Below are 72089 nucleotides of genomic sequence, written 5' to 3' on the forward strand. Positions count from 1 at the left end.
GGTAATATTGGGAAGTTTTGCGTACTGAAAAAGCTGTGAATTAATCCTGGTGAAAATATGACCCCTGGGCTGCAATATTGAGATAAAATGTGGATAGCCGATGCAAACAGGGCTGCACCTAATATGGGTAAGGTAAAAAGGAAGTTCGAAGGCGTGCTAGAGACCAAAGAAGGGCCATCATATGCAGCAGAACAGTTTTAATTAATTGTAACAAATTTCAAAAGTTTTTTCTTTAGTCAATTTCCCGCAGACTAAAATTTTCAGTACAAGTGCCCGATTATATCAGAAACTATCATAGATAAATGGCTGAAATTTTCAGAGACTCTGCATAACATAAAAATCCACCTTTGGTACTACATTCATTAATATTCCTGCATTAGGAATTTCACAAAAATATTTTCTAAAGAAAAAACTTAATATTTTTGTTAATAAATTTAAAAAAGTATTTCTTAAAAACTATAAAATGGATACAGTGGATTTTAGTACAGTTGACTCTATTAGCATCATGTAACTAACATACAGTAAAAATATTACGGTCCTGCATCAAATATTTTTTTCAGAAATGGGTCAAATACTTGCCTAATTAACATGTGTTAGATAAGCAGGGTGTCATCCCCTTAAAACCTCCAGAAATTGTAATATCAACAATATTTAACTTTTTGACCAGTTAAGGTCATAAATCAACATCAGATTAGTAAATATGAATAATGCAACATGTAAGTCCATTGCATCAAGCGCCATTGTTTATAACATAGTGTGAGGGTGTCAAGAGAACAATTGTATTAGAAATCATGATGCTTGATACAGCGGACTCCTCCTCTCAGCTTATAATTTCGACATCAACGAACCGCTCCTCTGGTGTTACATGAATAATACATCGCAGCCTGATGATTTGAGATCGAAACTAGGGAAAAATATATAACAGGTTCGCTCTGCTTTAAAATGTCCTTTCCGAACCTCTAACAAAAGCTTAGTTCCTATAATCCGTATAAGTAGTAATGGAACGGCACACGTTCTGAAATTCACATTACGTGGTTTGAATGTGGGAAAGTGCCGTGATGAATACTGCTGCGTAAATTCTTTTTTAAAATTTCTGGGTTAGAGTGATACGTGGATAATTGCGTATGAGGTTTGTGCGTGGAATTGCTGTCACACGTAATGATACCTTTATTGCAGTTCCACTATGAGCTCTTTGTATTTTACAAACTCGCTATTAATATGTTAATATTTGCATTTGAAACCCTAACGAAAATGGAGGGAAAGAGATGGTGTACAATGAATGTTTTAGTGACGGCTCACATACTACTGTCAGTTTAATGATAAAATTTTCAGTTTCGCTTTTGGTACAAAGAGAACAGAGAAACATGCAAACTTGCCATTAGCTTCGCAGATACAGATAATTATAACCGACGCGGAAAGAACCTAAAGGTCGTAACTTCAACCTAGAAATTACAATTACGAACAACTTAAATTGGAACACAAACAAAATGTTGTGGGAAAGGCTAATCAAAGACTGCGTTTCATTGGCAGAACACTTAGAAAATGTAACAGATCTATTATGGAGATTTCCTACACTACGCTTGTCCGTCCAATTTTTAAGAATACTGCTTCATGGAGTGTGATCCTTACGAGATAGGAGTGACGGAGTAAGTTCAAAGGAGGGCAGCACGTTTCGTATTAGCGTGAAACAGAGGAGAGAGTGTCACTGAAATGATACAGGATTTGGGATGGACATCATTAGAACAAAGGAGTTTTTCGTTGCGGAGGAATTCTCTCACAGAATTCCAATCACCAACTTTCTCTTCCGAAAGCGAAAAATATTTTGATGACGCAAACCTACGTAGGGAAAAACGATCACTACGATAAAATAAGGGAAATCACAGCTCGTACAGAAAGATATAGGTGTCAGTTCTTTCCGCGCGCTATACGAGATAAGAATACTAGAGAATTGTGAAGGTAGTTCGATGAGCCCTTTGCCACGCACATAAATGTGATTTGCAGAGTATCTATGTAGGTGTAAAGTTGTGTGACTATTGTTAGCACCTCACGACAAAGCCAGAGGAAGTTTTCAAAAGCTTAGAGATTATAAGAAAACCTGATGCTTTGATGTAAACGAAAAATATTTATCCAGGTATTGAGGAATACTCGGTTTAATTTAATATCAAAGGTTGTGACAGAGTCTGCATCTAAAATATGAAGGAACAACAGGCGTAGAACGATGCTGACAGTTTCTTTTAGCCCGAAGGAAGGGAATAAAATGAAAACTTCAAAAGTGTAATTAAAACATGAGATATCCGCCGTTGTTTTGTAAGTTGGCAGTACTGTTACCAGTGATGTAAGGAATGCCCTGCAGGCAGAAGCATACTTAAGACAAGCGAAACGCGGCGACAATTCCTCTCCAAACTGGCTGGCTGCCCCAATTGAGACATACACATAGGCGGAACAGCGTTCTGTCATACGTTTTCTGGGCGGCGAAGGAACGAAACCTACGGAAATCCACCAGCGACTGAAGATTGACTACGGTGATGCTAGTGTATTACTGAAGCAAGTGTGTGGGATGAGTAGTAGGTTCGGAAACTGCGTGACTCCTGTGGCAGACGCTCAGTGCTCAAGTCGCACACACCGCCATGTGACACCAGAGTCTACTGCATCATTTGAAGCCAAGGGGCGGTGGGTGAAATAGCCGCAGATACGAAAAATCAGTTACGACTCAGTACATCACATCATTCATGAGGTGCTTAATGTTCGCAAAGTGTCTGCAACGTTCGTGCCATGGCAGCTCACTCCAGAACCTGCAGTTTCATGTTCTACCTCACTCATACTCAAGAGATTCTAACATTCTGCGTGGTGTCTGTTTGTTCTGTATCGTGTCTCCCTACCACTTTCGCGCAACGACGATCTGAGCGTGTTTTTTAGGGAATTGACTAGTTTGAACCTGGGACCTGTTGCTGGTAAGGAGACGCCAGACCACACATGACATGCAGAACTCAGAAGAGTTCAGTCAGACTAGCGATGATATAACCGAATACTTAGTGATTTCAGCGTCAGCTCCACTGCACTCCCTGGAAAAGAATCTTAATACTAACTAAATTTAGTGGAAGGGGTTCAAGGCTTTCCTATTTTTAGTTAGCTGGTAAAACAACGTCGAAAAAGCAGTTACGTTTACCATTGGAATTTTTATTCTACTCACAAAACATTGTTTATAAATTGCACTATTGATAAAAGGAAACGTTTTTATACAGGATGGTAAAAACCAACTGCGTTCAACAAAAATGTGAACGAATATTCCCTGAATGGGTTTCCAAGTTCTACAATGGATCGAAGGATGGCCTATGCCATATCACATCTATAATCTAGGTTTAAATTAAGTTTCGCAAGAGAGAAAACTATCAAAATGGTCTACAGTGACCCTCAATTATCTTTAATTACTTATCTAACTTGTCGTAAATTACAGTGGCTGATGTGGCTTCTCAATAACTATATAACAGAAAAATCATCGCGTTTCAGATTTTTACTTCAAGTGGCAAATGTGAACACCATGAGCTTTAATTGACGATCGACACTAGTTTTACGCAAAAAGGGGGTGTAACAGATGAGACTTCTGCAGTTCTGAGTGAATCCTTATGCGCTCAAAAATGCGGCATCGCGTGCGTTCATTACCTTGTCGGTGTTCGTCAGGGGGCGGCGGCCAGCACAGCTCCGCTCACCTCGCTGTCTCGGAAGCAACTCCCTCCTGACTTCTCCTTACTACAATTTACCGAAGTTGGTTTTAAAAAAAAAACTATCTGGCTGTGTTTTCATCTGACCAATCAGGGTCTCACTGTTAACCTTAAGCTCCGCCTACAAAAATTCTGTCCATCCAATGAGAAACGTTATACTTTTCGTGGTGGGACAATGTTTTTAAATTTTGCAACGTAACAGAGACGCGAAAAAGTCTCACGCTAAAACTTGCAGCTGGTGTGGTCCTTTTAGCGTTATCGTAAGATCTATACTGTTCTTCTGGAGGGCTCTAGCTTTTAACATTGGCTGGGGGGTGATCCTGAAGTAACAGAGACGCAAAAAGTCTCACGCTAAAACTTGCGGGTGGTGTGGTCCTAGCGGTTAGCTGGCGACGTGGGTGTCCGTCCCTTATCGTAGGGCCTTCTCGCTTAACACGGTTCTGCTCTCGGCTTCTCGTTTCTCCCTTCAGAACTGCGTCTGTCTCACGGTGGGAAGGTATGACATGCATTTAGGCATACTTCTGTTAGTCTGTGGTATTCCATTTGTTCACTCGTTACTCGTATAACTTTGGTTAATTTAATGTCACGATTTATTCGGAGCTATGTGACATACTACTGGATTTGCTTACCAAGTCAGGGTTTACATGGAAGGTGTTGGATTTGCCTGACACCTTACAAGATACCAAACCGACTTATTGCCACTTTACGATGAAGAGGTGCAGCAGGCGATGCACGAATTACTGCGCACACGTCCAAAACATTTTTTTTTTCTATTCTGGGGAATCCGTGCACTTGCTACACGCTGTGGGAAGTGTGTTGAACGACAGGGAAACACTATCGAAAAACGATGCATCTGTGTTCTACTTTCGTTTAGTAAAAAAATTTCTCTTTTGACTCCCTCTCTTATTACAGCTCAAATGTTGTGCTCGCATAAGACAATTTTTCTGCACATTGGGATACTCCTACGTAATGAGCCAGCAGTCGGTAGGTAGCGGAACAGAATTTCACGCCGTGTTATGTATTCTCAGGAAGAGACTGACACACTACGTTATCAAAAGTATACGGACACCCCAAAAAACATATTTTTCATTGGGTGTCACTTGTGTCATACGTCTGTAAGCGAAATATTCACATTCCTAAACATCGGTAGGTCCACTGTTTCCGATGCGATAGTGATGTGGAAACGTGAAGGGGTACGTACAGCACAAAAGCGTACACACAGACCACGTCTGTAGACAGATGAAGAGGGTCGAAAGGTGTTTGTAATAGGCAGGCAGCTATCGAGACCATCACACAGGAATTGCAAACTGCATCAGGATCCACTGGAAGTACTATGGCAGTCAGGCAGGAGGTGAGAAAACTTGGTTTCCTGGTCGTGCGGCTGTTCGTAAGCCACACATCACGATGGTAAATGCCAAACGACGCCCCTCTTGGTGTAAGAGGTGTAAACATTGGACAATTGAACATTGGGAAAGCGTTGTGTGGAGTGACGAATCGCGGTACACAATGTGGCGATCCGATGGCAGGATATTGGTATGGTGAATGCCCGGTGAACGTCATCTGCCATCACTAAAATTCTGAGGCGGTGGTGTTACGGTGTGGTCGTGTTTTTCATGGAGGGGGCTTGCACCCCTTGTTGCTTTGCGTGGCGCCGTAACGGCACAGGCCTACATTGATGTTTTAAGCACCTTCTTGCTTCTCACTGTTGAAGAACAAATTCGGAGATGGCGATTGAATCTTTCAACACGATCGATCCGCTGATCATAATGCACGGCCTGTGGTGAAGTGGTTACACGACACTAACATCGCTGTAATGGACTGGCCTGCACAGAGTCCTGACCTGAATCCTACAAAACACCTTTGGGATGTTTTGTAACGGCGAATTCGTGCAAGGCCTCACCGACCGACATCGATACCTCTCCTCAGTACAGCACTCTGTGAAGAAAGGACTGCCATTCCCCAACAAATATTCCAGTATCTGATTGAACGTATGTCTGCGAGAGCAGAAGCTATCATCAAGGCTAACGGTGGGTCAACACCATGTTGAATTCCAGCACCACGAACTTTTAAGTCATTTTCAGCCAGGTGTCCGGATACTTTCGACCACGTAGTGTATGTTGTGTACAAGGAGGTGGTATAGAACTGTATGTAGTTACCAAATTTATGAAGAGACTTGTGACTGAATAGAATACTCGGTAATAAACAGACACAGAGCGTCGTCGTAAATGGGGAGGCATCGCGAGAAGAGGTGGCGTTTGGTGTAAGTCAGGGCAGTGTGCTAGGACCGCCGCTTTTGGTGTGTATAAATTGCCTGATCCAGCAAGTACGAGGCCTAGACCACGGAGGCTGTACAGAGACGACGTACTTGAGTGCAGGAAGGTGACAGGGCTGGAACAGATTCCCCACAGTACACACAACAGGTGTGGGCATTGTTATAGATCAATGCGAAATGGTATTAGTAGTTTCTATAGGGAAATACTGTTCAGAGATCTGGCAGAAAATCCAAAGTGTTTCTTGTCAGCAAGACATAATAAATACAGGCGCAGACATAAGTACGGAAAAACCGCGAGAAATAAACGCTTGAACATAAATGCAGGTGATAGTGAAGCTAGCTGGTGGTGCTGTTGAATTTGACGACGAACGGCACCTTTGCAATGTCCTTAACATGTCGTGGTCAGTGGTCGTGGTCAGAACAGTGTTCTGTGTGGTCATGAGTGCATTGTGCCGGCCCTTGCTCTTTGCCAACGAGGGATGTCTCCCTCCTAACACGTGCCCACGGGTGGAATTGCCGGTTAGCATGCGTCTCACTTCCCTTCGTCGGGATCTCCATGTCCACTCTCAGGACTGCCCCCCTGTATGTTTAACCCCCCCCCCCCCACTGCCCCCGCCCCCCCCTGGATGGTGCCTAGACCACGGATTTGGACCTATCTGTCCCAGGGTCTTAACATTTCTGTCGCTCCTATGGTTTTCTGGCGTCGTGTATGTGTCGTCCTTGCAGAGTTCCAGGGTGCCACCATCTTTTACACGGATTGTTCTGAGTGGATGGTTTACTCTAGCTATTGTCCGATGTGAGAATGCCTCTCTGCCTGGATTGGAATGATTCGCCGACCAAGATGTCATCGTTTACAAGACCTGACATTGTGGAATAGAAGCTAAGTCCCAATCTAGACTATATCCGCTCCTGTCGTAAAGTTATTAATGATGAAAAAATACATGTATGGATTAAAGGACTTGGTGTACTTGCTGAAAATGTAACTCTGACTGGTGATGTAACCCTGTATTAATAAAGTGTGATCTGTAGCGTCAGCCATTAACCGGGGAGTGTACATCGCCAACTTGGGATATGCTTTCACGTCTCCTACTGGGTTCGAACACCATTTATTGCCATAATCATGTAGCGTGTTCACAGCAGACCACCTAGCCGTTCGCAGGGCCTTCCTTTATGTTGCTCAGGCCTCCCTCTATAGTGTTTTAATTTGTTCAAACACCGTGAGCAGCCTGCAGGCTATCTACCAATGCTACTCTCATCACCCTTTGGTCTCTGCTATCCATGACCGTCTCTCTGCCCTTGAAAGCGTCCCGCCTATTCAGTAGTCTTTCTCTGGATCCCAAGTAATGTGGGCATCCCAGGCAATGCACTGGCTGACCGTTTGGCCAGAGAAGCAGGTAGTTACCCCCATTTCCTTGCATGATTCCAGCTGCGGATTTGCTGATCTACGTCGAATCTCTCTCTGCCCAAGAGTGGAATGCCATCTGGAGCGCTACTACTCATGGTTATAAACTCCACGCAATCAGGGAGTCTACTGCAGTTGGTTGCTCTTCCTTCCGCTCCTCTTGGAAGGAGTCCACCACTGTTTTATGCAGTTTACGCATTGGTCATACCAGGCTCACCCATTGTTTCCTCCTACGTAACGGTCCACCCCCACAATGTGCTTGTGGAGCCACGCTGATATCATCTCAGATATTGGTGGAATGTCCACTTCTTTCGGCCCTTCGTGTTAAGTATAGTCTTACAGATTCCTTAAATTTAATATTAGCAGACGATCCACGGATGGTTGAACGGGTTCTCAGTTTCCTCCGCGAAAGTGGTTGTTATTTCTGTATCTAAGGTTCTACTTCAGTCTTGAAGCAGGGGCAGGTTGGTTGTGTGGTTGGGACTTGTTGTTGTTGTTGTTGTTGTTGTTGTGGTCTTCAGTCCTGAGACTGGTTTGATGCAGCTGTCCATGCTACTCTATCCTGTGCAAGCTTCTTCATCTCCCAGTACCTACTGCAACCTACATCCTTCTGAATCCACGCTCCGATCCATAGAACGCCAGTTTTCTTTCTCCTGATAACGACGTCCTCTTGAGTAGTCCCCGCCCGGAGATCCGAATGGGGGTTGGGACTTATTTTACAGTATTCTCGGTCTGAGCTCTCATGACCGCAGCCTTTTTTCCAGTTTCTAGATTCGGTGTCACCGTTTATACCTTTTGCTGTGTTTCTTTTATCTGTCACTAACTTCGGAATCGCGGGACTGATGACGTCGCCGTTTGGTCCCATAACCCCTTTCAATCAATCAATCAATCAATCAATCATGTCGGAGCGGGTGAAATTGCGTATTGTGTGACAGTGGCGGGCGGGCGTTGAAGAGGATTGTGATGAAAAGTAAGAGGAGGACAGCTGCAAAAGTCACTGTAGAACTGAACGTTGCATTCGCGAACCCTCTCAGCAACAAAACAACGCGAACGGAACTCCATAAACTGGGAATTGAAGCACAAGCTGGGATTCCAAAAACGCTGATCACTGGTTTCTTGACCATCGGCCTGCAGTGAAGTCTGTTACTGGGTAAATAAAAAACACCTATTGTGTGAACTGTCGGAAAATTGCAAAGGACATGTACAATATTACATAAAAATATTACTCCGCTCTGTACAAAACAGCACAAAATTGAGGTGAAATCGGTATTTTAGAATTTCGCGTGAAGAATAAAAGAAGAGTCACCAGATACTGTCACACCAGATGTTACATTTACGCCAGGACAACGTAGACGTACTTGAAAATAGAAATCTTCCGAAACAGCTTTCGTAATAATCAACAAATTTTATAAGCATTGACACTGGAATCTTTCTTACACTCATTAGTGTATTACACCTGTAACACCAAAACATGGTGCTGAATCCTTAGACCCTGGACTATGGATCAACGGATGGAAGTAATACGGTCGGATCAGTCATGTTTCAAACTGTTACCAATTTGTGGCCGTGTTTACATCCCAGTAGTAAAACGTGGCCGGTGTTAGGTGACGATTTGCACTGTCATATCGTGGTATTCCATTGGAGGCCCATGGCTGTTCTCCAGACTGCATTACTGCCAAGGTTTAGGTGACTATTTTGGCTTATCAGTTCTATATGATTGTACACTATTTGATTGAAAGTATCCGGACACCTGGCTGAAAATGACTTAAAAGTTCTTGGCGCCCTCCATCCGTTATGGTGGAATTTAACATGGTGTAGGCCCACACTTAGCCTTGTTGACAGCTTCCACTCTCGCAGACACACGTTCAGTCTCAGATACTGGATGGTTTCTTGGTTAACGGCAGCCCATTCTCCACTGAGGAGAGTTATCGATGTCGCTCGGTGAGGCCTCGTTCAAATGCAGAGTTCCAATACATCCCAAAGGTGTTCTATAGGATTTACGTCAGGACTCTGTGCAGGCCAGTCCATTACAGGAACATTATTGTCGTGGAACCACTCCGCCACAGGCCGTGCACTATGAACAGGTGCTCGATCGTGTTGAAAGATGCAATCGCCGTCCCCGAACTGCTCTTCAACAATGGGAAGCAAGAAGGTGCTTAAACATCAATGTAGGCCTCGGCTGTGATAGTGCCACGCAAAACAACAAGGAGTGCAAGCCCCCTCCATGAAAAACACGACCAAACTATAACACCATTGCCTCCTAATTTTTCTGTTGGCACTACACATGCTGGCAGATGACGTTCACAGGGCATTCGCCATACCCAGACCTTGCCATCTGATTGCCACATTGTGTACCGTGATTGGTCACTCCACAGAACGTTTCTCCACTGTTCAATAGTCCAATGTTTACGCTCGTTACAAGCGAGGCGTCGTTTGGCGTTTACCAGCGTGATGTGTGGGTAATGAGAAGCCGCACGACCATGAAATCGAAGTTTTCTCACCTCCCGCCTAACTGACATAGTACTTGCATTGGATCCTGATGCAGTTTGGAATTCCTGTGTAATGGTCTGGATAGATGTCTTCCTATTACACATTACGACCCTCTTCAACTGTAGGCGGTCTGTCAGTCAACAGACGAGATCAGCCGGTGCGCTTTTGTGCTGTACGTGTCCCTTTACATTTCCACTTCTCTATCACATGGGAAACAGTGGACCTAGGGATATTTATGAGTGTAGAAATCTCGGGTACAGACGTATGACCCAAGTGACACCCAATCACCTGACCACGTTCGAAGTCCATGAGTTCCGCGGAGCGCCCCATTCTGCTCTCTGACGATGTCTAATGAGTACTGAGGTACCTGATATGGAGTAACTACCAGTAGGTAGCAGCACAATGCCCTTAATATGTTTTTGGGCTTGTCCAGATACTTTTGATCACAGTGTACAACGTTTTTTCCCTAATGCTAATGCTGATGCTGTGTTCCAAGAAGACATGTCCCCTCTTCACACAGTTCCCATCGTCCAGCACTGGTTTTGTGAACACGAGGGTGAATTGTCGGATCTTGCTTGGCAACCAACGTCACTGGAACTCATTACTTTTGTGGTCTACTTTGAAGCGAAGGGCGTGTGATCGCTATCCACCTACATTATCGTCACGTGAACTTGGCGCTGTTTTGGAGGAAGAATCTATTAAAGAACAAGGAATAGAATTCTAAGATTTATTGCTTCCAAACTACAAAAGATAGAAACACTATACCAAAGTTCCTGGAAAGAGAAGACTTGAAATTTTTATGAATTTAATGTGAGCAACATGTGGAACACGACAAATATTGAAACGGTGGCTCATTTTGTGGCACACAGGAAGCAGCTGTCTCTCGTCATCGAATTTAAAGCTTCAACAATGCCATGTCGCAGACTTTCTAGAATGTCAGGCATAGGGGGGGGGGGGATGAAAACGCGGTCTCTTACGTCACGCCAGAGGTGAAAGTCACGAAGTGTGATGTCTGAAGACCCTGGAGGCCACAGGAGATGTTCACCTTCTGCTACTTCTCTTCCAATCCAGCGTCCTGGAATGATGCCAGTCAGGTAATGTCGGACGTGCTTAGAGAAGAGTGTCCGACTAGTGCTGCGAAATGACAGTGAATGTTGGAAGGAGTCCATTACTTGCTCTCGGATGCCAGGAGCAGACATGAACAAGTTATGAGTGGTCAGACGTGGTCGGCTGCATCTTCGGCGATCCATATGCATGTCTGTACGTTCCTTGTGGTCCAACAACGGGCAACTAGCACATCAGAGGTTCCGACAAAAGTGAATATTGCAATATTTTACCAGCCTTCGAAACTGGGACCAATAATGTGGTCAGGTGCTGATAATGCAGTCAGCAAGCTAGGTGGCGCAGCTGTTACGACACTGAACTTCCGTTCCGAAGGACAATGGTTCAAATTCCTGTCCGGCCATTCAGTTTGTTTCTCACGATTTCCCTAAATCACCTCACGCAGATGCAGGGCTGATTGCTTTGAAAAGGCTACGATTTGTACAAATCCGTGACGATTTGTACAAATCCAGGATTAGGGTAACTTACTTTGTTTCTTTTATTTTTCTGTCTTTTCTCTGTCTTTTCTCTGTCTTTTTTCTGTCTTTTCTTCAATCTTCTGACTGGTTCGATGCGGCCGGCCAAGAATTTCTCTCCTGTGGCAATCTCGTCATCTCAGAAGAGCACCTGCAACCTGCTTCAGTTATTTGGTGAATGTATTCCAATCTCTGTTTTTGCTCGTTAGACCTCCCTCTAGTACCATGGAAGTCACTCCATGATATCTCAACAGATGTCTTACCATCCTGTCCCTTCACCATGTTAGTGTTTCCACACACTCCTTTCCGCTCCAATTCCGGGCAGAATCACCTCATTTCTCTGTTCGTCAGTCCACCATATTTTCAACGTTCATCAATAGCACAACGTCTGAAATGCTTCGATTCTCTTCTCTTCCGGTTTTCCGACAGTCCATGTTTCACTACCATACAACGCCGTGGCTCAAACGCACATCCTCAGAAATTTCTTCTTCAAGTTAAGACCTATATGTGATACTAGTAGGCCTCTCTTGGCAAGGAATGCCCTTCTTGCGGGTGCTAGTCTGCTTTTGATGTCCTCCTCGCTACACCCTATATTGGTTATTTTATTGCCAAGGTGGTAGAATTCCTAAACTTCATTTACTTCGTGACTATCAATCCTGATGTTAAATTTCTCGCTATTCTCATTTCTGGTACTTCTCATTATTTTCGTCTTCGATTTACTCTCAGTCCATATTCCGTACTCATTAGACTGTTCACTCCATTCAGCAGATCATGTAATTGTTCTTCACTTTCACTCAGGATAGCAATGTCATCAGCGAATCATACCATTGATATCCTTTCACCTTGAAATTTAAGTCCGCTCCTGAACCTTTCTTTTATTTCCATCATTACTTCCCAGACGTACACGTTGACCAGTAGGGACGAAATACTACAGCCCTTTCTTACAGCCTTACTAACCCGAGCTCTTCGTTCTTGGTCGCCCACTCTTACTATTCCCGTCTGTCTCTTGTACATATTATATTACTCATCTCTCCCTATAGCTTACCCTGTTTTCCTGAAAATTTCGAACACCTTGTACCGTTTTTACGTTGTTGAATGCATTTTACATGTCCATAAATCGTCTTGATTTTTCTTTAATCTTGATTCCATTACTAACCGCAACGTCAGAATTGCCTCTCGTGCCTTTACTTTTTCTAAAGCAAACTGATAGTCATCTAACACATTTTCAGTTTCCTTTTCCGTTCTTCTGTGTATTATTCTGGTCAGCAACTTGGATGCATGAGCTGTTAAGCTGATTGTGCGATAATTCTCCCACTTGTCAGCTCTCGGAGACTTCGGAATTGTGTGGATGATATTTTTCTGGAAGTCAGGTGGTATGTCTCCTGACTTACACATTCTACACACGGATGTGAATAATCGTTCTGTTGCCCCCTTCCCCCAGTGATTTTAGAAATTCTGATGGAATCTTATCTATCCCTTCTGCCTTATTTGATCTTAAGTCCTCCAAGGCTCTTTCAAATTCTGAGTCTAATACTGGATCACTGTCTCTTCTAAATCAACTCCTGTTTCTTCTTCCTTCACAATAGGCAAATATTCTCCGTCTTAGAGGCCTTCAGTGTACTCTTGCCACCTATCCGCTTTGTCCTCTGCATTCAACAGTAGAATCACCGTTGTACTCTTAATGTTACCACCATTGGTTTCAATTTCATCGAAGGTTATTTTGATTTTCCTATATGCTGAGTCAGTCATTCTGAAAATAATTTCTTTGGCGATTTGTTCACATTATGACTCGGTTACAGATACTGAATATGTCCTTTGACGTAGACAAGCTTCGAAAGTTGTTGCTGACGAGATAAATGGGGTAATTCTTATAGAAAGTAAACAATGTTCTGTCCCTTACCATCGTTTACTTGAATTTAGGTGACGGTATGATCGCAGACATGTTAAAGGCCGTCCTTGACGTTGTTTACATGGTTTAGTAGGGTGACAATAATTTTATACTTTGCTGCATCGTATGGTTATGATAGAGGTTGTTGCACGTCATTATTAATTCAAAAATTGGCTATGCAAATTTTAGTATCACAAATTGAAACAATTCGGACCGTTTGAAATCGTATTTCTGAGACATTCTACAGCAATGGTTCGTCAACTCCCCGGCAATTGAAGAGTTATCACTTAATGGTAACCCGTGTGAAGTGAAGTCTGTCCACAAGTAACCAGTGAAATAATTGACATAATTTCAAGAATAACGTTTTGGATAGACTTCACTATTTCAAAAATTTCATTGCTCTGGAAGTACGTGAATAAGTGACTTACTTAAATAAAAATATGACTATGTACTTGAAATATCTTATTTGCGAGATTTTATTGGAAGTTAACTCTACAGTTTGTCTAAATAACCAACTTTGCCCTTACCAACGGTCACATCCAAGTCCTATAGATCAGTCTCCGTACTGTATGCTGTGACAAGGTGTAGAACAAGGTCAACCATAGTTATACGTTGGGGTTGCTTCGGGTGGTATTCGTCGAAGCAGACGGCTGAAAAACTTGAATTTTTAATTTCTTTTTGTCTTAAACAGGCAAATATGGAGAAATTGCGATATGACTGTGAAGAAAATAACATCAAGAAAGCTTTAGTAAAAACCAGACTTGGTGAAATGACAGTCAGGGAAGTGAATGAGCAGTATTCACTTCAGGGACTAAATTACTCAATATAATTCAAGCCTTATGGGCCAACGAAGATGTAATCGTGGAACCTGTTTTAGGAAATATGTTTTATCGTAGAACATTCAACGATGAAAAGGAAACAGTACTGTAAAATTATGTTAAAATTTAAATAACCAGCTTGTGATTTTGAGTAAAAATGACTTCTTAAATCTAGTGCAGTTACATACAGTGCAACTGAAAATAAATCACCGGTTCAATACAAGAAAAATGAAAGCGGGCAGACTTCTATTGTGATTTTATGAAATAAACTTAACGCTTTGTTTTGTAATCATAACTATTTGATGTGAGATACAACCCTCCAAAAATTTCAACGAACAAAATACAAAGGTTGGGAAAAAATATTAAAAAATCTTTGAAGGCAAATTCTTACGATATAAAGTTTTGTAATTGAAGTATCATACCATAGTATTGTTTATTGTGAGGAATGTTCTGACGCAAACTTAAGAAAATGTTATGATTCGAAAAAGCTTACATGTTTGCAGTACCCGACCTTCCAATATGTGAACTTTATTGCCAAAGTTGGGAAAAGCACAGCAGAGTTACTGATAGCATCAAGCTATAGGGAACCGTAGGCTACTACTTCATGTCGTAATTGGTAGGGATGCAGGGAACTGGGACAGCATAGTAGTATTTCCCAGGTATCTTGCCCTGCATGTGAATCTCCTGATGAGACAATATCCAGGTGCTGCCTTTCAACAGCCTGACGCTCCTCCACACCCGACATTGTTTTTATTAACTCCCTGAATGATGTCATACTAGTTAGCCACTCTAATCCCCAAATCAATGCGCAACAGAACATGGGTGGGAACAGCTCGGACTTGAAAAAGTTCCCAAGTCCAGTACCGACATGTTTATGTAGATTTTGTAAATATTGGTTCAAAAACGAGGTAACCTATATATTCATTAAGTTTCACTTCGCTTCCTCGTCCCCATCTAATATTCAAAGTATTCTTAATTCACGTGTATTCGAACGGAATACTCGTAGGTACCCGTGATCGCAAACGCAGTCACGAATAAAAGTTTGATCTAAATAAGCTAAAAAAATACCATTATGTATACAGTATCACCATACTAGTAACTTGTCGACATTTATCATGTAGCAAATTCAGAGCAATAGGCAGAGTAACAGGCAGCGTGTGCTTGTATCAGGAAAGCGAACTGTTGATAGGTGGCACTTGACGAGACATAATTAAAAGATAAAGTAATACAAATAGATAAATACAATAGATGAAGAAAGTTTACAGGAAGTAATAAAACATTGAAATTTACGTCTTAAAGGCATAAGTTATGTTTCCAATAATACATGCTAATATGCAACGCTAACGAATTGGATAGACTGTTCAATAAAATCCAGTATGTATGTGGGTGGAAATAAGTCCGAGAGAGGAGGGAAATAGTTACCAGAAAAAATATTTACCAGAAAAAATAAACATTAATGTGAAAGAAAACGAAAATATCATTCCATCGAATAGTCTGTCAGAGTCCAGAGTGTATGTGTATAATTGAAAAGTAAGTTTAGCTCGATATCTATGCCAGACAATATAAAATAAACACACAATTTATCACAAAGAGGACGGAAAGAAAAGCATATAACAGTTACATAAAAAGAATGCAGCAAAAACGTACATAGCAAAATGAATATAAAAATTACATTCCAGCAAAAAGAGAGCTTCTTGGCCCAAAACTTATCGTCCACTGGAAGTATGTCATAGCACACATCTAAGCTCATAGATTGAGGAAAGATAAACAGATGCGAGTACTGGACCAGAAAGTCCAGCCAACACGTGTCGAAGCATGACGTCAGTGTTGATGATATTGTGCCTTCAACTAATTTTGCCATCAGAGACTGCGCTCTGACTGATAATAACTGTCATTTATTGGACTAGTTTATACATTTTGTGATTTTAATTAATTTTTCATAATTCTTTCCTTTTAAGACAATTTCCTGTTCCCATTTCAGATCCGAAAATGGAAAGATGGCTAAATATTCAGCCGAAGTCAGCACTAATTGACTGTTACACAACTGCGATCTGTACTGTTGAAACATATTGTAAATAAAAACATATTGTAAATAAAATATAAAACCTTTAAGGTCGCTTGTGCTCTACAGATAGCCAGGAAATAACACAACTATAGTTCTGCCTATATGACGATGCTTGAGTAAACCAACGGCATTATGGGACGTGACTAAAACTCCTATGGAAAAAGATTATTACCAAACAAAGTACGTTCTGGGATCCTTCTGAAGCATCTGTTTAAATAATGTGAATATTCCGGTGTTCCTCCTGGAACTGTTGCTCTATGAGGTTACATTCGAAAGAATAAATGACGCTCTCAGCTGACAGATGACGGTTATGGTTTTTAGCACAAGCCTTATAACACTTCAGATGACATATAGCTGTTGGAAACTCACGTATCTCATCAGTTCACAACACTTCATAATGTACAAAAACAGTAGGAAGGGAAACATTTGGTACTCAACTGTGTGCATCCTTTTATTACCAGACCTTCACAACAAAACGCAATGAATTCAAGCAATTTTAAACTGCCGCAACCAAAGTTCCATAGTTCAGCTGGAATACATATCAACGACTAACTTTACTCTTTCTCTATATACTTGTTCCGGAAGCCGAACTACGAAGCACAGTAGAGAATACGTTGTACTAGAGCAAGTCATTCTCTTTCCTGTTCCACTTTCCTGTTCCACTCGAAAGCAAAGCGAGGGAAAGACGATTGTTTCTGTTCGAGCTCTTATTTCTCTCGTCTTCACGGTTGTTACTAGAGATGTAAGTTGCTAGCAGTAGAATGATTCTGCGGTGAGCTGCAAGTGCGTGTTCTCCAAACATTTTCAGTAGTGTGGCTACGAAGTCTTTCGCGACGTATTTCTGGAATAAAAATCTCTCGGTGTACATGCCGCGTCAATTCAGGATGAAACTCCAAGCTTTCGGCCACTACCTCCATGGTCGTCGTCAGGGCTAAAACTGACTGTCGTAAACTAACGACGCTCCCACTTTTATATGCAAAGTGCAGGCTTCTGATTGGCTGGAATACGTCATGGCAACAGCGATATGGCGCGTAGTGAAGTGGTGCCCACTACTTCCATAGATGTAGCTTCTATCCCGCGTTGCTTGCAGCGCCATCCCTTGAATCAGGAGGTAAAGTGCGGAAAGTTTTCCTCTGCGATTTTCAATAGTGTTTCGCGAAAAGTATGTCGTCTTCCCTTCAGGGATCCCTGTTTGAGTTTATGGTGCATTCCTGTCACACTCGCGTGTTGATAGAACCTACTGGTAACAAATCTATCAGCACGCATTTGAAACGCTCCTATGCCTTCCTTTAATCTGACCTATTAGTGATCCCCAACTCAAGAGCAGTACTCAGTATTGGGTGGCACTGGTATTCGTACGCGGTCGTCTTGATAGCTGAGCCGCTCGGTCCTAGAACTAGTATAAATTGAAGTCTTCTATTCATACATCAGTTTGCCAGGGTCTGAGACATACGATATGTGAAACTGGCTGATAGCTCAAGTTGTTTTAACACAAGGATTACTAAAGGGAATTGCCCCACTTTTTCCCCTTCGTGTGTCAATCAACAACTGACGCCTTTCTTTTGTATCCTCTTTCGTTTTAATATTTTAGAAGGAATAAAATAAATGTAACTGCACCGTTGCAAAGCACTCGTGTGTGTTACGTAAAACTGAGTACTATTTCATGCGGTCATCAAACATGTCTTGACTAACACAGACTGTTTTAATGAGTAAAACAAACTTTTATTGAATTTTAGAGACGTAGAAAGCTGCCGACGTTGTCTGGCAGTGATTTTAAAACGTGATTTGACAGATACGAATGCCCCACTCTGTCAGTAATAATACCATCCACTGCAAGCGACGCGATAGCGCACAGCGAAGCCCCTGGCATGCAGGCAACCTACGAAGCGTCCCTCGCGCGTGGGCTGCCTACCTGTCGAGCGCTACCTGTCCGTTGCCTCCGCTCTCCTTGATACCTGCTGTGGCGTTGCCATGGCGACGGCTGGCTGGACCGGGCCCGCCCTCTCTTTCTCTTTCCGTTCCTCCCCCACTTCTCTCTCTCTCTCTCTCTCTCTCTCTCTCTCTCTCTCTCTCTCTCTCTCTCTCTCTCTCTCTCTCTCTCTCTGCCGTCCCCCCTCTCCCCTCGCCTCTGCTCTACCCACGCGCCCCGTCCCATTCCCGACCTGTGCCGTGCTGTGCAGAGCCGGTGGCGTCCGTTGCCAGTGCGCGGGTAATTCGCTTCGCATCCGCTACACTCTTCGGCTGTTCCATCCGCCGCCGCGGCTGCTGCTGCTGCAGCTGTTGTTCCGCCAAACTCCAGGGCCAACCGGCTACCTAGAGGTAAAAAGGTCGGTTTGTTTACGCAGTTATTTCCAATTTACCACCTCTACATTATGAGAGATAATTAGTTTTAATGAGGGAGTGATTTTTCTCTTTCTAAATACTAAAAAGAAAGCGTGATTTGCATAGTAGCTTTACGCTTTACGAAATGGATTCAAAAAGTATCGGGAATTTTGTAATTTATAATCTTCTATTAGTTAGATTTCAGCAACTTCCTATGTTGGTAACGGTGCCTGGAAAAATACTGTAGAGTGTTAACAATATCGGATGTTGAGTCTGTTGTCAGCTGTCAAAACGGTGGCGTGTGTTCAGGTAGTATCGGCGATTATTTATCTTGACACACAATAGATTTCCCACGTGCGAGTAGCTCTCTCACATTGAAGGTTCCGTAAAAACTTAATTATGTATATAGATATTTCATACAGTCTGGCAATCCAGGTCTCGAGAATTTTCATCGATACTGATATCGGCTTGTTATTTGTCCCAGGGATTCAGACTTTAGTGGATGTTTTAATATCAAGTTTAAAGTCGTGTAACAAGTGAGGAAAGCAATATGATCTGGTATTATATAATTACGAATTAACTGTTTTGATCTTTTTCCTTTACTTGTAGTGTGAAACCTTTATTCTTGTCAAATTTCTGATGTTACGTCAACGGGAAGTGCCCTGTAGGTTTTGATGTACGAGTTTGCGAGCATCGAAATATGTGACACAAATGGCCGTATATTTTGAGTGCATTGACTGGGAAACTAGAAGAATTATACCACCAAGAAACCATAGACTTTAGTATGTTACGTAAAAATTTCCTGAGAGAAATGAGTCCTAACAGATAAACGGACAGACAGACAATCTGATCACAAAAAGGAAATCTTGTGATATAACCAGAAACTAACAGTTTTGGGATTTTTTTCCCTTTGTTTGTCGTGTCAGTCCTTGCTCCTGCGCAAATTTCATGATAGTAGGTCAACCGGAAGTGCGCTGATTCTTTTGATGACTGAGTTCGCCAGCATCGAAATATGCGATACAAATAGGCGTATCTTTTGATTGCATGGACGTAGAAGCTAACATTTCTTACATAGCCAGGACACCGTAGAACTTAATATGTGACATAAATTTCGAGTTGATGTGCCTACCCGTTCGTCAGAAAAAAGGTTTTGAACAGTCGGACAGTCGGACAGGCGGACGGATAATGAAGTGATCCTACAAGGATTGAATTTTTGGTTATTGTGGTACGGGACCTTGGACGTTAGTATGTCTGTCTGAGATACCTCTTCACTGACTCCCTATAAACTGACACACATATCAATGTATGTCATAGAGAAAGTTGTCATTGCTTAACTCGTCACCACATTGCGCTCCAGCACATCGATTTGTAGACCACTCAATCGATCGCCTTGGAAATTTGTATAAAGTTTATCAGACTGCAACAAGTCTCAATGTGTACAGCCAACTTATTCTCTGGTGCTCGCAATGTTATCAGCCAAGTACTGTACTTTAAACAGTTTCTGATGATGCTCTTGTGAAACTGTAGAGAGAAACCGGTAAAAATAAAACATAATGTTTGCGATTTGCAGCAGCCCCGATAAACTTAATTTCAGCAGTCGCTGTTTCCCCTGCATGCAGCTTCTGTTCTCGCTTAAAAAGGTGTAGCTATGTATTTGAACACGGAGAATATTTTCGCGCTGCCCACTTTGTTGTAACTCGCCACCAGATGGCGCTGCAGAATATCACCTTTTAGGTCGCTCTGTCGGTCGCAAAAATAATGTAGAAGCCTCAGTCCTCAGTAATTGTGTGTGTGTGTGTGTGTGTGTGTGTGTGTGTGTGTGTGTGTGTGTGTGTGTGTGTGTGTGTGTGTGTGTGTGTGTGTCAACTTTCATGGTGATCGTTCAAACGATGTCGAAGTCTGTTAATCTCAAACAGATACACCATCATGTATTTTTGTGTATAAAGATGTGGTGCGGTTACGAAATACAAATACATTGGTATAGTTACAGGAAAGGATCAAATTTTTAATCATCGAGCAGAAATTGTCAGTTAATTGAAGTCTGCTAGAATGCCACCGCACGAATTTACATTGGAAGTTGGGTCACGAGTACTGCTCCTTCAGAATCTAAACACATCAGAGTTGTGCTACCGAACTACACTTTCCGTGAAAAAAACTGATGCCGAATGTGATTGAAGCAACAGTAGTTAACGGCAGATGTAAAAGAGAAGACAGAATGATTCCACGCAATCCACAGATTGCCATCGATTTTCCCTTATCGTACAAACTACTGCAGTTTCCTGTGCATCTTCCTTACGCGATGACGATCAACGAAGCTCGAGGCCAGACACTGCGAGTTGCCGGATTCAATTTAAAAATGCCATGTTTTTATAATGGTAAAATGTAAGTTGCTTTTTCCAAAGCAGTATCTTCAAGAACTTTTTATAACCATACGCGAAATCAGAAAACCAAAAGTATTGCTTATCAATTCGCGTAATACTAAATTTTCGCATTACGTTAAATTATTTGAAGTTGGTTCAGTTGTATAGCGAATGGAGTAGTCAAACATACCATCAATTCGCTTGATTCTTTATTTAAAACGTGTATACACTTTATCATCAAGTCGTAGCGATAAAAGTATCGGAATCGCATCACTATGAACAGCCTTTTATTCTCTAAAATAAAGAAACTGCACAACAGTTCCAAATCAACCATCTTGTGTTGCAAACACAACCGGTTTTCGTCATTTGGTGTAAACTGCAATAATAAAAGAGTAAACTGTAATAATAAAAAATTGTGTGCTGCAAGACAATGGGAGCGGATCCCAAAGTCCTTTAAAAAAAGGAAAAAAAGGTAAATAACTATATAGCCAAGATCTCCAAACTAAAATAAAGATTGTTACAAATGAAACCACTTACTCCTCCGATATAATCCTCAGCACAGTGCTGCCATGGAACAAACGTTCTGTCTCAAAGGAGTAAAAACGACGGCCTTAAAAAAATTCAAAAGAAATGCCGGTGTGTTTGATTTCGTAGACTGATTGAACTAGGTATTCGTTATCAGATAGTATTAGTTTTTCCATATCCGGAGGGCATTGGCTCAGCAAATATATGTTCAGTTACTAAAAAGGACAATTACGTCGGTTTACAAAATCTGCCTTCAAAAAGACGGGTTAGCTATGGGATTCCTCTCGGTGGGTACATTGGCACATATATTTTTCAGTTCTATGGAAAACAAATGATTCAAAGATCACTCTGAAATTAACGCCTGTATAGTGTACTACAAACGTTACTTTGATGATCTAATTTTTTTGGGTTGACAACTATAAATTAAGCTATTTGCTACTTCATTTAGAAAAACGCATATTAGTGTTACATTTACAGTCGAGCAACATCGGGATAGCAGTATTAAGTTCGAGATACTCTCCTTGTTGCGAATGATCATAGACACGCTTCTGTAATTTATCATAAACTTGCATTTTATGACGTCTTTATTCCTACTGGGACATGTCATGATGCTCGTTATAAAAAGACCTTCTTTCGTTTTGGACTAAATAGTTGACAGAATATGCTACATAAGTAGAAAAAGAACATCCAAATACAAGCCGGAATAGCGGCTATCACGCCAACGCTCGATGTCTGTAATTTAATGCAGTGACCTGACACCAAATGACGTCCTGCACAAAAAAAAAATTTTCGTTTCATTTCTACAGCCATGTCTCATATAGACAGAGCAGGCTTTTTAAAAAACGTGATGTACACAACTACATGTAGTATAAAAGGCTATGTCCTGACTGACTCAACATCGCTCTGCCAAAACCGCTAAGGAGAGAAACTTGAAATTTGGAAAGGATGTGGGTCTCATACTGTGAGCATCGTTTAAGAAGGGATTGTTCGAAATTTCACTTGTATGGGGGTGAAATAGAGGACCAAAGGCTTTTCCAAAATGTGTCGCTGTTAAAGCAATTTTGAAGCCACAACTACGAAAACTGATATTTGGTACCTCATACAGAAGAAAAAAAAAATTGTGTTTCAACATTTTTGAAATTAAACCACTAAGCGTGAACAGTGGGTGAAAATTATTTCCAAAATTAATCATTATTAAAGAACAACTAAAGCATTTTTTAAAGCTACATTTCTGAAAATGGGTATATGACTACATGGTTAGAAGCAAAAATTACATGTTTCACTGTTTTTGGAAACTCAATCCCCTGAGTGAGAGAAATAGGGGATAAAAAGTTTTAAGGAAGTATTTCGTCACATTAATCAATTTATAAAGCTAAATGTATGAAAATCAGTATTTCACTTCGCTGTTAGATATAAAAAAATACGTGTTAGGAAATGAAAGATTCTCTGGAAGTATCACCACAAGAACGTATATGGGATATTAGCAGAATCCTTGGACTACAGCTACCAGAATAGCCTTTTGATCGGAAGTAAATTCGGAAAATACCATGGCTTAATTAGCGCGAAAAATTTAGTAGGTGTTGCAATTTTTGAACAACATAAAAAAATTAAAAAACGCGTAGACCATACAATCTATGTGAACGAAACTGGTCACATATACAAACTCATATATCCCCCTCTACACTTAAGTCTTTTAATATGAAATCAACTCGGCAGAAAACGAGCAATACACACTCAGAAACACCGCTTTCTTGGTCACCTGATTCTCTTGTACTAACAAATTCCTGGAAAGATACTCTATAAGTTCATAGCTATAGCCAGATGTCTCTTAACATCATTTTGTAAGCAGTCCATGATGCGACCAAGCTACGCTAGCGCCCTCTACTGTTGGTCGTGTTTCAAATTTTGTACGCTACGTTAAATAACATTATACTCAGCTAGGATGCTCCGTCAAGTAGAATTATTTTACACTTTTTATTACATCTGAAAAATCACCATCAGCCTTCTATTGGTAAAGCATGCAAATTGTAACTTCCAACATGTCAAAATACAACTCATCCTAAAGCTAAAGAATCCCAAAACTTGTAGTGTATCGAAGTGGGTAATTTCTATAATCATAGCACATGCATATTTCCCGCATTGTCGTTGGGTTCTTATCTCTTTAAAACTACCCGACTTTCACATTATTTTTATCATTTTGCTTTGCATCTCTACAGCTGAGCTTAAGTCGTTTCTTTCTGTATTAACAATGTGTGTATCTAAGCTTTGTTTTTTAACTCCGATTAAGTGAAGCTGGTAAACAGTCGATTCTTTAAGGGGAGATGTAGGGCAAAATTGCGAGAAAATGCGAATTTTTTACTGCTTAGTTTATTGGACTGATTCCTTAAGAATAACGTCACAAAGTTTCGTAATCGAATTCTGGCCAGAAATACATTTCTAAAAAGTTTGCTTGGATGCTTGCGCCTAACGTGCCCCCTCTTTCTATGCTGTGACCAAGACCTTCTCTACTCTATAAGATTTTTGTCTGTTAATTTTTTGTTCACACAATCGAAACGAAATGCAGATGAGTCTCGAAGTCTTTGAGAAAAATTATCGTTGCTTGTTCCTTTGTTCATAATGAGGTTTTTTTTAATAGTACGTGCTACAAACTTATTTCAGTTTTCTGCATATATCAACCTGTTTTCCACGAAATGGGTCGTTGCAGTGGACGCATGTCCAAAATGTGAAGAAATATCGAATGTAAATGGTAAAGGAAATTTAAATATGTTACAGATGCTGCTCCTAAGTGTGAAAAACGCTTTTCGACAAGGTCACTGAGTTCATCGAAGAAGGAAATTAGTGAAGAAATTAATGATGCTGTGTACAGTGCCAAAGACGAGTTTTCCAGTTTATTTAGGTTAAAACCAACTTTCGGGTAGATAGCTAATGCTGAACTGCTGAAAAAATGCGTACATGGGAAAACACAGAATACAAATGAGAGCTACACTCGGAAACAGCATTTGTGTCCTCAATTGTTGTGAAGATTGCTGCATGTGATGCCTTGAGTAGCGTTCAATAGTGCAAATGTAGGTAGGATTATTTGCTTGCAGGGTCTAGGCTTCCATACAGGTGCTTTCATACTGAAGGTACTTTGAAGCACTGATGAAGTGTGACTGGACGAAGCTCAGGCAGCAGAAGAAAAAATGCAGAAACTTGATTGGCAAAGGAGGCAGGGGATGAGAGTACACCAGGAAGAAGAGGAAGAGAAAAAGGATTATGGTTGTGGACACAATTAGTCGCTAGAGGTATAGCAGTATTGCCAAAAATTGAAATAAAAACTATAAATGCCAATTGCTGTAAACCTATTTTTTTGAGCTATTATGCACCTTTACTGATAAGCTAGAAACGTTTGGCACAGTTATTAAGAATTACTTACTGAATAATCCTGTGCAGCACTTTTCCGTTACCTTTCCTCGGAGAAAATTCTCCTTTAAAATTTGAGGAAAAAAGCGGTCGTGGGTAATACAAAACGAAAAAAATAATTTCAAAGCTACTACGATTTTAAACAAAAAACTGATCGACAGGTCGTATTAGCCTCCTATCCACATGTAAACCGTGAAAGTCCAGTGTTATTGCTTGATAAGTTTACGAGAAAAGGTACAGTATAGAAACAATTAAAAATTCAAATCCTTATCAAATGTACGTCGATTTTCAAATAAAAATTGCTTGGAAAATTAAGCATTATCTTGTAGATAATAGTCCCAATTCTCACTATTAGCTGTAACATTTTTGGTGAAACGTCTAAATACTTTATAAATGAGATACTGTGTTAAATATTTGACACTAAGTATGAAAAAGAGAAAAAGTGCACAAAAGTCTTAATTTAGGCATAAGGGTTGTTGGAAGTCGATAAGTGCCCTCATTATGAAACCCTGGGTAAATAGTGTCTGGGTAATTTGCTCTTCGTATCAAACAAAAGCAAGTTTTTTTTTCACGCGTCCCTATGGCGTGATATCTCCTGAACTATATGTTGGACAGTGATACAGATTTGCATCTAAATGCAGCGGTATATGTAGATACTGTGTGCAACGTGTGTTTAACATAGAAGTAAAAAATTAATAAATTAAAACTTCAAACCTAATGCTGAAGTTCCATTGCGTGCCCATTTAAACGGAGGCTAGTTTCTCACGCACCTAAGTATTTGGCTTCATATCTCTTGAACAATTTTCCAGGTACAGTCAGTGATATACTTTTATACTGTCTGAAAACTCTGTTGTGAAGAGTGTTGTAATAAAGAAGCAATAAATGAAAACTTCTTGCCTGATACTAATCTTTGACTGCATGAGTAGCGAAAACATAGTAATCGACATTTTTTTTTCTTTCATCTTTTCTGTGGGGTGTCAGGGAAAAAAGGTTCATTAAGTTTTGTAATTACATGTAAAGTCAGTAGGAAGCCACTAACTGTTAAGATTCTCAGATACTAGATGAACGAAGTCCATCTATTTGCACATCAGTTCCACTGTCTGAAGACCCACGGTTTGTAAATGTAATACTTGTCTCATTATGTTAGAAGCAGTTCCCAGCAATGCGTCGTTGGAGCTCAGTCTGTTTAAATGGAAAAGAAAGGAAAAATATAAAGCACAAGTTTCCAGCATGTATGGGAATTGGATATACGTGTTAATGGCCTTTTCCTCCATGTCTCTGTTCATCTCCTCCTCCTTCCCACCCTGTGTCATCATCTCCTCCATCTCTCCTCATACCCTTTGTCCATTTTGTCCATCACTTCGTCCCCCCTTTTCTTTGTTCTCCTTCTCGTCTCTCTCTCTCTCTCTCTCTCTCTCTCTCTCTCTCTCTCTCTCCCTCCCTCCCCCTGCCCCCCCCCTTCTCTCTTTCTCCATCATCTTCTCCCCCACTTTTATGACCATCTTCTCCTCTCCCTCACCCTGCATCTACTCTTGCCCCCCTTTCCTTGTCAATTTCTTCTTTTCAGCTTTCTGTGTCCATTTCCTGCCACCCCTCTGTTGATCTCCTCCATCTCTTCGACGTTCAGCCTTCTCCATCGTTATTAAAATTCAGATGCTCTACTAATATTCTAAGACCATAAATAGAACATTCTTGTTTGCATGTATAACATAAAAAATATGTAGGCGATGACTCTCCAAAATGTTCATTAGAGTAGTGTGTGAAAGTCTGAAGTACATCGGTCAAGATTTGTAGTAGAAACATTCCCCCTCCATATTTTGCATATTTATTTATATATAAAAAAGAGTGCGTATAAAAAACACACGCTTTGGACAAAACGCTGTCACAATTCCGAAGCAATCGATGAAAAACTTTCAAAGATTTAAGATCTTGAACAAAAATGTCTGCGGTTTTATATAATTTCTATTATAATTAATAAGTTTACATCTGTTACATGTGGTGCTTTAGTAGGTATATAAAAACAGGCGGATATTAGAGTGCAACATTGCGCCAAAGTTACAAAGCAACCGGTGAAGAACTTCCTGAGATTTAAGATTCTGAGCGAACAAAAATTTAATTTTTATTTATGTACTCGTAGATAGTGCTATACTAAAATGTAATAGCAGTCTTTCCGTTGTGCCTGTCTGCTACTCGACGTGTCCCCAATGTTTTATCAATCTTTGCGTTTCATAATATTGTGTCAAACTTTTAACATAAGATTATACCTCTTAACGAATGTGTTATGACAGCATTTTATATTCTTAAGTTCTGTCAATAATTACGCTAAATATTGACAAGCAAGGTTTTGTAGCAGCTGGAAGCTGTTGCATAGGCAGGCTGCATCTGAAACTGGCTTCCGGGGTGCTCACTTAGCGATCCAGATACGGGTATTTATATATCAGTCACATTATGCGTTGACAATAGTAATTGCAGATACACTTGAAAAAGGACTGACGTAAAGGCCGAAACGGGTCGCAGGCTAAGTTCTTACTAGCAACTGGAGTGCTTTTTCACTAATCATCAAATATGTCTACGTTTGCCCCTAATTTCACCGTATCTGTTGCATACTTACTTTTATGATGCTGGCTTTCGACCAGTATTTGATCACCTTTATGTCTATGCAGTTGCGTATTCATGCGTTGCACTCACGTATCCGGATACCCTTCTGTTCTATATTCTGGATACAGGAGTGAGACATAGTTGCGAAATTTCTTATAATAACTTCTGGCAGACGTTCCCAAACTTTTCTTCTGGTGGAACACTTTAAGAATCCTGGTACTTCGATGGAAGCTCCTGCTGATTTTAGGGTTAATAAAGTTTTAAAAACTGGCCACATGAGAGTAGGACTCGCGTACAAACCTACTTCTTTTCTGTTTATTCGTTCCGGAAATCAAGAATGTCAACCATTTTTGCTCGTTATCGTTCCCGCTGATTCCAGGATTTTCGCGAATGTTTTTATTTCAATAACATAAATGTGGCAGTCATGCAGGAGGTATGCGACCATTATTGTAATAATCGGTAATTACGCATTCGGGCTGACTTAGTAGCATTGCTAAAAGTGAAACATCAGGCAAGGAATGACTTTCTTGTTCCTATGACGCGTTAACAAACTCATCCATCATCAACTACCCAGGAGCGACCACTGCACGTAGATATGGCGTTTCAAGTTGTATGTACATCAAACATTCGCAGACCAGTCTACATGCTGTAATCGCTCCTGGATACCTGATAACGCAGGAATTCAGAAATGCGTCATATGACTAATGTAATCATTCCTTTCTTGACGTTTCACTTCTACCACAGCGATCCATTCAGCCAGAACGCAGAACAACTGATGCTTTAAATTTCAAGTTTGACGTCAGATATCAAATGACTAAATAAATAGTTTCAGATTTTTTCCCGCTACTTGTTCAGTGAAACTTCGCTTCTTGAAAAATTTGATGATTCTAGGACAGTGGCTGCCAACTTATCGTTTACCATTACCCCTGAGTGCAGTCAGAAATTAACTAGTAACCCCACCTTAGCTGCTCCCCCCTGTCGTCTTTTGCGCCCCCCCCCCCCTTCGCCTCTCCCCAACGTTGGCATCAAATTCAGCACCTAACTAAACTGTAGAATGAAAGACTTTCCTTGGAACACATTTATTTTTATAATTATAAAAGATAAATAATATTTATTTTGTGTGTGTGTGTGTGTGTGTGTGTGTGTGTGTGTGTGTGTGTGTGTGTGTGTGTGTGTGTGTATGTTAGAATGAGTGACGAAGGAAGTGCTGCTCACAACTCCTTCTCAAATAAGAAAGCTAACTATCAACAGAGAGGGTAGACACTAGTCACGAAACATGCTTCCCCTGCATTACACTCTCTCCATTGTGGCACTTGGCTAACCTGCACACTGCAGCCCCATTTAAAATCAATCTAGTAGTTCTTGCACTATACTTCCTGTTCGTAAATCACTTGATTGCTGCATATGTGTGTAGTGGGTGGACTATGTGAGGAGCCTATGAACTCCACTGCACTAACGCTACTGACTGAGAAAAAGGAATTACTCATAACTTACATAATCAATATTAGAGTCATACAAAACTGTGATAATAGTAGTGATCTTTTGAAAATAATTTAGTTTCATCACTGAAACAGAATCTAATCGTTTCGTTTCTACCCCTCAGAAAATATTTTACCCCTCAGGGGGTAATTGCCTCCAGAATATGAAGCACATCGACAAGTACCCTATCAGTGTACGATGAATATCCTTGCAAGCATCAAAATATGTGGCGTAAATGCCGTATCTTTCCGCTGCGTTGACGTAAAAGATTACATTTGTTACACCGCCTAACAAATTTCATATTGATATGTCTACCCGTCACGGACAACAACGTGATGCCATAAGTGTTTCTCTTTTATCGATTGAGGTACACATGAAACGAAGTTGCACTTTAAGTAACAACACAGAAATTATAATGAAATTTCCAAAAAATTCTGTGGTCAAAATATTTGAGAAACAAAAGCCCATTATGTTACTAATAGTCTACCCCGAAACACCTTTTCATTTCCTACGTAACGAAAGGATTTCAGGGTACGCAGTTTGGGAAACCTTGCCATGTAGGTATGACAGGTTACTTAAGCACAGATGCGAAGATGATCAAATACTGGTCGGAAATTGTCAAATCATGGAAATAAATGTACAATTATGGCGCTGAAGTAGAGGATAAATTTAAATTCCAGCACATCTCTCATTACGAATACGTCGGCACAAGAGATACGTCTGCCTAGCTTGATAAGTAGAAGGGGGGTGGGGGGGCTGTTGTAGCTTCGAACACTTTCAAGACTTTGCGTCTAGCCAGCCCTGTTTTTTAAGTTTAATACGTTTTCTTTTTCCATTTTTAAATGATGATAATCAATTAATTTGTGTTGCAGTCTCTCCCTGAAATTGGAAACATTACTGCGGAAACGTAAGAGTTTTCCGAATGTGAAAAACCGTTCCAAGGTACGACATGAAGATACACCTAGAAACAAATATTGTATTCAAATTTAAAAGTGTTGCAATAGAAAAAACATTTAATGGTATATTTAATATCTTTGTGTTACATTTTTACTCTACTAAACTCCAAATTCTGCAAGGGAAATCAAATGAAGCAATACTATTATCAAAAACCGGTTACAGGTTAAGTACATTTTGAAATGGAAACTGGAAATTTACTCAGGTTTTGACTTTCTAGACTCGAAAATTGTTAATAGAGTAGAGAAACGCAGTACCTTTGTAAATTTAACGAATACCATGGTAAAAGACCTCCCGTTCCAAGGTAAATGATGGGGTACGGTCTGCGAAGTATGGATTCACGGTAACTAGTTTTAAAAACGTAAAGAATTTTATTCACCATAAAATTATGTAAATGAAGAATTAACACCATCCTCAAAACAGCTTCAATAGACACCCTTGGCCAACAGCATGCAATACACTAGAAATTTTGCTTGTATGAGGTATATGTATTAAAAGTCGTTTGTCGGCATCGACAAGGGCCAAACAATGATCCACCTGAAAGCCATAATAAAATTTCTGGTCCAATACAATTTGTCGTTCGAAAGTTTTTCTGTGTACTTATCAGTTTGCTACATTCACTTTTTCTGGACACTGACAGCTAATCTAGTACTCTCTTCATTTTACATCTGTGACGTCGGTGATACTGCTAGCTGATGCGTAAAATAAACGAACTTAGTTGAGAAAAACGAGTGCATATATAGCTTTTGCATGAGCAAGGGAAATCGCAGATGGTGTTTTCGAAAACTGTGAGATTTTAGCGTCAATCTGTACAATATACTATTGAGTGAGAAGCCATGATCGGGTCACATTTTGATAGGGTCAGAATCAAGCGCATGCGGATCACAACAAACCATGAGGACCGAATGATAGTATGAGTGTCGTTAAAGAATAGGAAGAAAACCTCTTTAGACCTCGATACTGAGTAGTTGAAAGCTTCAACAAAATAGCGTCTGCTCGCATAACTTCAGCTTCAACAAAATAGCATCTGCTGACACTTCAAGTAGCTAGTCTAAACGGCTGTAGAGCGAGGAAGAAGCCATGGCTCTCTGACAAGAATAGAATGGCACGGTATGTGTAGTCTCTGAAACACCAAACGTTCACCGAACGAGATTAGTCAAATACCGTTTGATCTGACGAAGCAAACATTCAGATAGGCTCTAAGAACACATACGAATTTGGGTAGAAAACAGAATATATTAATTTCAAAACTCATGAAAGAATTCTCTAAAATATCTATTTACGTTTCAGATTCTTTGTACACCTGGTGTGATCTTGTCCGTCGCCGGATGGGCGAGGAATATACGCCACCCGAGTGTGCGCTAGGTACCTACCGTGAAACACGGATGAGGGAGGGTCATGATCTGGGGCTACATCAGCGCCACAGAACCGAGACAAATGGTCGTATATGAAGACCGCATGGATTCCACAAAGTACATATACGTCCTAGAATCTGCTTTACTGCCTTCTTTTACAACGCTTTTTGGCGATACAAACACCGACATCATATTCCAGCACGATAACGCAACCTCCTATTAATCTGTCGGCACAATGACTTGGCTTCGGGGAAAATAACATCGAGCTTCTCGACTAGCCAGCCCAATCACAGGACCTGAACCCCGTAGATCATCTATGGGGTTTATTGAAGCGTAAAGTCACGCGTTACACAGTGCAGTCAAAAGAAGAAATAAAAGACCGCCTGCGCCTTGAGCGGGACACCATAAGTGCCGAAGATTGTGGAAAGTTAGTATACCCTCTACCAAAAAAATCCGGCTGTAATAAGGGCAAAAGGTTGGCCCATGAAATGTTGATTTTGTGTTACTAATAAACGTTTTAGACTCGAACAAATTGCTTCTATTTACTTGTTTTTGTTATTTTTCACAACACTCAAACCTACCTAAAGTGCTCACTACGTTCAGCGAAGGGCGTACTATAAAACACTTACATATATGTAATTCGGAATGTATACTACAGACGTTCAGTAAGTAAAGGATGTTTTTTTCTGAAAGCACGGTGGTTTTATTCAGGGTCCCAATACACCATATTTATCCACACTCTCTTGGCTACAGACCATGTTTCTCGACATGAACTCCGTTCAATGCGACGGCCTTACGCCATCTTACTGGGAGGTATTATATCCCTGTACGGTTCCATGGAGAGCTGCATCAAAACAGTCTCAGGACTGAAGACCACAACAACAACAACAACAACAACAACAACGGTCCCAATCTACTCGTACTGGTGGATGTCTGAGCCAACATCTTGCTGCATCAACAACCTCCACAACATCCAAATACAACTTCCCGCGGCGTGTATCCGTCTTTGGGCCAATGAGGTGGAACTCGCAAGGTGAGGGATCCGGGAGATGAGGAAAAACAGACCAATGAATTTTCCTGAGCTGCTCTCGGGTGCGCTCTCGGGTGGTCTGTTATCTGCTTGCGCCCGATTCTGACCATATCAACATGTAACCCGATCATGGCTAATCACTCAATAATATATTGTACAGCTTGACGCGAAAATTTCACAGTTTTCGAAAACTCCACATGCGATTTCCCTTACTCATGCAAAAACTTTACCTGCACTCGTATTTCTCAACAAAGTTCGTTTCTTTTATGCATCATGTAGCAGCACCACCGATGTCACAGATCTAAACATGAAAAGAGTACTAGATTAGCTGTACGTGTCCACAACAAGCGAATGTAGCAAACTGATTAGTACACAGAAAAACTTCCGAATGAGAAATTGTATTAGGCCACAAGTTTTATTACGGCTTTCAGGCGGATCGTTATGTTTAGCCTTTCTCGATGCCGACAAACGACAGATGCAGAATTTCTAGTGTACTGTATACTTTTGGCCAAGGGTGTATATAGAAGCTATTTTGAGGATGGTGTTAATTCTTCATTTACAGAATTTCATGGTGAATAAAGTTCTATACCCTTTTAAAACTAGTTACCGTGAATCCAGACTTCGCAGGTCGTACCCCATCTTTTACCTTTAAACGGAAGGTCTTTTACCATGGAACTATTTATATTTACAAAGGTACTGTGTTTGTCTGTTCTATTAACAATTTTCGAGTCTACGAAATGAAAACTTCAATAAATTGCCAGTTTTCATTTCAAAACGTACGTAACCTGTAACCGGTTTTTGATAATGCTTTTGCTTCATTTGGTTTCCCTAGTAGAATAATAATGTAACACAGAGATTAAATACAGCATCAAAAGTTTTTTCTATTGCAACACTTTTAAATTTGAATACAATACTTGTTGCTAGGTGTATATTCATGTCGTACCTTGGAACGGTTTTTCTAATTTGGAAAACTCTTACTTTTCCGCAGTAATTTTTCAAATTTCAGACAGAGACTGCAGCACACATGTGATGTCTTGCGTTGTTATGTAGACGTTCGTTTGCATTTTTGTGGCGATGAACACGCTGTAGTGGGTTCTTCTCTTTCCTCAGTATCAGTTCATAATAGATCGTTAGACCATGAGGAATGACCTCCAACAGAATAACTCCTTCAGAGGGCCAGAAGACCGTCACAACGACATTACTTGGTGAGGGTGCGGCTTTGAAATTGCCCTTCGGGTGAAAGGTGGTGTAGCGCCATTCGATGATTGCCGTTTCCTTTCCGGTTAGGATTGATGAACCATGTTTCATCGTCTGTGACGGACAGAAAGATTGTCACGGTCAGTTTCGTACCGAGCAAGCATCAAAATGGTTCAAATGGCTCTGAGCACTATGCGACTTAACTTCTGAGGTCATCAGTCGCCTAGAACTTAGAACTAATTAAACCTAACTAACCTAAGGACATCACAAACATCCATGCCCGAGGCAGGATTCGAACCTGCGACCGTAGCGGTCGCTCGGCTCCAGACTGTAACGCAAGCATCTCCACACAGATTGTCCTTGGCGGTCCTCCTTGTTTGCCCATTTCGCCGGCTGCTGTGGTCTAGCGGTTCAGGCGCTCAGTCCGGAACCGCGGGACTGCTACGGTCGCAGGTTCGAATCCTGCCTCGGGCATGGATGTGTGTGATGTCCTTAGGTTAGTTAGGTTTAAGTAGTTCTAAGTTCTAGGGGACTGATGACCACAGATGTTAAGTCCCATAGTGCTCAGAGCCATTTGAACCATTTTTTTGTTTACCCATTTCACAGTTTTATTTCATGAAGCTGGTAGTTGCACATACATATCATTAGTGATCTTGCAGCTCTCGAAGAATGAAATGATAATTAAATCAAGACCCTATGCTGCTGACAGGCGTTGATGTACATCAATCTGGACAGTTGAAAATGCGTGCCCCGACCGGGACTCAAACCCGGGACCTCCTGCTTACATGGCAGACGCTCTATCCGGCTGAGTCACCGAGGACACAGACTATAGTGCGACTGCAGGGACTTATTTCTGGCACGCTCCCAGTGAGACCCAGACTTTCCAACTTTCTGCCCACACACTACATCTGTAGAGCCCCTGTCCACCATACTCATTACTTGCGACAGTCAATCTACTGATTCCCGTAAGAGTGCGGGCAATGTGAGTGCATCTGCACTGAAGAAGATCATTGAGTATTACCAACGCCTGTAAGCAACTAAAGGTCTAGATTTCATAATAATTTCAAGTTTGTTACATATTACATATTTTGATAAGGCCTGTCTTCGCTTCGTGTTATTTATGTCTTCCGTTAGGCGGCGAGGAACACCTTTGACTATCCCACCTTGTGGAGGAACGTGAGAGGACTAGATAGAGACACGTCGTGTTGAGAAGCAAGCTGTCTGATCGTGATCGTCCCATCATCTCGAATGAGTGTCCACACGTTCGAACATTGCAGAAGTCACAACTGTGCACAGCCGGCAGACACGCGGGAGACAGGACAGGTTTGCGCGATCTCGTGGTGATGAAAGACATCTGGCCCGAAAACTGACTGTGCTATAGTACGCTGCCTGGTTTCCGTAGAGATTCAGCAAGTGGCTACGAATATCAGCGATGATCTGCTTTTGCGCCAAAACAAACTAAATGGCAGCTATTTGAAACCGCACCTCCGTTAAGAAACCCGATCTGAATGCTACGTATTGTGCCGCCAACTATTGGCACATCATGAAGCTATCGGGACTGAAGGGGGAAAATTCCAAGATGTCCCACAGTAGATTCTGCATATTTTTTCAACAAAACCTGGCCGAGAAAATAAATTTTGCATTGCTTAATCAATGTCTCTCGTTCAGACGCCGCAAAACGCATACTCCCATGTCTCTACCGGCCGGAGTGGCCGAGCGGTTCTAGGCGCTACAGTGTGGAACCGCGCCACCACTACGGTCGCGGGTTCGAATCCTGCCTCGGGCATGGATGTGTGTGATGTCCTTAGCTGAGTTAGGTTTAAGTAGTTCTAAGCTCTAGGGGACTGCTGACCTCAGAAGTTAAGTCCCATAGTGCTCAGAACCATTTGAACCCATGTCTCTCAACAACAAAAATAGTGGAAAACGGCGGGAAACTTCTTTCGCGGTTTCTAGTGCGTATTCGTGCACAAACTCGGTCACTTGACTGAATCACCGACCAGAAAATATCACGTGTTCCTGGGTACACTGTACTCAAGATTCGACCTAAGAAACTTGAAGCGGAGACAGGGTCCATCAAAAGACAAGTAAACAAGAAAGTTCAGTGATGCGTGTTCTAAGTATGCTGAAAAACCTGAATGCTATGAGCGGAGTATGAGAGAAGCTCTTGGGCAGAGTTTCTGTGAGACGATAGTGAACCTCTCCAAAGCAACTTTTGCAGGAAAGAAAGAGGTATATCAACAACACCTTTCGGCAGCTGACAGTTTCAATTAATTATCATTTATTCTAGAGAAGCTGCACGGTCATCAATGGTATCTGTTCTTTCGAGGCCGGCCGCGGTGGTTTCGCGGTTAAGGCTCTCAGTCCGGAACCGCGCGACTGCTACGGTCGCAGGTTCGAATCCTGCCTCGGGCATGGATGTGTGTGATGTCCTTCGGTTAGTTAGGTTTAAGTAGTTCTAAGTTCTAGGGGACTGATGACCACAGAAGTTAAGTCCCATAGTGCTCAGAGCCATTTGACCCATTTGTTCTATCGAGAATAGTTACTATCTTCATATAAAGAAACGCTGGTTCCTCTGTAACTACGACTGATCCGAAGATGCTCTCTGAGTGAAACTCAGTATTTCTGTGAAAGTAAGTGCTGCAGCAGACTGCGATGACAGACAATATATGTAACTTTCACGAAGGTTTCCTCCATGCCGACTGAATTGATGCAGATTAGACATCCTCAAAGGTAACGCTACAGTGACGATCGAAACGTCACTTGTACAGTTGTTTCAGTGTTTCGTAATGATGAGGCGTGTCACCCAGAAAGATACTATTCATGTTGATAATGCTCATGGAAGCATAGGAAAACTTATGGCATACTCCTTGTTCCAATTTCTGACAAAATATTCCGCAATCCATTTTTCAAAAATGAAGTTGCACTATTGCACTATTATCGGCCTTTAAAAATGGGGAAATAACACAGCCATATGCATGCCTGTAGGTACATTACCTTTCGCTGAAATTCTGGCTCAGATCTTTTGATTTGTCCATTAAATGTCTGAAGTGTCGAAGATAGTTGGTATAATGTGTGTTAAAACTGCACTTTAATTAGCATATTTTCCAGAACGTTTGTTGGAAGTTGGTGTTTTTTCCGGTCCGAATATATAAATAGGAAATTTCATTGTTTGATTTCAAAACTATTATGCTAATGAACGTCGCCAAAGACATAATGAAATGTTGGACTGATGACCCATGTAATGCTCTAATAAATTGTTTGTTCGCTGCTTTCTAGCAAAGCAGGTACTTTCTAGCAAAGCAGGTACTTTCTAAAGTAATATTAGTCTCCTGCAATCATGAATTTAATCACATTGTACATCTCTAACAAATCAAATATGTCATTCTCAGTTTAATCGCCTTCTTTTGACCAAGAATTACGGGTGGTTCACCTTGGTTATCAGAAAATATCAGAAACACAAAATAATCCAAATTTGGAACTCGTCGACCCACTCCGAATTAGCCGGAGTTACACTGGAGAGAACTGGGCGTCCCATATACAGCGGCAATTGAACTTTCCAAGGGAATGAAAAATTAAAGAAAAGGACAACCATCCATTGAATGTTGTTGTTGTTTCTAGAGTTATCAGAGCAAAAACTGGCATGGGACAGTTCTCCATGATAAACTATTTATTTTACACTTCATTGCTACTGCAATATGCATTCATTTCAATTTGCTTACTGTGTAAACGCTTTGATTTCCCTGCAGAATTTTTGCCTCCAGTACCTTAATCCAATACCCAAAAAATGTTATTCTATGCTTCAATATGTTTCCTATTAAGCTCTCGTTTCTTTATGTCAAGTTGTGCTGCAAAGCACTGTTCTTCTCCTTTCGATTCCGTACATCTTCATTAGTCGCACTATGTACCTATCCAATCTTCAGTATACTTGTTTCACATCAGTTTCACCAAGCCTCTGCTCTCGTCTTGTGTCTAATGTTTATCGTCGACATTTCATCGCCACATAAAAGTATGTACATATGTAAGTAATTGTGTACCAGGTGGTAACATTCTCAGAGACAGAGCATGGAATATCAGAAGTTTGAATGTAGTAGGAAAGCTAGAGAATCTGAAAAGGGGAGGCTAAGCCTCAGTGTAAAAATAGTAGGAGTTAGTAAAGTGAAATGGAAAGAAGACAAGGATTTCAGGTCAGGGGCGGAAAATGGTATAGGGGAAGTAGGGTTCGTTACGAACGGGATCATAGGGTAGACATTGACCTATTTTGAAAAGTTTAGTGATAAGATTATCAGGTTCGGCAGCAAACCAACGCTATCAACTATAGTTTAAGTGCCCATGCCGACGCGAGAAGCAGAAGATAAATAGATGGAGCCCATATATGAGGATACCAAACGCATAATTCAGTATGTAAGGCAGAGGAAAATAGGATAATTATGGGAGATTCAAACACGGTTGCGGGGAAGGAACAGACGGAAGGTTTACGAAGAACGTTGGCTTGGCAGTAGGAATGAGATAGGAGAAGGAGTAATTGAATCTCTAAAAAATTTCAGTTCATACTCTGTTCAAGAATCATGAGTGTCTGAGGAATACGTGAAAAAAAAAGAAAAAAAACAGGAAACAAGAAAATATTCTAGCTCGATTACAGCATGCTGAGACAGTGTTTCCGAATTCAAGTTCCGGATTGTACGGTATACCCAGAATGAAGAGTAAATGGATATTTAATCCTTCGCACCCCAACGATGTGAATAAAAATATATAATTTCAGAATTTTTCACAAAATTAATCTTTTTCATCATAGTGCGTAACGAATGCAAGAAGAAACTGATAAGAAGTAAACAATAAATTCTTTTAAGGTGGTGTTCAGGTGATTTCAGTTTGGAACCACTGGGACATAAAGTTTTCAACCACTCACTATTTCATTTGGTACATTTGTGACCAAATTTGCATTTTTCTAGACAAAATCCCACATCTTGGAGGTCATAGCACCTAAAAAAATTGTAGTCCTAAATAACAAAAATGGACCTGCAATATAATAAATTTTGTTTCGAAACTACATACTGCCCCAGTGGTTTCACTTCGAAACCAATCATTAAAACCTACATTAAGGACTCACACTTACGATGCCATAACTTCAGATATACTTATTGTCAGCGTCAATACATTGCCTCAGTATGGCCACGAATGTTACAATCTCGTACAATCACGTAGCACATTCCATGAGACTACAAATTGCTCTGAATGCCGTGAGAGACTCCAGCAATCCACTACATTCGTAGAAGCACCTCACTCCACTACTGCATGTGTCTCTCTTGCAACAGAATAGGTGGTTTCATGCTATAGACACTAGCAGTACAACAGAAATTTAATAAAATAGTTGTTTCAGCAAGAATCTTTACGAGAATCGTGTGGAAGAACCGATGTGGACGGAACTGGGATACTGAGGAACTATGAGAGGCGTTTCAAGTTCGCTAAGGATGTGGATAATGTGACAAGAATCGCCAAAAGTAGGCAGTTCTGTTGAAGAGGAGTGGACATCTATACAAAGATGTGCCACAGATGTTGCACAGATAAACGTAGGTACAAGGAAGGTAAATGCGAAGAAAGCTTGAGTAATAGAACAAATACTTAGTGATCGACGAAAGAACAACAAAAATGTCCAGTCAGTGGGAAATGCAGTATGAGAGTCATTGTTTACAAGAACTGTGGAAGACTTCAGAGCAAATGAAGGGATAGACATCATTCCACTGGAATTTCTGAATTCACTGAAGGAAAAGGCAACAACTATCTAAATTGAGTGTAGAATGTACGAGCCTGACGGAAGTTCGATCAGACATTCTGAAACCTATTACCCACACAATTCCAAAGACAGCATGGGCAGATAGGTGCGAGAACTGACAATCAACTTAACAGCTCATGCATTCAAAATGCAGGTAAGAATAATACACAGAAGGATGGAAAAGACAATCTGTTAGATGGCGATCATTTCGACTGTGGGAAAAAGACACCAGCGAAGCAATTCTGACATTGCTGTTGTTAGTGGAAGTAAGACTTAAGAAAAATGAAGACACGTTCGTAGAATTTGTCGACGTGGAGAAAGCATTCGACAATGTAAAATGGTGCAAGATGTCCGAAATTCTGAGGGGAACATGAGTAAGCGGTAGGGAAAGGCACGCAATATACAATAGGTAAAAGAATCAAGAGGCAGCAATAAGACTGTGCGACCAAGAACGAGGGGTTTAAGTGAGGATGCAGTCTTTCCCCACAACATCTACATCTACATCTACATTCATACTCCGCAAGCCACCCAACGGTGTGTGGCGGAGGGCACTTTACGTGCCACTTTCATTACCTCCCTTTCCTGTTCCAGTCGCGTATGGTTCGCGGGAAGAACGACTGTCTGAAAGCCTCCGTGCGCGCTCGAATCTCTCTAATTTTACATTCGTGATCTCCTCGGGAGGTATAAGTAGGGCGAAGCAATATATTCGATACCTCATCCAGAAACGCACCCTCTCGAAACCTGGCGAACAAGCTACACCGCGATGCAGAGCGCCTCTCTTGCAGAGTCTGCCACTTGAGTTTGTTAAACATCTCGGTAACGCTATCACGGTTACCAAATAACCCTGTGACGAAACGCACCGCTCTTCTGTGGATCTTCTCTATCTCCTCTGTCAACCCGATCTGGTACGTATCCCACACTGATGAGCAATACTCAAGTATAGGTCGAACGAGTGTTTTGTAAGCCACCTCCTTTGTTGATGGACTACATTTTCTAAGCACTCTCCCAATGAATCTCAACCTGGTACCCCCCTTACCAACAATTAATTTTATATGATCATTCCACTTCAAATCGTCCCGCACGCATACTCCCAGATATTTTACAGAAGTAACTGCTACCAGTGTTTGTTCCGCTATCATATAATCATACAATAAAGGATCCTTCTTTCTATGTATTCGCAATACATTACATTTGTCTATGTTAAGGGTCAGTTGCCACTCCCTGCACCAAGTGCCTATCCGCTGCAGATCTTCCTGCATTTCGCTACAATTTTCTAATGCTGCTACTTCTCTGTATACTACAGCATCATCCGCGAAAAGCCGCATGGAACTTCCGACACTATCTACTAGGTCATTTATATATATTGTGAAAAGCAATGGTCCCATAACACTCCCCTGTGGCACGCCAGAGGTTACTTTAACGTCTGTAGACGTCTCTCCATTGATAACAACATGCTGTGTTCTGTTTGCTATAAACTCTTCAATCCAGCCACACAGCTGGTCTGATATTCCGTAGGCTCTTACTTTGTTTATCAGGCGACAGTGCGGAACTGTATCGAACGCCTTCCGGAAGTCAAGAAAAATAGCATCTACCTGGGAGCCTGTATCTAATATTTTCTGGGTTTCATGAACAAATAAAGCGAGTTGGGTCTCACACGATTGCTGTTTCCGGAATCCATGTTGATTCCTACAGAGTAGATTCTGTGTTTACAAAAACGACATGATACTCGAGCAAAAAACATGTTCTAAAATTCTACAACAGATCGACGTCAGAGATATAGGTCTATAGTTTTGCGCATCTGCTCGACGACCCTTCTTGAAGACTGGAACTACCTGTGCTCTTTTCCAATCATTTGGAACCTTCCGATCCTCTAGAGACTTGCGGTACACGGCTATTAGAAGGGGGGCAAGTTCTTTCGCGTACTGTGTAGAATCGAATTGGTATCCGTCAGGTCCAGTGGACTTTCCTCTGTTGAGTGATTCCAGTTGCTTTTCTATTCCTTGGACACTTATTTCGATGTTCAATCTAAACAGCAAAGAAATGATGACGGATATAATAAAAGGAAGATTCAAGAGTGAGATTAAAACTCGTGTTTGAAATATATCAGTGGTGAGATTCCATGACGGCTGCTATCCTCAATGAATTATTACAGGTTCTGTCGGACGGAGTGAGCAGTCTAATGAGTACAAAATATAAACTGAGAGTAATCCGGAGTAATACAAAAGTGATGAGAAGTAGCAGAAATGAGAATAACGGGAAACTGAACATCAAAATTGGAGAAAGACGAAGTTCAGGAAGTCTAATACTTCGAAGGCAAAATAACACTTAATGGATGAAGGGAACAAACTATCGAAAACAGACTAACATAGGCAAAGAGGGAATTCCAGACAAAGAGATCTTTGCTAGTATCAACGATCAAGTTTCGCACGAGGAAGAAATTTCTGCGAAAATATGTTTGGAGCACAGCATTGAGTGGTGGTGAAACATGAACAGTGGGAAAACCGGAAAGAATAAAATGGAATCATTTGAGATGTGGTGCTACAGAGCAATGTTGAAAATTAAATGGACTAGTAAGATAAGATACAAGGTGGTTCTCCGCCGAATAGGCGATAAAAGAAAGATACCGAAAACACTGACGAGGAGGGGGGACAGGATGATAGCAAGCGCGGTTAGACATCGCGGAGAAGCTTCCATGGTACTAGAGGAAGAAGCACATCAAATAACTGAAGTCGTCGGGTGCAAGAACTTTTCACCGATTATGAGGTCGGCGCAGGAGAAAAGCATCACGTAGGGACGCATCAAAATAGTCACAAGACAAACTACGACGACGAAGAAGAAGAAGAAGATAGAAGTAGCCTGTAGAAGTGCTAGTAATAATCGGGCTGTAAGTGTTCCGTGCAAACTTAATTATACAGGGTGGTCCATTGATAGTGACTGGGCCAAATATCTCGTTAAATAAGCGTCAAACGAAAACACTACAAAGAACGAAACTGCTCTAGCTTGAAGGGGGAAACCAGATGGCGCTATGGTTGGCCCGCTAGATGGTGCTGCCGTAGGTCAAACGGATATCAACTGCGGTTTTTTAAAAATAGGAACCCCCATTTTTATTACATATTCGTGTAGCACGTAAAGAAATATGAATGTTTCAGTTTGACGACTTTTTTCGCTTTGTGATAGATGGCGCTGTAATAGTCACAAACTTATAAGTATGTGGTATCACACAAAATTCCGCCGGTGTGGTCGGTATTTGCTTCGTGATACATTACCCGTGTTAAAATGGACCGTTTACCAATTGCGGAAAAGGTCGATATCGCGTTGATGTACGGCTATTGTGATCAAAACGCCCAACGTGCGTGTGCTATGCATGCTGCTCGCTATCCTGGACGACATCATCCAAGGTGTCCGGACCGTTCGCCGGATAGTTACGTTACTTAAGGAAACAGGAAGTGTTCAGCCACATCTGAAACGTCAACCACAACCAGCAACAAATGATGCCAAAGTAGGTGTTTCACCTGTTGTCGCGTTTAATCCGCACATCAGTAGCAGACAAATTGCGCGAGAATCGGGAGTCTCAAAAACGTCGGTGTTGAGAATGCTACGTCGCATTCGTTTGCATCCGTACCATACTTCTATGCACCAGGAATTGCATGCCGACGACTTTGAACGTCGCGTACAGTTCTGCCACTGGGCACAAGATACATTACGGGACGAAGACATATTTTTTGCACGCGTTCTATTTAGCGACGAAGCGTCATTCACCAACAGCGGTTAACATAAACCGGCATAATACGGACTATTTCGCAACGGAAAATCCACGATGGCTGCGACAAGTGGAACATAAGCGACCTTGATGGGTTAATGTATGGTGCGGCATTATGGGAGGATGGATAATTTGCCCCCATTTTATCGATGGCAGTCTAAATGATGCAATGTACGCTGATTTCCTACGTAATGTTCTACCGATGTTACTGCTAGATGTTTTACTGCATGACAGAATGGCGATGTACTTCCAACATGATGGATGTCCAGCACATAGCTCGCGTGCGATTGAAGCGGTATTGAATAGCATATTTCATGATAGGTGGATTGGTCGTCGATGCACCATACCATGGTCCACACGGTCACCAGATCTGAAGTCCCCGAATTTCTTTCTGTGGGGGAAGTTGAAGGATATTCGCTATCGTGATCCACCGACAACGCCTGACAACATGTCTCAGCGCATTGTCAATGCATGTGCGAACATTACGGAAGACGAACTATTCGCTGATCGGAGGAATGTCGTTACACGTGGTGCCAAATGGACTGAGTTTGACGGATATCATTTTGAGCATTTATTGCATTAATTTGGTATTTACAGGTAATCACGCTGTAACAGCATGCGTTCTCGGAAATGACAAGTGCACAAAGGTACATGTATCTCATTGGAACAACCGAAATAAAATGTTCAAACGTTCCTATGTTCTGTATTTTAATTTAAAAAACCTACCTGTTACCAACTGTTCGTCTAAAGTTGAGAGCCATATGTTTGTGACTACTACAGCGCCATCTATCACAAAGCGAAAAAAGTGGTCCTACTAAAACACTCATATTTCTTTACGTACTACACGAATATGTAATAAAAATGGGGGTTCCTATTTTTAAAAAAAACGCAGTTGATATCCGTTTGACCTATGGCAGCGCCATCTAGCGGGCCAGCCATTGCGCCATCTGGTTTCGTCCTTCAAGCTAGACAAGTTTCGCTCTTTGTAGTTTTTTTCGTTTGACGCTTATTTCGTGAGATACTGGGGCCGGTCACGATCAATGGATTACCCTGTATTTATAGATACGAATAATAATTTTGTGTATTGGTAAAAGTATTTTTTTGGACACCTGGTTGGCGTTTGGGTGTCCCTAACCTACCTCAGTTACTCACCTGGGGAAAGGGCACCTACAGTTTAATGTGCATTCCAAACCACGTGTTGCTTCTGGCGACTACTCACATCGTTGAGAGGTGAAAACAGGTTAAAATTAAGCCAGAAAAATCGGTCGTCCGACCGATATTCGATGACACGACCTCTCGGTGGCTAGGCACGTGCTTTACCGCTAGACCACCAGGCGCGACATGTGTGTAGATAGTTCTTTTGCAGTCGTCAGTCTTCTGATGATCACTATGAATTGCTCTCCTGTGACATCCTTCTCGTCTCAGAGCAGCACTTGCAACCTACTTCCTCAATTATTTGCTGAATGTATTCTAGTTTCTATCTTTCTCTATAGTTTCCCCAATACACATCCCTCTGTTTACATTGAGGTTACCCCGTGATTCCAACAACAGGTCCCTTCGTCTTGTCAGTGTCAAATGCCATTCTTCACCCCGTGATTCCAACAACGGGTGTACTATCCTGTCCCTTCGTATTGTCAGTGTCAAACGCCATTCCTCACCGATTCTACGGAGAACCTAGTCATTCCTTATCTTCTCAGTCCACCTAATTATCAACGTTCTTCTACACCACTTTATCTCAAATGCTTCGATTCTCTTCCGGTTTACCCACAATTCATGTTTCACTGCCATAGAATGCTGTGCTCCAAACGTATTTTCTCAGAAATTTCTTTCTCTAATTAAGGACAATATTTGATTCGTTCTTTTACCAGTGGTAGTCTGCTGTTTGTCCCCCTCGCTCCATCCATCATGCTTCCGAGGTGCCAGAATTCCTTACCTCCAGCTTCTTCGTGATCACCAATTCTGACGTTAAGTTTTAAGCTGTTCTCTTTCCTGCTACTTCTCATTATTTCCATACTTCGATTTATCCTCCATCAATGCTTTCTATTCATCACTGTTCCTTCCATCCGACAGACCACTTAGTTGTTCTCCACTTTCACCGAGGGGAGCAATGTCATCAGCGAATCTTATCACTGATATCCATTCACCCTGAATTTTAACCCCACTCTTCAGTCTTCCTTCTATGTCCGTCAATGCGTCTTCGACGTATACATTGTAAAGGATTGCCGAAAGACTATATCCTTGTCTTGCCCCTCCGTTCGTGGTTGCCCACTCTTACTATTCCGTCTTGTAACTTACACATATTGTATTTTGCCCGTCTCTCACTTCAGCTTATTCATATTCTACTCAGGATTTCGAACATCTTGAACCATTTTATACTGTCGAAAGCTTTTTCCAGGTCGACAAATCCTATGAATGTGTTTTGATTTTTCTTCAGTGTTACTTTAACAAGCGCAACATGAGAATTGTGTCTCTGGTGCCTTTCCCTTTCCGAAACCCAAACTGATTGTTATCTAAGAGATTACGAAGTATCTTTTCCAGTCTTCTATACATTATTTTTGTCAACAACTTAGATACGTGAGCTGTTAAACGGATTGTTAGGAAATGCGTGGATGATGTTTTTCTGAAAGTCAGATGGTATATAGCCAGTCTCATATTTTACACAAATACGTGAAAGGTCGTTTTGTTGCCACTTACCCAAATGGTTTTAGAAATTCTGATGGAATGTTATCTACCCTTTCTACATATTTGATCTTAAGCCTTCAAAAGTTCTAATAATGAATCCCCTGTCTACTCACGTCATCAGACAAGCCCTACCTACCCCTCATAGAGGCCTTCAATGTACTGTTTCCACCTATCCGCTTTCTCCCTTGCATTTACTATTGGAATCCCCATTGCACTCTTAATTTTATCACCCTTGCTTTTAATTTCTTTCAATTTCGCCAGGTGTTTCGTTTCCATTCAATACAGGAAGAAATTAGTCATCAGCTGCCAAAGGGCACTGATTTAAATCAATGGGAACGTTGAAAATTTGTGGAGCACCGGGATTCGAAGCCAAGTCTCGTGCGTGCTATACAGATGCTCTAACCACTGAGCCATCCGGACACAGTAACCATCACAACTGCATGGTGTCTGTCCTTTCTCACATGTCCGAATAAACAGACACCACACCTATATTGTTTCCATTCCCTCACGACACCTGCTGTTTCCCTGGCGTTTGCGTTCAGTACTGCTCGATTCTGTCTGCGGTTTTCTTTTGCTGCAGTTGTATCAGTGATACACAGTAGTACTACAGAGAGACATACCGACGAAGAGTTGTCCGATATCACACTGTGTGTGGGTTGTCCGAAATCTGTGAAAGGACAGCACACCGTTCCTAGAGATTCTTCAGAGCCCTCTCATGTGTGTCTGAATTACTGCATGTTAGTAGCCTTGATAACCACTATTCGCAACGCGGTCCGCGGCGAAACGTGCAGGAACATTTTCAGTAAGGTTCTGGAAGGTATGGACAGGGAAGTGGAGTCATGCAAACTGCTGTGACGTGGTCAGGAGCTCTGGGTTTCTCGGTTTAGGATCCATGGCGTGGACAGCCCGATCGAGGTTGTTCATTACATTTTCGATTGGGTTTAAATTTGGGGTATTTGGTGGCCATAGGAGTACGGTAAACTCATTCTGGTGTTCTTCCAACCACAGCACTGTGAGCTGTGTGCCGTGTTACACTGTATTGCTGGAAGATTGCATAGTGTCGAGATAAACGAAAATGCATGAACCCCCAGGCTAGATACATACTTCCGTTGAGCCACTGTGTCTTCAGAATCATGAGACCACCGGCAGAATGCGACGCAAACCTTCCCAGATCATAAAGCACCCTCATCCAGTTGTACCCTTCGGGTGATTATTGCAGGGTGTTTTCAGACTTTTCAGGGCCTACACGCCGTCTGCGCGATCGCGCATTAAACGTGATTCGTCTGGAAAGGTTACCTGTCGCCACTCACAAGTGAGTTAGCGCAAGCTGCGATAGCAATTTCAAAAAAAAAATTTGGTTTGCTTGTAAGATTATTTCATGTACATTGCTCACAATATTCGTCATCGACACTTACCATGCACTTCATTGTCATGCGGATGTTTAGTCACTGTGTTCAAAAATGGGTTGTTGGCAAAAGATTACGAGCATGACTATGAGCACAGAGTACCGGAAACAGAGCTGCTTATCACTGTATGGGCACTTCATAAATGCCTACCTGAGACAATCTTCCGAGTCACACTGCGTTTGAAAATAAAAAATAAGTTCGGGCGGTGTTCGAAACCGGTCTGGTCTGAAGTCGTCATATCCCGCTACTGTCCGGGATTACCGAGAGAGTTTGCGAAGACTGGAGAACAGAACTGACAGTACAATTAAATTCGTCTGTGGTATGAAATGATAATAGTTAAGGATACTGTAATCTTCAATCCGCTACAGAAGCGCCTTGAACTGTCGGAAGAATAGCACATTAAGCGGCTGAATCTCAGTGGGCCGGCCGTGGTGGCCGAGCGGTTCTAGACGCTTCAGGGGACTGATGACCTCAGATGTTAAGTCCCATATTGCTCAGAGCTATTTGAACCATTTTGAATCTCAGTGGCGCACCCAGGAGGGACGGTCTTGACTCCATACACAATCTTCTGTGGTCGTGTAGCACTATAAGAGTTCTGTAACGAAATTTCCTATATCATTGGGGGAAGTGGCAACAAAACGACTATTCACGTTGGTGTGTATGTACAGACAAAGAAATGATCACAATTTTAGACTACTGGAGGATACAAGATGACTTGGACAGGATTTGTGATTGGTGTAAAGAATGGCAGTTAACTCTAAATATAGATAAATGTAAATTAATGAAGATGAATAGGAAAAAGAATCCTGTAATGTTTGAATACTCCGTTAGTAGTGTAGCGCTTGACACAGTCATGTCCATTAAATATTTGGGCGTAACATTGCAGAGCGATATGAAGTGGGACAAGCACGTAATGGCAGTTGTGGGGAAGGCTGATAGTCGTCTTCGGTTCATTGGTAGAAATTTGGAAAGATGTGGTTAATCTGTAAAGGAGACCGCTTATTAAACACTAATACGACCTATTCTTGAGTACTGCTCGAGCGTTCGGGATCCCAATCAGGTATGATCGAGGGATGACATAGAAGTAATTCAGAGGCGGGCTGCTAGATTTGTTACTGGTAGGTTCGCTCATCACGCGAGTGTCACGGAAATGCTTCAGAAACTCGGGTGGGAGTCTCTAGAGGAAAGGAGGCGTTCTTTTCGTGAATCGCTACTGAGGAAATTTAGAGAACCAGCATCTGAGGCTGACTGCAGTACAATTTTACTGCCGCCAACTTACATTTCGCGGAAAAACCACAAAGATAATATAAGAGAGATTAGGGCTCGTACAGAGGCATATAGGCAGTAATTTTTCCCTCGTTCTGTTTGGGAGTGGAACAGGGAGAGATGATACTAGTCGTGGTACGAGATACCCTCCGCCACGCACCGTATGGTGGATTGCGGAGTATGTATGTAGATGTAGAAAATCTCGGTATTTTATTCAAGAGAGAGCTCTTCAAACTGAGCAAGTCAATAACACGTCGGTCCACTTCTTGCTCTAATGCAAGCAGTTGCTGTGCTTGATTTTGAGTGATAGAATATATCAGTCTGGCGATATACCATCTGACTTTCGGAAAAGCATCATCCACACAATTCCGAAGACGGCAAGAGCTGACAAGTGCGAGAATTATCGCACGATCAGCTTAACAGCTCATGCATCGAAGCTGCTTACAAGAATAATATACAGAAGAATGGAAAAGAAAATTGAGAATGCGCTAGGTGACGATCAGTTTGGCTTTAGGAAAAGTAAAGGGACGGGAGAGGCAATTCTGACGTTACGGCTAATAATGGAAGCAAGGCTAAAGAAAAATCAAGACACTTTCATAGGATTTGTCGACCTGGCAAAAGCCTTCGACAAAATGGTGCAAGCTGTTCGAGATTCTGAAAAAAGTAGGGGTAAGCTATAGGGAGAGACGGGTCATATACAATATGTACAACAACCAAGAGGGAATAATAAGAGTGGACGATCAAGAACGAAGTGCTCGTATTAAGAAGGGTGTAAGACAAGGCTGTAGCCTTTCGCCCCTATTCTTCAATCTGTACATCGAGGAAGCAATGATGGAAATAAAAGAAAGGTTCAGGAGTGGAATTAAAATACAAGGTGAAAGGATATCAATGATACGATTCGCTGATGACACTGCTATCCTGAGCGAAAATGAAGAAGAATTGAACGATCTGCTGAAGGGAATGAACAGTCTAATGAGTACACAGTATGGTTTGAGAGTAAATCGGAGAAAGACGAAGGTAATGAGAAGTAGTAGAAATGAGAACAGCGAGAAACTTAACATCAGGATTGATGGTCACGAAGTCAATGAAGTTAAGGAATTCTGCTACCTAGGCAGTAAAATAACCAATGACGGACGGAGCAAGGAGGACATCAAAAGCAGACTCGCTATGGCAAAAAAGGCATTTCTGGCCAAGAGAAGTCTACTAATATCAAATACCGGCCTTAATTTGAGGAAGAAATTTCTGAGGATGTACGTCTGGAGTACAGCATTGTATGGTAGTGAAACATGGGCTGTGGGTAAACCGGAACAGAAGAGAATCGAAGTATTTGAGATGTGGTGCTATAGACGAATGTTGAAAATTAGGTGGACTGATATGGTAAGGAATGAGGAGGTTCTACGCAGAATCGGAGAGGAAAGGAATATGTGGAAAACAGTGATAAGGAGAAGGGACAGGATGATAGGACATCTACTAAGACATGAGGGAATGACTTCCATGGTACTAGAGGGAGCTGTAGAGGGCAAAACCTGTAGAGGAAGACAGAGATTCGAATACGTCAAGCAAATAATTGAGGACGTAGGTTGCAAGTGCTACTCTGAGATGAAGAGGTTAGCACAGGAAAGGAATTCGTGGCGGGCTGCATCAAACCAGTCAGTAGACTGATGACAAAAAAAAAAAAAAAAATCCTAACCGAATCAGCCAGAAGAAAAGACACCTCCACTGGATATGGGAAATACGCATCTTGAAATGACTCCGTCAGGACTTTGAGGCAACTTGTCTCACATTTTCCGGTTTCAGCATGTGTTGCACTATTCGCACTCCTAGTAAATTACCAAGACCTTGGGAAACACGTGTCAACTTGCCGACTTAACGAGTTGGATAGCGTAAGATTGACGTGTTGCATAAGCACTCCGCACCCAACTTCCAACCGACTTCTCTCCCTTAAAATGCAGTGCTCGCGATGATAGATCTGTATCCGTATCGAGTCAGTCTTACATCTCGGGTCTTTCCCAACCTCCAAACACAAATACTACTGTCTTGAATATCAGCGCCTAGAGCAGTTATCTCCTCAGCTACGTCACTGTTAAGCACGTAAAGTTTTGAGCGCTGGCATTCCTCCCCTTCCTCTATCACGTGACGCAAATATCGTAAATGATGCATGTCTTGTACCATACGATATCATTTCTCTACTGTATTGAAGCTTAATTTTTAGTTTCCCAGAATCCTGGAAAACAATTCCCTCCTTTGCCTTTTCAAAAGACATATCACTTCATTTCTTGCTCTTAGGTGGGCTTGGCAGATACACAGACGACTGCCTTCCATCACTTAGTAGGAGCTCAACAACACTATCAGGATCTGCATCATCCATACGTTTTTCACAGCCAGACAAGTCTTTTTCTGCGTGCTCGTATTCTTCAATATAGTGTATTGTATTTTCATGATGTATCATTATTAACATTGGTTGCCGCTATTTCATCTGTCACAGTGATGATGAATGGAGCTGCATTTTTCTCCTTTACTGTAATCGCTGCAGATCTTGTATAGTATTTGTAATGGTTAACAATTGTGCTGACTCCCCTGCATAGCACATGAAGGGGCTGAATGTCAGTGGTGCACCCAGGAGGGAGTCTTGACTCCATACACCATTTTCTGCGGTCGTGTAGCGTTCATTATCACAGGATCACATTGACAATAAGAGTGAGGTGACGCGCTACTAAGTCAGTAACACCGCAAACGGACAGATTAACTGCCGAGGTTCATGCAACATAGGCAACGTTCTCTATTACAGTGTATCCCTTGCTGTTATGTTTAATGGCAGTCCGGTTCCCCTAGATGTCCCTTCGGACACTTCGGTAGGTGACCTTAGGTACGGCGCGGCGTGTGTCTACCATAGCATACTGTGCAGATTACTGCGATACCTAGAGGAACACTGTTTACGATGGCTACAGTTACTAAAGTCACCATATCGCGTTAGATACTTTCCACTGTGAGCGGAATGTGGAATCTTCGTAGCGTACAGTGTGATTGGTGACGGCACTTGCAAGGGGAACCCACCGCGTTTGGAACACGGACATACTTCAAAATTCGTACACTCGTAATACTCCATGAGGACAACAAAATGTGTAAGCAGTAGCGCGTACTTCTCAAGCGCGGTTGGCAAATATTACACCTGTGCGTGGCCATTTTCACTCGGCGGCAGCCGAGTGGTCTGCGTTGAAGCTCCATAATCACTGGATCGAGTCCCGTTCGTCAGTTTTTTTCTCTATTTTCAACAGTCATTTTCTTTACTATTTATATTACAATTGATATAACGGGAAAATACATCTAATCGGATGAATCTTCATTAAATTTACAATATTATTCGGCAGTCTACAAATTTTTATCACAAATAATGTAATATTTGTAACTATCGACTAGTGAACGACCAAACGCATAAAGTGATACTGAAAGTGTATGCTTGTCCATGATTTGAGAAATCCGTTATACCTAGGAGGAGTTCGAAACGACTTGTTACCTCCAAGTTTTGACCGGCACAGACGGCTTTCGAAAGATGTACAATTAATCGTCGCTTTTGACATTACGAGTGCAAGTTGCAGGATGGTATTTTTCGTAAAAAAAAAATGGAAAACATAAAGTTAAACGGCACCAGCAGCATTGAATAAATGCTATATTTCCGCACACGCAAGGTCTTTTGAGGATTTCCGTGGAAACATAAACCTCGTTAACAGTTTCAAAAACCTCTCTTTCAGCCGATAATTTGGAAGCAAACCATGCATAACGCAGTATTTCCTTAAATATCGGCGCTGATAATTGGTCATGCACTATAGAGTGCATTTTAATAGCGTCTTCACGAGAAGCAATTTCTCGTTCTCTTTCGATTAAACACGAACAATTTAGAAGACACGGAGAAGCATACATTTTCAGTATCACTTTATGCGTTTGGTCGTTTACTAGTCGATAGTTAAGAATATTATAGTATTTGTGATAATAAAAATTTGTAGACTGCCAAATAACATTGTAAATTTAATAAAAATTCGTCCGATTACAAGTATTTTTCCCATTATATCTACTGTAATATAAATAGTAAAGAAAATGGCTGTGCTGAAAATGGAAAAAAATTGTCCGTTGAAGCGGCTGGTAGTGGACGGTTCGGGAGAGTGTTTCGGAGGTGCTGCGCCAGGTCTTCGCCAGACATCGCAGTTTATTAGAAGTTACGTGATTCGTGATACGTTGTCTCATTTACTTGTTAAATTCTACTTGTTTTCTTGGCCAGTCTCTCGTCCCCAGCATGCTCGTCTGTGTGTCTGTCGGTCTGCCATACGTTAACAGCTGCCTCTGTCATGTTTGTCGGATTCGGTGTAACGAATTTATAGCTTAAGGTGTAAAGACCAAATTCCTGAAATATGTTTTTATCTTGCCTATCATTTTGAGAGGCGGTATATGTGTAATGTAGAGCATGTTTGTACACTTTATGGAAGACTCCATTTCATGGGTTTTTATTTAAATGATCATTTTAGTATATGAAGTTGCCACCCTTCCACCGTAAGAGTTTTCTTTTAAAAACAACTTGCACTTTTGGTGGCAAGTAATTTTTTTTTTTAATGTGAGTGTTTTGTACTATTTCCATCCTTCCTACGGGGTGCATAGTTTGTGTTTGTGTGAGTTGTTAAAATTTTTAGTTTAAAGTAATCTGGTGTGTTGAAGATTTGCACCAGTGTAGTCTTTCAGAGGTGGTTGTGAGCGGTCGTGTCTACGGCCGTGTTAAAAGAGAGCGACAAGGTTCTCAGCCCGAAAGCTCATACTGTCAAAAAAAAAAAAATGTTATTTCTGCCTCTGAGTAAATTGTAACTTGATATTTACTGGGTGCTTTCTGATTATAATTTTAAATCTGTTTAAAAAAAAAAGGCTTTTAGAAATAAAATTTCCATTTATTGAAAAAAAATTATTTTCATCAGTTACCCACTGGCAACTACTCACACAGTGTGATTAAATGTATTAATGTTCTTGATGAATCGCTAGTAAATAAAGTAAATTCTGAAGAAAAGGTTTTGAAAGTAAATCCTCACGGTTCAGTAGCGTCTCCGCGACACGCTTTGTATACCCTTCACTGCAAGTGGTTATTGCACGTTGAAATGAAACATAGGCGGTGGACACATTAACCCTTTCGCGGCTCTGGGTATACGTGTATAGCGGGCATGGAGAGCGCCCTGACGGATGCGGGTATTCGTTTACAGAACAGAGAAACGTGCACAATAGAGGGCGAGAAGCCGTTGTCCGCATTTCATCGTTCCTACCAGCGCTGTCACTATCTGCTCGTCTTTGTAATGTCGCAAAACGCTACCGTTTTCATCTGCTCATGGGTGTTCTCAGCTTACGAGTCGATCGAATAGATGCAATTTGATTTCCTAACGAATACAAGACGGATGACACAAATATACCAGGTGATCAAAAAGTCAGTATAAATTTGAAAACTTAATAAACCACGGAATAATGTAGACAGAGAGGTGAAAATTGACACACACGCTTGGAATGATGTGGGGTTTTATTAGAACCACATCTACCGTTATCGGGCCTTTTTTTCTTCGAAGAAATGCGTGATTCTGGTTTTGTAACTGCTACCGTGACGGGTGAGAGGTTCGCCGATATGTTACAGAATCGCATCATCCCCAGCCTGGCTGATATACACCTGCTGGAACGTACGATGGTTATGCGGAATGGCGCTCCACCCCATATTGCTAGACGCGTGAAAGATCTCTTGCGCGCGTCGTTTGGTGATGATCGTGTGCTCAGCCGTCACTTTCGTCATGCTTGGCCTCCCAGGTCCCCAGACCTCAGTCCGTGCGATTATTGACTTTGGGGTTACCTGAAGTCGCAAGTGTATCTTGATCGACCGACATCTCTAGGGATGCTGAAAGACATCATCCGACGCCAATACCTCACCATAACTCCGGACATGCTTTACAGTGCTGTTCACAACATTATTCCTCGACTACAGCTATTGTTGAGGAATGATGGTGGACATATTGAGCATTTCCTGTAAAGAACATCATCTTTGCTTTGTCTTACTTTGTTACGCTAATTATTGCTATTCTGAGCAGATGAAGCGCCATCTGTAGGACATTTTTTGAACTTTTGTATTTTTTTGGTTCTAAGCATGTGTGTCAATTTGTACCTCTATCTACATTATTCCGTGATTTATTCAGTTTTCAAATTTATACTGACTTTTTGATCACCCGGTATATAATCCGAAGTGCACATATTATCTTGATTAACTGACGTATCGGAAGTTACAAAAGGCGAACACTGCACGAGAATACTTGCAGCTTCTCATTCACAGACGTCGCCGCGCGGTGCAGAAAGCGGCGTGCACGGTCAAGTACCTGAGATTTGATTTCAGAGCTCCAAAGTACACGTGATAGAAAGATACACACCGTGAAAGGGCATGAATTATCCTGCACAACTCATGTAACAGATATTTCCAAAGGCAAGGAGTCAAGCAAAATATGTGCAGTTTGTCAGCAACGCTCGCTGTCTCGTGGACAAAATGGTTCAAATGGCTCTGAGCACTATGGGACTTACCTTCTGAGGTCATCAGTCCCCTACTACTTAGAACTACTTAAACCTGATACGTCGTGGTATGGGAAAACTTAATCAAAACGTAAGTTAAGCAGAGCTCAAAGGCTGCAGGGAGTCTGAGCGTAGACCCAAATGAGGCTACAGTTTCAAACACAATTTAATTTTATTAAACATTAAAAAAACACTTGTTCACTGGTGCAAATGTGTATGTATATGTATATCACAAAACATGATAAAATTTTTTAAACTCCAGGCCTGAAGGGCCGCTGAACATTCACAACTGTAACGTCAGAATGACAACCTTAAGATTCAACGTAAGGAGATAATCACTGTCTGACTGACCCAACACTTTCGATTAATTATTGACCAGTACAATAAGTTACCGAAGGGAATGACTTTAATCATTCGGCCAGAAGAGCCAATCAAATATAACCATAAATGCTGTTTTGATAATGCTACAAGAATGCAAAACCAACAGTTAATTTACTTCGTCCAAAGGAGCAGTAAAGACCAAAAGACAAATTCATATAACATAGGTTTTTTCCTAATGAAACAAGCTAAAAAGATAAAATTAATAACCAAAAAAGGGGTAGTGACGTCGCCACTCGGCCTGAAGGGCCTGAATATCAGTTGTAATAAATATTTGAGAATGGTTGAAGTTAGTGAGTTAGCACTTAAAACTAGCTCGTTCTCCTCACGCTAGGAAAAATTTACAATCAGCTGTGCTAGGACTGCCTGTTTTAGCAATATGGCACAGATCTGCAGAACAATTAGAAACTTCACCAGCGTGGCGAATCGTCCACATAGGGCATGACAGCAACTCTGTATAACACACAAAATAAAAATTACTAAACATTGAAACACATGGTTCAAAATATAACGCCTGTCTACGCAGGAACTGTTAATGACGCCCCCTGACCTTTGTAAATCTTCGACTTAGTAAATGTGACGGCCAGTACTAAAGAATAATACCACTCAACAAATTGTAAAATACAAGATCGTTATTGCACTTGGGGTCAGAATAAAATTTCAGCCACAGATAATATTTTAGGTTCAGTTATTAAGGCACAGAGAGTTAACACTTTCCTAGTGATAGTTACAGTTGACAATATAACAGCAGATCATTGAATCAGGATTACGAGCACGCCTGAGCCTACTAAAATTGCGAAACACCATGGCACACGACCTTAGAGCAAAACACACTCGACGACACGGGCAGATATTGAGTGAGACACATCAAGTCAAGAAAGTCTCACCGTTAGTCCAGAAGGCAGACAAGCATTCGGCGACAGGTTGCAACCAGCACCAACTCGAGTTACGTCAATCGCCCCAGTTCCGCCATAGCAACGCGGACACGCCGCGTCAACAGTTGCTACGCCGAGCTTCCTTATCACGCAGCCCGTCCAGAACGAGTGCCGCCGTCCCGAGTACACACGCTCGTAGCAATCACGTGCGTTCACAGGAAGTCATACCACCTTTCCCGCTACATTGCGCTGCCACACAACCGGAAACTAAACTCCCCGCCTCACTCCGGCAGCAGCACTCGATACTCTCGTCGTCAGCAGGTCTCTCCCCATAACGCAGCGCCCTCCGAAATTTAAAAGCAAACGGATCAATCGCGGCAGAGCAAAGCCAAGGCTCCGGAAGACGACACACAACACCTAGGCAAAGATGAAGATGATACGGTTCAAAACCTAACTAACCTAAGGAGGCCGGCTGCAGTTCTGTGTCAAAGTAGGTAACGCAGATCTCCGATGACGCGATATGCTGAAACATCTGGCCATTGTTGTTGTTGTTGTTGTTGTTGTGGTCCTCAGTCTTGAGACTGGTTTGATGCAGCTCTCCATGCTACTCTATCCTGTGCAAGCTTCATCATCTCCCAGTACCTACTGCAACCTACATCCTTCTGAATCTGCTTAGTGTATTCATCTCTTGGTCTCCCTCTACGATTTTTACCCTCCACGCTGGCCTCCAATACTAAATTGGTGATCTCTTGATGCCTCAGAACATGTCCTACCAACCGATCCCTTCTTCTGGTCGAGTTGTGCCACAAACTTCTCTTCTCCCTAATCCTATTCAATACCTTCTCATTAGTTATGTGATCTACCCATCTAATCTTCAGCATTCTTCTGTAGCACCACATTTCGAAAGCTTCTATTCTGTTCTTGTCTAAACTATTTATCGTCCACGTTTCACTTCCATGCATGGCTACACTCCATACAAATACTTTCAGAAACGACTTCCTGACACTTAAATCTATACTCGATGTTAACAAATTTCTCTTCTTCAGAAACGCTTTCGTTGCCATTGCCAGTCTACATTTTATATCCTCTCTACTTCGACCATCATCAGTTATTTTGCTCCCCAAATAGCAAAACTCCTTTACTAATTTAAGTGTCTCATTTCCTAATCTCATTCCCTCAGCATCACCCGACTTAATTCGACTACATTTCATTATCCTCGTTTTGCTTTTGTTGATGTTCATGTTATATCCTCCTTTCAAGACACTGTCCATTTCGTTCAACTGCTCTTCCAAATCCTTTGCTGTCTCTGACAGAATTACAATGTCATCGGCGAACCTCAAAGTTTTTATTTCTTCTCCATGTATCTTAATACCTACTCCGAATTTTTCTTTTGTTTCCTTCACTGCTTGCTCAATATACAGATTGAATAACATCGGGGAGAGACTACAACCCTGTCTCACTCCTTTCCCAACCACTGCTTCCCTTTCATGTCCCTCTACTCTTATAACAGCCATCTGGTTTCTGTACAAATTGTACATAGCCTTTCGCTCTCTGTATTTTACCCCTGCCACCTTTAGAATTTGAAAGAGAGTATTCCAGGCTACATTGTCAAAAGCTTTCTCTAAATCTACAAATGCTAGAAACGTAGGTTTGCCTTTCCTTAATCTAGCTTCTAAGATAGGTCGTAGGATCAGTATTGCCTCACGTGTTCCAACATTTCTGCGGAATCCAAACTGATCTTCCCCGAGGTGAGCTTCTACCAGTTTTTCCATTCGTCTGTAAAGAATTCGCGTTAGTATTTTGCAGCTGTGACTTATTAAACTGACAGTTCGGTAATTTTCACATCTGTCAACACCTGCCTTCTTTGGGATTGGTATTATTATATTCTTCTTGAAGTCTGAGGGTATTTCGCCTGTCTAATACATCTTACTCATCGGATGGTAGAGTTTTGTCAGGACAGCCTCTCCCAATGCCGTCAGTAGTTCTAATGGAATGTTGTCTACTCCCTGGCCATACAGGAACGTATTCCCGCGGGTATTTCAGATGGATTCATGAGTACCTGCAGTCACCGCCCGTGAGGTGGTGGAGACACGATCTTCACAACGTGACCCGTACTTCGGCAAAACCGCGATCCGGAATCTCAGCAGGTACACACAAGGGCGGATTTCTGCGTCTGCCCTTGCTCTGCGAAGTCTGGAAGTTTTCCGCGAGCCACTGGCTGATGCGCTACTCTTGCAAATCGGCGCGCTCAAGTAGGCTACCCCGCTATCTTTCTCAAACGATTTTAAACAAACTGTAGGGTAAAAAAAAGTAGTTTTTACATCAGTTACAGCTTTATACGTCAGCTTCATGGGGAAGCGTATCATTTCGCTAATGGTCACAGTTACTATGATATTTCGTACATAAGTAAAATTCGGGAAGTGAAGTGCTGTGAAAAAAAGGTGTCGCAGTGAATTTGGTTTTGGTGCATATTAGACCATACATTGCTGACTGTGAAATTTGGCAAACACATTGATTTTCACTCTGCAGCGGAGTGTGCGCTGATATGATTAAAACTGTGTGCCGGACCGAGACTCGAACTCGGGACCTTTGCCTTTCGCGGGGAAGTGCTCGACCAACTGAGGTACCGAAGCACGACTCACGCCACGTCCTCACAGCTTTACTTCTGCCAGTACCTCGTCTCCTACCTTGCAAAGTTTACAGAAGCTCTCCTGCGAATCTTGTAGAACTAGCACTCCTGAAAGGAAGGATATTGCGGAGACATGGCTTAGCCACAGCCTGGGGGATGTTTGCACAGTGCTAGTTCTGCAAGGTTCGCAGGAGAGCTTCTGTAAAGTTTGGAAGGTAGGAGACGAGGTACTGGCAGAAGTAAAGCTGTGAGGACGTGGCGTGAGTCGTGCTTCGGTAGCTTAGTTGGTCGAGCACTTGCCCGCGAAAGGCAAAGGTCCCGAGTTCGAGTCTCGGTCCGGCACAGTCTTAATCTCCCAGGAAGTTTCACATTGAATTTTTGTTTAGACTTGGGAGAAGGCGTATCTATCACCGATCTCGATAAATTGTTTATTTGTTAGGTACACGTGCTGTGGGGGCGATCAGTAAGGTTGAAAATAAACACAATTTATACGCCTCCATCGCACTGTAGACACTTTTGTTGTTTCTAGATGACCGGCTTAAACAGCCTTATGCTGCCATCATCTGATCCTACGGAATCAATTTCGTAACAAGTTCCGTAAGAGCAAATGATGGCAACGTAGGACTGTTGAAACCGGTCATCTTGTAACAATACGAGTGTTTACACTGCAATGGCGAAGTTCAAAGTGTGTTCACTTTCAATTGATGTAATGTATCACAAACCAGCAATAAATCTACAATGACATACTCTTAACGCTCCTCATTCCTCAGAAACGGTTTGAGATATCGAAACGAGATTTTGGCAAATGATAGAACAGAAAGATAAGACTAATTTGTCATACGTCAAACAAGCGGAACTTTCTTACACACAGCGATATACGGCTGACTGCAGACTTTTGCAATGGAATGATGCAATTTTTTGAGAGTCGTCGGAAGCTGGTGAAATGAGAATTACTGTCGCTTTGCGACAAGGTGAATGAACAAGTTACACGTTCATATTTATACCGAGAATGTGCGTTTTCATAACCTTCAGACCTGATCTGTCCTCAGTTCCTCGCTCAATAAACTATTGTTTCATGATTATGGCGCATTTTCAACGTCATTATGATGTTAGCGTGGTGACTGTGTAATCTTCGCTTTCTTCTGAAAACAAAGAAATTTTAACATGGCAACAAGAGAAGTAGGTGATACTCGGAATTTGTCACTGGTGAATGATTTGTTTTCATGTTAGAGCAATTTTTATTTTCTACAGTTAAATTGGGGGGGGGGGGGGGGGGGGGACAATTGACACATCGAGAAACTTCTACCTTGAAATACCTTGTCTATGGAAACTGAAACATGAGCATTACACAAACAAGAATGTAAAAAATACTGCGTAGAATGAGACGGCTGAAATTTTCTAGACAATATTCAAACTGTTGACCAATGTTTGTACAAAGTAACAGCGTTGCCGAAGGATGGCATACCTCAAAAACAGGGGAGCAGGCATAGTTCACTGGTGTGACAGAAATTCGGACGTTATATATCGTAAGTAACATCTTTTCTAACGAACTTTTTTCATACTAAGAAAGGAAGCCAGAGTGTCAAAATGTTTCATTACGGACCACTGATGTTTTATTTCAATAAAACGGAACGCATGTTTTGTCGAAAGTACTCATTTTCTTGCAGCTGCAGCAACGAATTTAAAATACATTCAATGATTTATAAGATAAGAAGTGTAAGGAAGAGGCGGGGATGAGTTCTATAAAGCTACAATATATTGAGTACCAATTAAATGTCGCCTGTACTGTGTTCGCCAATGTAGGCTATTACTCAGAACTGTATTATGTCCATTATTTAAAAGGTATTGCAAAATACTTTATTATACGAAGGCTCAAACAGCCCACAACTGCCACAATTTTCTGGCTAGTATCGTTCATACATTCTCTCGAAAAATATGAACTACTCTCAAAATGCCAAAATATACAGGGTGTCTCAAAAGAATCATTTGATTTGACACCCTGTATTCTGAAACTAGTGAACATATGCAATGAATTTCGTTTTTGAGGAACATTAAACTAAACAGTTTTTTCATACCTTTTCATAGGTGTTTAATATGACCCCGTTCAGGTGCACAGGATGTGTCAATGCGGCATTCATTTCGTTCCCACATTGCAGCGATCACGCCTTGAGTTACCGCTTCCATAGCTGCTGTTATGCGATGCCAGGCTGACTCATATGGTCCAGTGTAAACGAGCCATCGTTCGGTAATCCTTTCATTTAAAAATTCTCGTACTTTTAAATGCTAGTATGGCGGTGTCTCATCCTGTTGATAAATGAAGTCGTTCGAATCAGTTTCCAACTGCAGGACAAGAGTTCTCAAGCATATCGAGATATGTGATTCCTGTAACAGTGTTCTCGGCAAAGAAAAGTGGACTATATACCTTTTCCCATGATGCTGCACAAAACATCACATTTTGGAGAGTTCGTCTCATGTTGTACAACTTCACGTCGTTGTTCCATACACCGTATTCTTCCATTATGATGGTTCAACTTTCCATTTAAATGGAATGTTACCTTATCACTGAACACAAACTGTGGAAGAAAACTGTCGTCCTCCATCTTGCCAAGAACGAAATTAGAGAACTCCACATGTTGTTGTTTGCCACCTTCACGAAGACTTGAAGTAGCTGAATTTTGTGCAGTTTCATTTGTAAACTTCGACGCAACGCACGCCAGACGAACATCGGGGACATGTCTACATCTACATGGATACTCTGCAAATCACATTAAAGTGCCTGGCAGAGGGTTCATCGAACCACCTTCACAATTCTCTATTATTCCAATCTCGTATAGCGCGCGAAAAGAGCGAACAATTATATCTTTCCGTACGAGCTCTGACTTCTCTTATTTTATCGTGGTGATCCTTCCTCCTTATCTAGGTCGGTGTCAAAAAAATATTTTCGCATTCGGAGGAGAAAGTTGGTGATTGGAATTTCGTGACAAGATTCCGTCGGGACGAAAAACGTCTTTCTTTTAATGATGTCCAGCCCAAATCCTGTATCATTGCTGTGACACTCTCTCCCATATTTCGCGATAATGCAAAACGTGCTGCCTTTCTTTGAACTTTTTCGATGTACTCCGTCAGTCCTATCTGGTAAGGATCCCACACTGCGCAGCAGTATTCTAAATGAGGACGGACAAGCGTAGTGCAGGCTGTCTCCTTAGTAGGTCTGTTATATTTTGTAAGTGTCCTGCCAATTAAACGCAGTCTTTGGTTAGCCTTCCCCACAACATTTTATGTGTGTTCCTTCCAATTTAAGTTGCTCGTAATTGTAATACCTAGGTATTTAGTTGAATTTACGGCTTTTAGATTAGACTGATTTATCATGTAACCGAAGTTTAACGAATTCCTTTTAGCACTCATGTGGATGACCTCACACATTGCGTTATTTAGAGTCAATTGCCTATTTTCGCACCATTCCGATATTTCTTCTAAATCGTTTCGCGGTATCTTTTGATCTTCTGATGACTTTATTAGTCGATAAACGACAGCGTCATCTGCAAACAACCGAAGACGGCTACTCAGATTGTCTCCCAAATCGTTAATCTATATAAGGAACAGCAAAGGGCCTATAACACTACCTTGGGGAACGCCAGAAAACACTTGTGTTTTACTCAGTTACTATGAACTGTGGCCTCTCTGAGAGGAAATCACAAATGCAGTTGCATAACTGAGACAATATTCCATAAGCACGCAATTTCACTACGGACCGCTTGTGTGGTACAGTGTCAAAACCCTTCCGGAAATCCAGAAATACTGAATGGATCTGAAATCTATTATCAATAGCGTTCAACACTTCATGTGTCGAGCTGCATGGCCTACGGATTTCTGCTGACTCCGGGTGAAACTACGGCGGATGCGTTCGACGTCTGTGTCAGACACTCGGGGACGGCCCGGCGATCTGCCTTTACACAGACGACCAGTTTCTCGTAACTGGTATGAAGCGTCTAATGCTCTGTGCTGTAGGAGGGTCCACACCATGTCTAGTACGAAAGTCATGCTGAACAGTTACTACTGACTCGCACTGCGCAAAACGTAGAACACACAACGCTCTCTATTGTCCCGAGACCATTCACTAGAACTGAAGTGGGTCCCTAGGGGGACCATGGGGAACTCTAGAGTTTGCTCTTTGCGTCAGCACGTTATCCCCAAACATATATCAAATAACGTAAGTGATTTTTTTTTAAAAAAATCGGTTTATTCCTTTTGGTACACCCTATAAAACACAACACGGTACAACGTACTTTCCATGAGATACATTGGCAACTCCTGGAATCTGGTGTCCCTGGCCTTTGGCCTGTCGTGCATGCACGGAAGTCCTAAGTCAGTGGATAAATCACAGAAACCCCGCAATTTGCTCTCTCATGCACACAAACGGACGCTGCCTGTGGACAGATTGGAGAGCCAGATCTGACAGGCGGGGACTGCACGTTAATGGGAAACGACGGACCTCGCTCAGATCAGCGGGCCAGATCCGCTACAGACGCACGGAGAAGCCGCCCACGGTTCTGGCCCGTCGTGGAAATCCACCTGTGTGTGGCCTGCTGAAGAAAAATGCTGTCAAGTAACAGGGCTCAAGGCCTCCATCAAACCGAACTTCGTCTTGATGACTAAATAGGCCACGAGCAACGAAATTCGTGATTTCGGTATTGCAGTAGGTATGTTTTGTATGTCCTTGAGACAACGTTTTAAACGAAAATTAAGTCAAAAAGGTGCTCCAGGATATTTAATTACTCTCGCGGACACCAATCGGCAAACATCTACAGCGAAGATCCATAGCAGGCGCTGGATCACGGGCGCATACCGCGAGAGAGGCCAGAGACTCACTGACAAGCAGCATTCCGCCAACGCCCTCTCGACAGCAGGTATTTACGCCGACGCCGCTGACCGGAGAGCCTCACTGACTCAGGTTGCGACCGTGAATTGCGACTAGATTAGTGACTTTAGTTTGTAATAGCAAGATTACCTATATTGTCTGCAAGGAGACTATTACTGATGAGCTTGTACCACGAACACAGATTATACTCAAGTCAAGTAGCAGCTTCATGTAAATAAAGAACCGTATTAATTCAGTAGAGTACACTACTAATTAGCTCCTTATTTAGCTTGCATTTATCACGAATCTCTTGCCCAAAGTAAAGTCCCGAGCGACCGGAAAAAAGCGCAGGTGACGACTGAACATAAGAAGGGTAGAAGGACCGATCCTCAAAATTACAGACCGATATCCTTAACATCGGTTTGTTGCAGGATTCTCAAACATATTCTCAGTTCGAATACAATGGGTTTCCTTGAGACAGAGAAGTTGATGTCCATGCATCAGCACGGCTTTAGAAAGCATCACTCCTGCGAAACGCAAGTCGCCCTTCTTTCACATGTTATCTTGCGAACCATGGATGATGGGTATCAGACGGATGTCGTATTCCTAGACTTCCGGAAAGCGTTTGACTCGGTGCCTCACTGCAGACTCCTAACTAAGGTACGAGCATATGGGATTGGTTCCCAAGTATGTGAGTGGCTCGAAGACTTCTTAAGTAATAGAACCCAGTAGGTTGTCCTCGATGGTGAGTGTTCATCGGATGTGAGGGTATCCTCTGAAATGCCCCATGGATGTGTGGTAGGCCCGCTCTTGTTTTCTATCTACATAAATGATCTTCTGGATACGGTGGATAGCAATGTGCGGCTGTTTGCTGATGATGCTGTGGTGTACGGAAACGTGTCGTCGTTGAGTGACTGTAGGAGGATACAAGATGACTTGGACAGGATTTGTGATTGGTGGATTGGTGTAAAGAACGGCAGCTAACTCTAAATATAGATAAATGTAAATTAATTTAGATGAATAGGAAAAAGAATCCCGTAATGTTTGAATACTCCATTAGTAGTATAGCGCTTGAAACAGTCACGTCGATTAAATATTTGGGCGTAACATTGCAGAGCGATATGAAATGGGACAAGCATGTAATGGCTGTTGTGGGGAAGGCGGATAGTCGTCTTCGGTTCATTGGTACAATTTTGGGAAGATGTGGTTAATCTGTAAAGGAGACCGCTTATAAAACACTAATACGACCTATTCTTGAGTACTGCTCGAGCGTTCAGCATCCCAATCAGGTCTGATTGAGGGATGACATAGAAGCAATTCAGAGGCGGGCTGCTAGATTTGTTACTGGTAGGTTCGATCATCACGCGAGTGTCACGGAAATGCTTCAGAAACTCGGGTGGAAGTCTCTAGAGGAAAGGAGGCGTTCTTTTCGTGAATCGCTACTGAGGAAATTTAGAGAACCAGCATTTGAGGCTGACTGCAGTACAATTTTACTGCCGCCAACTTACATTTCGCGGAAAGTACAAAGATAAGATAAGAGAGATTAGGGCTCGTACGGAGGCATATAGGCAGTATTTTTTCCCTCGTTCTGTTTGGGAGTGGAACAGTGAGAGAAGATGCTAGTTGTGGTACAAGGTACCCTCCGCCACGCACCGAATGGTGGATTGCGGAGTATTTATGTACATGTAGATGTAGAGGTGTTTTGAAAGAAGATACAGGGCACCGATAACATACTCTCTCTTGCTTCATTTTGTAGAATACTCTACAATTTACTTTTGCTGATGGAAGATATTGTGTGAAAACACCGAAATCGGTAGACATGAGCAAAAGGCTTCATTATCAAATAAATTTAAATAAAGAAGTTTTATGTCTACAGACTATGGTCTTTTTATGGAATGACTTTCATTTTAGTTCATTTAGGCTGTTCGCAAATGACGCCACCGAAGTTTTACTTTTTCCCAGTTCATCGTTCGCCTTAGCCTAAAGCACAGGACGTTTGGTTTCCGTGCTGATTCATTGCGCCATTTTCATAAAATTATTGGGTTTGTACGATACAGTGTAAGAATTCAGAGGGGAATGTTGTCTGACAATCGCCTTGCTAACTTCCTAGTTAACACTTCCATGTACGACCTGTTGCAGGGTGGACAGTGAGTAATTGCAGTCTGTCTACCACCGAAATGTGGGTGAGGAATATAAACTGCATCGCGATCCTGTTGGACAATAACGAACATGTAACTGCACTACGCAGATGTCGTTTCGCAATGTGGCAGGTACGGACATAGGCAACACGGTGGATCAAAAGAATTACAGGTACACAATGGAAGGCACTTACAGTACACAACAGAAAGGAAGAACAACATCTGTGATGTTACTGTGCGCTACCCTCTCACCAAGGGAAGCCTTTACAGTCCTAAGAAAAAAACAACAAAAAATTAATAATGATTTTACTAAGCAGTACCGAACAATCAGTTTCATAAGTCACAGCTGCAAAATACTAACGCGAATTCCTTACAGACGAATGGAAAAACTGATAGAAGCGGACCTCGGGGAAGATCAGTTTGGATTCCGTAGAAATGTTGGAACACGTGAGGCAATACTGACCCTACGACTTATCTTAGAAGAAAGATTAAGGAAAGGCAGACCTACGTTTCTAGCATTTGTAGATTTAGAGAAAGCTTTTGAGAATGCTGACTGGAATACTCTCTCTCAAATTCTAAAGATGGTAGGGGTAAAATACAGGGAGCGAAAGGCTATTTACAATTTGTACAGAAATCAGATGGCAGTTAGGAGAGTCGAGGGACGTGGAAGGGAAGCAGTGGTTGGGAAGGGAGTGAGAAAGGGTTGTAGCCTCTCCCCGTTGCTATTAAATCCGTATATTGAGCAAGCAGTAAACGAAACGAAAGAAAAGTTCGGAGTAGGTATTAAAATCCATGAAGAAGAAATAAAAACTTTGAGATTCACCGATGACATTGTAATTCAGTCAGAGACAGCAAAGGACTTGGAAGAGCAGTTGAGCGGAATGGACAGTGTCTTGAAAGGAGAGTATAAGATGAACATCAACAAAAGCAAAACGAGGATAATGGAATGTAGTCGAATTAAATCGGGTGATGCTGAGGGAATTAGATTAGGAAATGACACACTTAAAGTAGTAAAGGAGTTTTGCTTTTTGGGGAGCAAAATAACTGATGATGGTCGAAGTAGAGAGGATATAAAATGTAGACTGGCAATGGCAAGGAAAGCGTTTCTTAAGAAGGGAAATTTGTTAACATCGAGTATAGATTTAAGTGTCAGGAAGTCGTTTCTGAAAGTATTTGTATGGAGTGTAGCCATGTATGGAAGTGAAACGTGGACGATAAATAGTTTGGACAAGAAGAGAATAGAAGCTTTCGAAATGTGGTGCTGCAGAAGAATGCTGAAGATTAGATGGGTAGATCACATAACTAATAAGGAGGTATTGAATAGAATTGGGGAGAAGAGGAGCTTGTGACACAGGGATCGGTTGGTAGGGCTTGTTCTGAGACATCGAGGGATCACCAATTTAGTATTGGAGGCCAGCGTGGAGGGTAAAAATCGTAGAGGGAGACCAAGAGATGAATACACTAAGCAGATTCAGAAGGATGTAGGTTGCAATAGGTACTGGGAGATGAAAAAGCTTGCACAGGATAGAGTAGCATGGGGAGCTGCATCAAACCAGTCCCAGGACTGAAGACCACAACAACAACAAGCAGTACTTGTCGGATGAAATGAACGGAGAACAATTGTCACTTCATGAAGTTACAAGCCTCAGAGGTTAAGCACTGAGAAACCCTAGTGGGGGATATTTGTGAAGGGGAGAGAGAGAGAGAGAAGACGTATACGATCAAAACACGCACATTAAGACATTATTTGAACCGCAGTTGGACGACAACAGAAGTTTTCCGTATGCTATATAAAGTAGGGACCTCTAGTAGCCCGTCAGATCACGGACTAAACACGTCATGGAACTATTTGCGCCAAGGGATACAAGCCCTGACGTCAACGGAAGTTCTCCAGTGTACGTAAGTGGGAACATCGAACGGAGACCTCTAGGAGAAATCCAACATTAAAGTATTTACGTGTCAGGGGAGCCAGCTAATGGAAATATCCCGATAGGCTATTATCGAGGGTCAGCCGCAACTTAGACGGTATATTCTTCTTCTTTTAGTGTTCAACCCCGAGGTTGGTTTGCAGCAGAGCGCCATTCCTCTCTTCTGTCTGCCTTCCTCTTCATTTCCACGTATGTATTACATCCACCGTCATTCATGATCTGTTGCATGTATGGTATCCTTGGTCGCCCCCGCCGATTCCTTCCCTCAATAGCTCCTTCTGCTAATGTTCCAATGTTGTTGTGTCGTAGGATGTGCCCTCCAAGTTTCTTCTTGTTTGGATGTGCCTCGAAAGAGATCTGGTTTCCTGCACTGTTCTAACAAGGGAACCTCGCCATCGCACCCTCTCAGATTTAATTAAAAGTTGGCACAGTGGATAGACCTTGAAAAACTGAACACAGATCAATCGAGAAAACAGGAAGAAGATGTGTGGAACTATGAAAAAAATAAGTGAAATATACATAGTTCATGCGAAAGATAGGCAACATCAAGGATAATGTGAGCTCAGGAGAGCCGTGGTCGCGTGGTTAGCGTAAGCAGCTGCGGAATGAGAGGTCCTTGGTTCAAGTCTTCCCTCGAGTGAAAAGTTTAATTTTTTATATAATCAACTTCGCTCTCCAAAATTCCGGGACATGTTCAGATTTGCTTGGACATATGCAGGATTTGACGGTCTAGACACGGAAAAATTTGAAAACGTTAAAAACATATGTTTTGACAGAGCACAGGGAAAACTGTGCGAGTGTGAAACTGTTGCATTCATTTGTCGCAGTTTATGTGACAAACTCTTACGTTTTCACCACTTTTTTGGGAGTGATTATCACATCCACAAGAAAACGTACATCGGGCAAGGTAGAAGAATCTTTTTACCCATTTGCCAAGAGTACAAGTTAGGTACGTCGACAACATATTCCTGTCATGTGACGCACGTGCCGTCATCAGTGTCGTATAGAATATATCGGACGTATTTTCCTGTGGAGGAATCGGTTGACCTATGACCTTGCGATCAAATGTTTTCGGTTCCCTTTGGAGGAGCACGTCCTTTCGTCTACTAATCGCACGGTTTTTGGTGCGGTCGCAAAACACAGACACTAAACTTATTACAGTGAACTGAGACGTCAATGAACGAACGGACAGATCATAACTTTGCGAAAATAAATAAAGTAAACTTTTCACTCGAGGGAAGACTTGAACCAAGTACCTCTCGTTCCGCAATTGCTCACGCTAACCACAGGACCACGGCGCTTCTGAGCTCACATTATCCTTGATGTTGCATATCTTGCGCATGGACTACTCAGTTTGTATATTTTGCTTATTTTTGTCATAGTTCCACATAACTTCTTCGTTTTCTCGATTGATCTCTGTTCAGTTTTTCAAGGCCTATCCACTGTGCCAACTTATAACTAAATCTGAGGGGGGTGCGATGGGGAGATTCTCTTGTAAGCACCTCTTTATTTGTTACTTTGTCTCTCCAGCTGATCTTCTTCATTCTTCTATAGCACCACATCTCCAGGGCCTCTAGCCGTCTTCTCTCTTCTCTTCCAATTGTCCAAGTTTCACATCCGCATAGGGCCACACTCCAAACGAAACGGAGACGGTATATAAGCAAGAGATAAAATGAGAAGAGTGAGTCTGATGGAGAATTATGATGGAGTAGTCTGACGGAGGAGTCCGTGAGCAGTATTACGACAGTCAGCCACAACCTGTGTATGCAGAAGTAATATTCGCAGCGAGAAGTCGGTGATCAGATCTGGAGACACACACATCAACTGCAAGATAAGTTATCATTATCTATTCTTGGGAATAGCTCTGAACGTAGACGATCTGTCTTTGTCTCAAGGAACAGTTAGCAGTTGTAGCTTCGCAATCAACAAGAACAACTTACAGAATAGTAGTTGCCTTTTGTAAGCTTAGGCGAGTGGCCTGTTGATAAGAATAAATTGAGTCTGACAAGTAATACAGAAAGGAGTTAGTAACTGGCACCTCTTTTATAAGTTAACAAAGAGAATTAAGATATTACTTAAATAAATACTGAAGTCTTCAGCATCCCCTTCCTTCCATTAATCCTAAAAAGATTACCACTGCAAACAGTAACCACCCAGTTCTACCTCCGAGAGCTTTCTCCCTCTACCTCCGACAATAAAGGTGGAAACTCAAACAACCCTCTGATTGTCGTCAACGTTCCGATCTACATCTACATGATTACTCTGCAATTCACATTTAAGTGCTTGGCAGAGGGTTCATCGAACCACAATCATATTATCTCTCTACCATTCCACTCCCGAACAACGCGCGGGAAAAACGAACACCTAAACCTTTCTGTTCGAGCTCTGATTTCTATTATTTTATTTTGATGATCATTCCTACCTATGTTGGTTGGGCTCAACAAAATATTTTCGCATTCGGAAGAGAAAGTTGGTGACTGAAATTTCGTAAATAGATCTCGTTGCGACAAAAAACGTCTTTGCTTTAATGACTTCCATCCCAACTCGCGTATCATATCTGCCACACTCTCTCCCCTATTACGTGATAACACAAAACGAGCTGCCCTTTTTTGCACCCTTTCGATGTCCTCCGTAATCCCACCTGGTAAGGATCCCACACAGTGCAGCAATATTCTAACAGAGGACGAACGAGTGTAGTAAGCTGTCTCTTTAGTGGACTTGTTGCATCTTCTAAGTGTCCTGCCAATGAAACGCAACCTTTGGCTCGCCTTCCCCACAATATTATCTATGTGGTCTTTCCAACTGAAGTTGTTCGTTATTTTAACACCCAGGTACTTAGTTGAACTGACAGCCTTGAGAATTGTACTATTTATCTAGTAATAGAATTCCAACGGATTTCTTTTGGAACTCGTGTGGATCACCTTACATTTTTCGTTATTTAGCGTCAACTGCCACCTGCCACACCATACAGCAATCTTTTCTAAACCGCTATGCAGCTGATACGGGTCTTCGGATGACCTTACTAGACGGTAAATTACAGCATCTGCAAACAAGCTAAGAGAACTGCTCAGATTGTCACCCAGGTCATTTATATAGATCAGGAACAGCAAAGGTGCCAGGACGCTTCCCTGGGGAACACCTGATATCATTTCAGTTTTACTCGATGAATTGCCGTCTGTTACTACGAACTGCGACCTTCCTGACAGGAAATCCAGTCGCACAACTGAGACGATACTCCATAGGCCCGCAGCTTGATTAGAAGTCGCTTGTGAGGAACGGTGTCAAAAGCTTTCCGGAAATCTAGAAATACGGAATCAACTTGAGATCCCGTGTCGATAGCGGCCATTACTTCGTGCCAATAAAGAGCTAGCTGCGTTATACAAGAACGATGCTTTCTGAAACCATGCTGATTACGTATCAATAGATCGTTCCCTTCGAGGTGATTCATAATGTTTTAATACAGTACATGCTCCAAAACCCTACTGCAAACCGACGTCAATGAATGAGGTCTGTAGTTCGATGGGTTACTACCCTTCTTAAACACTGGTGCGACCTGCGCAATTTTCCAATCTGTAGGTACAGATATATCGGTGAGCGAGCGGTTATATATGATTGCTAAGTAGGGAGCTATTGTATCAGCGTAATCTGAAAGAAACCTAATTGGTATACAATCTGACCTGAAGACTTGCCCGTATCAAGCGATTTGAGTTGCTTCGCAACCCCTGAGGTATCTACTTCTAAGAAACTCATGCTAGCAGCTGTTCGTGTTTCAAATTCTGGAATATTCCATTCGCCTTCCCTGGTGAAGGAATTTCGGAAAACTGAGTTCAATAACTCCGCTTTAGCGGCACAATCGTCGGTAACAGTACCATCGGCATTGCGAAGCGAAGGTATTGGCTGCGTCTTGCCGCTTGTGTCTTTACATACGACCAGAATTTCTTCGGATTTTCTACCAAATTTCGAGACACTGTTTCGTTGTGAAACCTATTAAAGGCATCTCGCATTGTGGCACTTGTGGTGATCGCACTACAAAACTGTGCTGGAACGCCACAAGCCGTAAAAACGAAAAACAGTAATTCTACTTGGTATGGGTATTATATTGTAGTGGGTTGCAGGCACGTACTTTGTTAGTGTAAATCTCAAGTTACAGAATTTTCCAATCATATACAAGTTATCATTTTTCCAAAGTAACTTTTTCTCCGCCCAGGGTAGCTTGTAACAGGAATCCTGGCTTAGTTCTGAATTTCTCCTTCGTGGTACTCAGAAACTGCAACCATTGCGACAGTGTGACAGCGGTTTTATAAAGAATATTATTGAAGAGTGGTTCTAAAAGCACTGGAAGGTCCGGCTAACCAATAGCAGCCGTAGGCCTGAGTAGG

The sequence above is a fragment of the Schistocerca serialis genome, chromosome 12 (assembly GCF_023864345.2).
Source record: "Schistocerca serialis cubense isolate TAMUIC-IGC-003099 chromosome 12, iqSchSeri2.2, whole genome shotgun sequence".
NCBI lineage: Eukaryota > Metazoa > Arthropoda > Insecta > Orthoptera > Acrididae > Schistocerca > Schistocerca serialis.